General features: G+C 40.0%; 4 protein-coding genes across 13 annotated transcripts; 3 read left to right on the top strand and 1 right to left on the bottom strand.

Annotated features, from left to right (window-relative positions):
• Nucleotides 1-18857: 18857 nt before the first annotated feature.
• LOC121644958 (phosphatidylinositol 3-kinase regulatory subunit gamma-like) lies at nt 18858-24373 on the top strand. Its single transcript, XM_041993223.1, has 10 exons — nt 18858-19209; nt 20960-21071; nt 21169-21267; nt 21362-21542; nt 21631-21747; nt 21835-21974; nt 22075-22251; nt 22345-22419; nt 22511-22681; nt 22773-24373. The coding sequence occupies exons 1-10, from the start codon at nt 19155-19157 to the stop codon at nt 23044-23046; spliced, it is 1401 nt and encodes a 466-aa protein (XP_041849157.1). The 5' UTR covers nt 18858-19154; the 3' UTR covers nt 23047-24373.
• A 9820-nt stretch (nt 24374-34193) lies between these two features.
• LOC121644795 (intracisternal A particle-promoted polypeptide) lies at nt 34194-40731 on the top strand. 3 transcript variants are annotated; one of them, XM_041992991.1, is made up of 10 exons: nt 34194-34219; nt 34622-35033; nt 35149-35360; nt 35500-35719; nt 36375-36530; nt 36655-36822; nt 36905-37042; nt 38194-38316; nt 38404-38624; nt 38707-40731. In XM_041992991.1, the coding sequence occupies exons 2-10, from the start codon at nt 34700-34702 to the stop codon at nt 38929-38931; spliced, it is 1797 nt and encodes a 598-aa protein (XP_041848925.1). In that variant the 5' UTR covers nt 34194-34219; nt 34622-34699; the 3' UTR covers nt 38932-40731. The 3 variants fall into 3 exon arrangements, with proteins under 3 accessions (XP_041848925.1, XP_041848924.1, XP_041848926.1); XM_041992990.1 differs by having other exon boundaries at nt 34210-34227; XM_041992992.1 differs by lacking the exon at nt 34194-34219 and having other exon boundaries at nt 34739-34867; nt 34944-35033.
• Nucleotides 40732-40856: 125 nt separating this feature from the next.
• On the bottom strand, nt 40857-42126 carry LOC121644798 (transmembrane protein 69-like). Of its 3 annotated transcripts, none has more exons than XM_041993002.1 (3): nt 41991-42125; nt 41719-41764; nt 40857-41618 (listed from the first exon to the last, which is right to left on the bottom strand). In XM_041993002.1, exons 2-3 carry the CDS (start codon nt 41755-41757, stop codon nt 40914-40916), a joined length of 744 nt encoding a protein of 247 aa, XP_041848936.1. In that variant the 5' UTR covers nt 41758-41764; nt 41991-42125; the 3' UTR covers nt 40857-40913. The 3 variants fall into 3 exon arrangements, with proteins under 3 accessions (XP_041848936.1, XP_041848937.1, XP_041848938.1); XM_041993003.1 differs by having other exon boundaries at nt 41954-42125; XM_041993004.1 differs by lacking the exon at nt 41719-41764 and having other exon boundaries at nt 41991-42126.
• Nucleotides 42127-42336: 210 nt separating this feature from the next.
• gpbp1l1 (GC-rich promoter binding protein 1-like 1) lies at nt 42337-60467 on the top strand. Of its 6 annotated transcripts, XM_041992999.1 has the most exons (13): nt 42435-42694; nt 44126-45477; nt 45976-46102; nt 50980-51109; nt 52305-52642; nt 52802-52877; nt 52989-53185; nt 53300-53443; nt 56270-56352; nt 56401-56425; nt 56559-56683; nt 56769-56871; nt 59801-60467. In XM_041992999.1, exons 3-13 carry the CDS (start codon nt 46031-46033, stop codon nt 59969-59971), a joined length of 1464 nt encoding a protein of 487 aa, XP_041848933.1. In that variant the 5' UTR covers nt 42435-42694; nt 44126-45477; nt 45976-46030; the 3' UTR covers nt 59972-60467. The 6 variants fall into 6 exon arrangements, with proteins under 6 accessions (XP_041848930.1, XP_041848933.1, XP_041848927.1 ...); XM_041992996.1 differs by lacking the exon at nt 42435-42694 and adding an exon at nt 42337-42428 and having other exon boundaries at nt 56270-56425; XM_041992993.1 differs by having other exon boundaries at nt 56270-56425.
• The last annotated feature ends 481 nt before the right edge of the window (nt 60468-60948 follow it).

Consider the following 60948-nt stretch of genomic DNA (forward strand, 5'->3'; position numbering starts at 1 on the left):
CTGTTACAGGATACGGACAGAAAATCAGTAGAGTTTGTCAGAGCGCACGTCAGAAAACTTTAAGGTGAATAATCTTAGAGTTTTTTCAAGAGTCTGACAACTGTAAGCACACTTCCAGCTGGACCACCCAGAAATGAGTCTTCAGTTTTCTCATTTTAATTCTCCCCTAGACCACCTCAGCACCACCTGTGCTAAACTTTTACTAGAACTTGATCATTTCATAGACCATATATGTAACACATCCATTTATTTATATTGTTTATAGTTGGCTTACATCATACCGATGTCAATTTGGTTGTGGTTCTTATCCTACAGGGGATAGCAAATACAGAAAAACTGTATAGTATTATTTAAAATACTAACAGAAAACATCAGCAGGCAGGGAGTAAATGCAGCAGCAAGCATGGACATGATGTGAACTTTAGTCAGAATAGAGCGAGAATATGAAGGATGGCCTGTTGGCAAATGCAGAAGTAAATATATATATATATATATATATATATAATCACTACTGGCGCAAATTTGAAAAAATTTGCATTATGATCTTACATTATATGCATTATGTACAACATGTTAAATTGAATAATGACAATTATTTTAAATAGAATGAGTAACATATGTGCATCAAAAGTAGACATGGATTATGTTCTCCCAGCGTCTGCTATTTTCCAGACTATAAGTCGCTCTGGAGTATGTCGAATCAGTCATAAAATGACAAGTCGCACTATAAATTGCATTTATTTAAAAATTTGATCTAAATAAAAAAAATTTAGAACAAACATTTAATCTGTAAAGGCAAGTTATTCAACTACACAATAGCACACAGAACTACAGGTGGAATGTGCTGAATAAGTTAATGTAACACCAACTTAAGTCGCAGGACCAGCCAAACTTTGAAAAGAGTATGTCGAAAAATACAGTATGTAGAATGACCGATATCCAATATTTAATTTTGAAGCCGATATTGGCTGATACAGATATCTTGGCAACATGAGAGCTTCAGGCTCAAGTCACGAGAACGAGGCAACTGGCTGAGAGACCCATGAGGACCACCAGCTGGGAGAGTCCAGAGTGTACTTTAAAACAGATTATACTGAAGTTTTGCGACATTTACTATTAAGTTTATTAATTATTTCACAGTTATTACATACAGAAATATGGTTATAGAGCAAAGATCCTCAAAATCTTATGTTTCTATGTGTCTCTTAACTCACTGTTTGCTGACAAAGAGATTGGTTTGTTGTACAACGCTGTGATTTTTAAGCAGTAAAAAGAATAATAAATCTAGCTTCTTTCAGGAAAACTGTATAAAGAGCTAAAAATGAAGATGTTTCACTTGTTTTTGTTATGAACTGAAGATTTCCATTTGGGAATTATTTTTTAGTTCAACTTATTTCTGTGTTTTATCATTATTTGAATTGTTTAATGTATTTTGAATATTCATATTTGGGACAGGCACTCATGTGGACTCCTGTTGCAACTTTAATCATAACTAATAATTGCCACTTTCTTACATTATGTGAGCAAAATATTCCTTTAGAGAAAACATCTAATTATATATTATGCATTATTATTTGTAAAAAAAAAAAACTGAGACTTTAATTTTGGAGGGTTGTGTAGTCTGTTATGAACCTTATCAAGTACCCGACCTGCCTTGTTTGCATATGACTTCTGCTCCAACGCCTTAGGCTAAACAGAAACACCATCCATTAAAAGGAGTGGTTAACCAGCTCTCTCCCAAATTACAGTGACTCCGGGTTCCCATTTTACTGATGTAGCGGTTGTGTGGCTCCCGTCTCATGTTACTCACTGTTCTGCTGAAACTCACTCACGCAGGCAATCCTTCCCTTGTAAAAAGTGAGCAAGACATTTTTTTGGCAACAAATTGAATCTGCAACAGGGTCTTCAGAGATTATCCTATTAGTCTACAAAAAGTCAAGTTTCATCTGTAAAATATTACACTTAAATATACCGATCTGAGAAAAGTGATGTTTCTCAGGCTCTGCAGCTGAGGTTTAACCACATCCTTTTGACAAATGAAGGTGGAACATTTGACCACTTTGGCCAAGAGGCTGTTGCACAAGAGCATTTCCTGGGGATGTCTGACTGCCAGACAGGTCATTGCTCTCGCTCTTGCAGCCGATTGTTACTGGCGGCCATGGTGAGGCATCCAGATAACACCCTGGTTATAGAGTTGACCCTGCTTTTAACCTGCTGGTATGCCTCCTGTCTTCGCCCAGCTCCATCTTCCTCAGTCCAGACTGATCCAGAGAACATTAGTTCAGCACCTCACACTCAGACTCCCCCACAGTAGCCTCCTCAGAGACATTTTCCCTCTTTTAATGCTGATCTTTGACCATTTAGGCTAAAGATAAGTTAACCTCTGCCACCGTGCTGTGAAGCTCCTGACATGTTGTGATTTTGATGTATATGTGCAGTTTCTGAACCTGAAGTAGTAGGAGTTAGTTTCTATTTTTTATTTTTTTATTTTTTCCCCCTTTATTGAAAGGTCATAAAGATTTAGAGTTAAAGAGCTTGGTGTGAATGGCTGCTCAACTGTTTCCTTCCCCCCTTTCTCCCACCCTTTGCCAACACCAGTGAAGGGATTTTCCTTCCCACCATCTCTGGCTGGAACACTATTTCCGGATTGTGTTGTTCATTTGCTTTAGTTTGCAGAGCACCCAGGAATGAGAGGCCATGGAAAACTGAGAGTGGCAATGTGGCTAAAGCGGTAGGGAAGACAGAGAAAGGAAGGGAGGTGTGTGTTCTAGATAGAGGGCAAGACAGAGCTGAATTTTCAGAGACAGGCCTGCAAGCAACAGCCTTATAAAAATAGCACATGGAAGAATCTCTCTGGGTAACATAAATTTGCACATGATGAGTGTAATCAAACCGAGAAGGGTTAGACATGCAACATAAACTCTTTGTGCTGCTAAGGATTCCTCTGTCACAAATGGGTGTTTGCCTCCCAGCCTGCCTGGTTGCCGGTCTCTTTTGTTTATCTGACTGTCTCTGCTTCACACTGAACATCCTATTGCACTACGACATCCCTGCAGTCAGAGCCAAGGCACAGGCTGTATTTGACCTGATTACCTTTTGACATTTAAAGTGACAATGAAAGGAAACCCACTACCGGGCATTATTGATAAAGTGATCATATGGGCTAAAAGGCCTTAGACCTTCGAGCAGAACACTTGATTGTCACGTGTAGCGGGCGGAGGTGAGGACCCAAATGCAGGCAGTCAAGGCAGGAGGCAGAACTGTGCTGGTAACAAGGCTTTATTTTCGATACACCGGACAGGGAACCACACACGACAAGGGAATGAACCACATGTAAGGATCTGACAAGAGCAAACTGAAAACCATGGGGTATATATGCGCAGGAGGAGTAACAAGGAACAGGTGAAGTGAATGAGTAATTAGACCAGGTGAACTAATGAGCCAGAAACAGGAACCACAGGAACACAAGAGGGAAAACCAAACATGACAAAACTGAAAACCTAAAGCATGAACACAACAAACTGAACATGACAAAACCCAAGAACCACAAATCAAGAGCAAGACCGAACCAAACACCACAAAAACCGAAATCCCAAACCATGATCAAACACACACCAAAACCCAGAGACCATGACACTTGATGACCAAATAGGATTGAATCCATTTATAGTGCTCATCTTTGTCTGCCATGAACATTTTTCTAATATTCTAGCTCGTCCATTATGTTATTAATATTGCCAAATAAGATGAGCAGAAACACAAACAAATCAGTGGATATTTAATTATTAATTCAAGAGTTTACAAATGAGGAGATTCTAAATGTAAGATTATACAATCCTTCCTGCCAACTGTTTGGCCCACTGCTCACATCCAATAGTGTTAGCAAGTGAGAAACTCGGCTTATAAAGTGTCAATTTTAACAGTACTTCTAATTTAACCACATATATTAAGTATTTATTTATGTTAAAAAGGGCAACGATGAGCAGCAGAATATTCTGGTCTCAAATCTTGGGTATAATTGACATGTATGCAGGCCCAGTTTCAAATTCCTAATGTTTTCAAGAACAAATTGACAATTTTACATGTGAGGGGTTTAGAGTACTTGTGACAAGGAACACTAATCAGCCTGTGGAAAATAGTTGTATAATATTTTCTGAAGGGGCTTTCCAAAGTTCAAAACAAGACTATAGTGTTATTGTATAGTTATCCCAGAAGCTCTGTGAAGCTGTGTAAGGCTTTAAGCTAACATGCTAATAATGGTGGCATGCTAATGTTTAATGTAGAGCTTGTTTATTTCTGATGTGAAGTTGGTCTTCTTAAAATGGGAGTCTATGGGGATTGATTCTGTTTGGAGGCCGCCCCTAGCGGATGAGAGGTGAACTGCAATTTTTTTGCACTTCTCATGAGCACACAAAATCAGCCTGTGGCAAAACGGCAGTTGGCAATCATGGTACTTAATTAATGAGTCAATAATTAATTGATTAGTGTTTGTGGTGCTTTAACTAATGTCATGATGCTAACAGTGGTAGAATACAAATGTTGAATGAATGTAGCTTACTGCTTTGCATCACAACCGTTTCAGTGTTTTGGCAATATTAGTTATAAAAGTGAACTTATAAAACAATATTATTGCCATGGTAAACTAACTTTTGTTACAGTATTTCTGAATTACTTTGAAAAGTAGACGAGTTTCTCACTTGCTAACAATATTAGAAGTGAACAGTGGGCAAAACAGTTGGCAATCATTGTTAAAACTTACTTAATAAATGTAGATTTTCCTAATTTGTAATCAATAATTAAATAAGCATTGATTTGTTTGTTTCTGCTCTTATTGTTTGGCAATAAACATAATATAATAATATGAGAACTACTGGGATGAATATTCTAAACATGTTCATGGTAAGCTATACTTTTCAATAATCCATGATAATGGATACTGATTAAAACAACAAGGTCTAAGCTTCAAATGCAATAAGTAAAAGCCAGATTAAGCTAATTGTCAGATTTAGAAGTGATTGCATGGACTGTTGCGCCTCACTAATGATGTCTCAGTGTTTCCATAAAAAGAAAATCTGCATGCAGGTGAATCCTCAGATGACCCAAATGTTTATGTTCTCTGCGTAGTTTGAGACATTTAGTATTATGACATGTAATCAGAGTCTTCTTTTGTATTTTGAGCACTGCAGAGATATTGCCACTTTTAGGATTCATAGGACCTCAGCCTGCTATTTCACTGGCATGAATCCATAACCTTGTTCTGGTCTTGGCAAATAACTGTGATCCTATTGGAATTTTGAAAGATTATCATGTATCCTTTTAGTTGATTGGTAAATTTAATTTTCAAAAGATCCCTGTTTAGAAGCTTGGCTCTGCCAAACATACTAGGCTAAACACAACTTTCTGCACCCAGGTTGCATACGTACCTCTGTGATAATAAAACCCTGTCTACAAATTAATAACAAGAGGCAACTTTCCTACCATATAATCGGTGCAGCCCTTGTTACATCTCAGAGCAATAGCTTTAGCTGAACTAAAAACTGTCTGGGAGCACCAGCATCACTGTACTCCTTGATGACAAACCTTGAAACAAAACAAAATAGAAAATACATATGCAGGGGTGCCTAGAAAATTTTGATGGGGGGGGGCTGGGAAAAGGAATGCATATGTGAATGAGACCTAACTAGAAGAGGGGGTATTGATTTTAGGAAAATAATGATTTGATTATAACAACTACACTAGTAATGTGATGTAAAAAGTAAACAAAAACTTAAATATCATATTTTCTTATCAGTAATTGTTTATTTATGATGATCCTGCATTGTATGGCGTTAATTGTCATGGTCTGTGTGTTTTTGGTTTAAGGCAGTTGGTGTTATGATGCTGTATAAATGCTGTATAAATATATTATCAAGAAATGGATATGTTGATGTAGAAATAGCAAAGAAGTGTTATTATTTCATGCTGCCTTCACATGCACATGGCCTTTCAAGGTTTAGTTTATACTGAATATTTGTTGGCACATGTCTATTCTTGGGGTGTCATCTGTGGGCCAGTCTGATTTTAGGGAAGGGCCATGGTCCCCCATGTTACCCCTCTGGCCCCTCCCTTGTATATGAGGTAGTTGAGTCATATCTTTGCAGGTTATAAACTACAGTATTAGAAAGTAAAGAATTTACATGCTAAATGAAAAGTCAGAGATATTTTACTAGGCTTGCTATCAGGTTATAAATTCTTTTATTAAATTGCATCTAATTCAATACGATAAGTTAGAATTTGCTTTTTAATTAAACTGCTCAAGCAAGGTAATCTTAAATTCCCTAGATACAGCATTTCTCTAACATTTAATATTATTTTATTAAAACTCCAAACCAGTGGTTCCCAAACTGGGGGGTGGGCCCCCTAGGTGGGGCCCTGAGTAATGAGAGGTTGGGCGCAGTCATTCTAAATAAAGCTTATAGTTTTTGCAGTTTTTGAAGTAGTTTACAGAGTTTCCTGGTTTAAAACACCTCACATTATAGCAAAGGAATTGATAATTCCTTCTGCCATTGATGTAAGGGGATAATGCCCGACATTATTCGCTTTGCGTCGGACGGTTCACGCATCCGCGTCGTCCATTAAGTTATGATAATGGCCACCTTGGAGGGCATTATCCCACTTATACCATGGTCCATTAAGAAAGAAAAATATATTAAATAAATTATTAATGCGTTAATATTGTTTTTTTTACTGGTAAAATCGTAAGTTTTTCACAAGAAGCGGCTGAGTGGACTACTTCATTGTGGCGCATTGCCAAGGTTGCTCTGACACAAAACCTGCAGCTCAGTCGGCCGCAGACGTGACACAATCATTTCAGAGGGTGGGTTCAGCTCTTACAGTTTGTCTGTGTCCAGAGGATGATGCGACATTTTGTTTCAAACAGTCAAAGTCCACAGATTGTTTCCTACATCATTAAATAAGCCTGCAGGCTGCTTTCACAGCGACGCCCCGTCACAGACATGATCGGCGTGTTTCCAGCGCCGACTCTTAACCGGCTCTAACACAGAACCTGCAGCTCGGTCGGCCGCAGCTGTTGTATTAGACCTGATCAGTGGAGGGAAGGCAGATGATTGCTTAACGTTATGTTACGTGACACAAAGTGTCATTTCAGCGGGTGGGTGCAGCTCTTACAGCTTGTGTGTGTCCAGAGGATGATGCGACATTTCGTTTCAGACAGTCAAAGTCCACAGATAGTTTCCTACATGTTCAATAAGCCTGCAGGCTGCTCTGATCTGGCGCGTCTGCAGCCCAGCGTCTGAGTTTTCTGTTGCCACAGTTACCAACTACCGTTTAGTCAGCGCAATAATTTACAGCAATAAGGCTGTTTGGCCGGAACTTCTTTTATAGGTGTCCATTATCACTTTTTAACCGACACCCTCCAGCCAATCAGAATCGAGTATTCACCCAGACCATGGTATAAATGGCTTTAACCATACCTAGTTATCAAAATACCAGCTAATAAACTAAAAGCTATTTTGTGGCACATTTCTTCTTACATTTCTTTGTAATCATTGGAGTGTATGTAGTAGTGGGATCAGGGACGGGGGGCCTTCATATTATTATGAATTATATGTTGATAAAAAGGGAGTCCTGCAGAAGAAGTTTGGGAACAGCTGCAGTAAACCTTGAAAAACCTTCTTTAGCACTATTCTATTTGATTGTAGCCATGCCAGTTTAAAATTAACTTAAATTTTATTCTGCAAAAGGAAAAAGAAAACAACTCCTTAGATTAGGTAAACAGCCTTTGGCATCATTTTTTCATGTCACCATGACAATTTCAACTTGTCAAGTCAGCACTTTTTGCAGAAGAGTCAGCCTAGAATCTCTTGTCTTGAGATTGAGAGTATCACAAAAAAGTCTACAGATGCAGGTGTAAAGGGGAAAGAAGGCAATAATTTGCATTAAATGTTATGACAATAAATGTAATCAGTATTTTGGAACAGGCAGTGTGGGTACAAGCTGTATTAATAATGTAAATTAGTCTTGTGTGTGTGGGAGGGTTTTTATGTGTCATAAATCACCCGAAGGATATTTATACCATTGCGGGGAGATTCAGATAAAATAATAAAGCGGAGCGTGGTGACTCTTGATAATTTCATCTGCATTTTTTCTGTGCTTTGATGTCAGAGAATGTTTTGTTCTTTTGCCACTATTTCCTCAACTGAGTGGAATATTTAGACTAAATCAAAAGGACAATAAAGAGATTGACATGGAAGAACGTAATAACATTTAATTAAAAAAAAAAAACATACTTTCATGACATGTGATCTCTTTTGGGGTCCAATTTAATTCTGAGAGAAAATCAGGTCAAGTCAGATAAAGTCAAATAGATGATGATGACATTCTTAACCCTCTGGGACAAGCATATCAACCTTTGGCCTTAAAAGGCCAAGTTAAATCCCTATGCATGACGTAGAAAATAAGTTAACTCGCTCTCCTTGTGGCTCAAGGCTGTGTCATTTACTCAGGTCAGTGATGCTGCAGTTGTTTGTGCAGGAGTTTTGTAATCCTAGATTCTCCTGTCATGTTCTCTCATTGTTACGGCGCCCTATTTAGAGTTAAAATAACTTCTTTAATCCAATACCACTTAAATGGTTTGTGTGGCCGATCATGAGAGTTTTAGTGCCTGTGTGTGGGCAACAAGGGAAAATATGGTGGGGTTGACTTGCGTGCAGGACAGGGGTGGTTTGTTTTGTCAGCAAAATGTCAATCTGTCTTTGCAAGGTTATCCCATATGATCTCCCTAAATACACAGGGCTTGGTTGTCCATCTGGTTGGCAGTTGAGAACTCTCACACACACACATACACACACACACACCCCTCCCCATTAACACCCACCAGTGTAGGCCCATGTCTGGAGGTCTTGGCTTTCTACCTCCCACTGAGAGGATATGTTAAGGCCGACAAAGCTTTCCATTCTCTTCTCTTACTGTCAGATTTTTGGATCAGTGTAATCCTCAGATGGCTGGAACACGTGTACAGCGGTTTGGTTGCTCCCTAACAACTAACTTCACAACGAAACAATGCAATGGTCCTTTGCTAAGAAAAAAAAGCATGAGTCCAGAAAAGAGCCGAACACTTAACAAAAACCCAGCATCGCCCCCGAAAAAGTCCAGAAAAGCTTGATCCGTTCCCAGTCCAAGCTGCCTTGGGCTCCCCAAAGCTATTCAGCTTGTGCAAATGAAAGATGTGTGATAGAATGGTACGAGCCTTCAGGCACAGCAGCCCTTTGGACAAGTTTGGCACCCACACCAACAACTGTAGGCCAAAACTCATGTTGCGTGCTAACTCTCTTCCCTCCTCCCCCCTGCTATCCCGCTCTGCAATTATATGCTACACTCCCACCCAAACATGCAAGAATAGGCCTTCTCAGTCAACAGACAAACCTAGTCATTCTGTCCTCAAACCATGACATCATGACCATTTGACTTCAGCATGAAATTCAAGCTTAATTTAACTTTGTCAAGGAAAAAGAAGTGGTGTGTGTTACACAGCCAGAGAGCTGCTGTGGTGTGAACGGTAACCTTATGCAATTCTGAGAAGGCAAAGCTAATTTATTTTCTAGAGTTTCAAACTCACAAGGAATATGTAACTCAAGACAGTTGTTATCTTTAAGGAGATTTTTTGCACACAAGTGAACGCAACAGAAACATATTGGTATTTTAAAGTACACAAAGCATATATGTACAGTATTTTATAATTAGCTGGATGCTACTTAGAAGCACTTAAAACAGTAAAAACATAACAATCCCAAATGATCAATTCTTAATAATGATTCTGCAGAACGAGTTTATATACCTTCGGCTTTAATTTACCTCCGATAAATCAATCAAGCTGCCAACAGCCACTGTTGTGAAGCACACCTCATTTTGAAAATCTGCCTCGCAACAGAGTCCTGTCCTCTGCTCTGGGAGGGCTCCTTAATAGTCTGCTAGCGCTTGCATGCGCATGTATATATGACAGAACCAATGGCACCTCAGCCCATCTTAGCCCTAGCAACACAGAAGGCTGGTGGGCTTCAGTGCAGCCCCTGCTTGTTCTCCCACACGCTCATAAATAACTATACAGATTCTCTGCCCTGGCCAGGAGAAAAAAAGAAGAGAAAAGAGCTATTTAGACAGCTCCTCTCCTCTCATGCTATCCAAGTGACCTTTTCTATGGGTCAAACAGTCCAACCACAACTCCTTACTGCACCACCCCCCCACCTCACTTTCTACCCTTGCTGGCACTATCGTGAATAAGCCCAGCAGTGGTGCTGTGGAAAGAAGCCACTTAGCAGGCTTGTGTCATTGTGAAGGAGTTTTTAAGACCTGGAAGGCATAAGGCCTCACAAGCTCCCAGTCCCAGAGCATGTGAGATGGTGCTGGGGGTCAGAGTTGAAGGTCTCAATATGGGAGGAGGAGGATAAATTCTGTAGCATGGACGACAATGGCTGCAATCCTCACTGACAATGATGCCATTGTGGGCTGTGGGTTGCTTAGTGTGTCCTGGAGCTGTGCCTAATAGAGTTATAGTGCTGATGTGATGGCTGTGTAGCCGAGGAGAGTTCTTTTATACAAGGGGGGGACTGCCCATGAGCTTGCAAGAGCTTCTCAATTTTGCTTTGCATGAAAGCCTGGGATTGAATGGGTGCATTTGTGAGCTTGTGTGAGAAAGAAAGAGAGAGGTTTCTCACTTAACTTCAGTGAGCTTCCAGCCATGAATCCTTTACTCACTGACACATGACTCCTCACTTTAAAGAGTTACAGTTGATGAGAAGCATTACATACCTTCAGTGTGCAGGTGGGCTGTAAGCAGCATGACATAGCTATTTTTCAGCTCATTTGACCATTGTCTCATGAACACAGTCTTTGTTTTTAGAACTTTGAGTTTTAGTATTTAATTGTCTTTTTCTGTATTATATCCTTAAAAATCTAATTTTATTAGGATTTGAATTGTGTTTTAAACTGAAAAAACTAACTAAATAAAATCCATAGAGGTACATTTTACAACTGCTACAGTTGTAAAATGCTAACATCCATGGTTTTTTTAAGTGTGGTAGGATGCTTGAGCCCTCAAGCAGAACCCACTTGTGTGGGGAGAACATAAGCACTGAAAACTGTTTTTCCCCTGTATTATTTACTTTAAAAAGTCATTTCATTAGGGTCTGAACTGTTTATCAGTTTATCAGACCCTGGAGTTGTAGGGATAGTTTCCATGACAAATGCTCACAAGACAAAAACTCACAACACTAAAAGAAAAAGAGACAAATGCTCGCAAACTGTTTTATAATCTCCATTTACAACATAAAAAAATTGCTTGCAGATACACAAATATGAAATATGTTCACATATTGATTTAGTTTTAAATGTTAAATTGTGCTTCTTGTTTTCTGTAAAGCACTTTGAATCACCCTGTCGTTGAATTGTGATAAACAAATAAACTTGCCTTGCCCAGTTATGAAAACAGTTGCTGCTTGTATACTTCTTTGGTGCATCTTACCTATCACACCCCATTTCACACTTCAGTCATCACATATCACACCTATTGTTTTGAGCATTGCCATGACATCATCACAAAGCTTTGCTCCATTTATAGAAGAGTTGCTCAGAATAAAAACACCTACTGAGTCGTTAGAGCAGTTCAGGATACCAGTATGTTCAGTACATTGAACAAGTTCTGGTATGTGATGAGCTAGGACTTGTATCCATATATAAAGATAACATGTCTAACAGGTAGTCACTCACACTGATTATTATCTTTAAGATCACCATTTCATTAGTCAGGGAGATGTGGTCCATCTCATACGCTTAGGCCTATGCGATATGTCTAAGGTGTTATGAGTGTTGAGTTGATTTTTTTCTTTTTTAAAAATAAAGAATATAAAATAATTTGTGAGCATTTGTCTCTTTTTTATTAGTGTTTTGAGCATTTGACTTGTTAGCAGTTGTCTGCGCACCCTGAGCTCAGTTAGCATGCTATACATTAGCATAGCTAGCTATGACAGACAGACAGACAGACAGACAGACAGACAGACAGACAGATAGATAGATAGATAGATAGATAGATAGATAGATAGATAGATAGATAGATAGATAGATAGATAGATAGATAGATAGATAGATAGATAGATAGATAGATAGATAGATAGATAGATATTTTAATTAGGGTTTGAATTGTTTTTCAAACTACAAAAACCCTAGAGCTACGTTTCAGATTCTACAGGCCTGAAATGCTAGCATCCACAATGTTTTTTGGACTGTAGAAAGATGCTGGAGTGCCTGTACAGAATAAATGCATGCATGAGACAAGCACACAAAATCGATGCAAATTCTTCTTCACATTTACATGCAAAAAGTATTTTCAAATTGAGGTTTACATGCATAACATGTTTAATCACCTTTATTCAGTTCTGCTTAAGAGGTGGGAGTTGGGAAGGGCTCTGATTGGTCCTGGAGCGGGTGTGGCACATTTATGTCAACCTTTATTTTAATCTTTTATTTATTCTGTTGTGTATATGTTTCAAACATTTGTACAATTGTATATAGCTTTTTTACTTTTTGCAATGTTTGACCTTTTGCTCTGTGTTTTGCACCTGACATCACGACAGAGTCCTTATACTATAAATGTTCTTTACTGTACCTGGTGATAAAGCCTTTCTGGCTCTAATATCTTTGGAACTAAGTCTGTACATAAAAACAAAGAGGATGTCTTTCTTTGACTTTTTATGTTATGATCACAATCAACATTTCTTTGGCTTTACGGTCTCAGCTAGTCATTTAATGTTCCTTTTGAAAACTATGATTCCATTATAGGAAAATAAAATAAAACCAAACAACAGAACAGAACATGCTGTTTCCACAATTCTCAGTCAGATAAACCTCTTATGTGTATGGTTGGGTCTCAAAAGACCAAGGTGGAAAAACGCTTGAGGCCTCAAAATGTAAGTTCACAAATGAATGCGTTGCATTATATTGGTTACGTCTGCCTACCCTGGATGGTCTATGATGGTAACTACTGAAGTCACGGGTGTGGTGTCCTCAGATTCACAGATCTATCCCATGCACATCACTCAGCAAGAAACCCAAGGCTAAAATAGCCAAGTGACAATTTAAAGCTTCAAAACAACAGCCCATAAATCAGTGGCTGTCATCGAAGCGGTTAAATCCATTTTTTTGTTTATAATCTTTGGTTGCAGCTCTACCACTAACAAAAACTACAACAAAAAAACAGTAATGCATATGTTTTGCTTGTGCTGCTCATAGTCCAGCCTTTAGGTGGGGAAAACCTCTGGAGAAACAAAAGCTGATTCCCAAGATCCTCATCCTCAGTATAACTCAGACACTCAGCTGGTGGACTTTATGGGGGTGACATGCCACAAGTACCTCAGTTGTCACCTCTGCTACTGAGATTAAGCTCTGTCAGAATGGAGTGGCAGATGATGAGTGGTGGGTATGACCACTGGGTGCTAATTCAGAGGACAGAGCTGGAGAAGGAGGGGGCTCAGCCTAAAGAAGACACAAGCACAGAGACAGACACTAAAGCACTAGGAAGCATGGTATGTCAGTTTTGCTGATGTCTATAGTAACAGTAGCCTCCAATTTGACATTCCCTCCATCAAACATTGGTTTCTGTTTTTCTTTTTTCTTCTCCCTCTTTTTGGCTTCTCTTTGACCTCCTTAAAGGAACAAGCTATGTTTCCCAGGGCCCAGCTATTTGAAGCTCATAGTTTTGGTCATCCGAGGTTTTCTGTTCCAACTCAAGCCGTTCAGACACTGTCCCCACTTACATTTCCACAATGGCAGGGTCCTGGGGTCCAGACCATAGCCGCCCTATGCTCTGCCCACAGTTGGGTTGCCTCTGGCAGCACTGCTGCATGCTTTGTGTGCTGGTTCTGGCTGCCGATCAGGGAAACCCCACAGTCTCTCCATGGTGAATGTCGAGCTCCTTGCCAAGACCATTATGTATCCTTTCAATGGCCGTGAATAGTTGCACACCACAGTACAGAGGATTTGAGAGACGTGCAATTCACTCAAGGATACAATGCAAGACCATGACACAGATTCTGACTTTGGTGAACTAAACAAATCTCTGACATGATTTCTCTGTATTGTGTCTGTGAGCCTTTTTCTGACCGGCGACAACAAAACAAAACAAGATAAAAATGTGTCCTACTTTGTACAAGACAGAAAATATAAAAAAACAACAGATGAACATTGTTCTTTAACACTATTAATGAACTAAATCTAAAAAGGCATTACTCTAAAAGGCATGTCAAATAGGTTGTTCTGACTTATTGTGGCTATATGAATGACAGCAGGAGGCTTATCACGTACACATTTAACACTCTTAAATAAGGGGATTAATGCTTGTTCCATATTTTCAACACAGTTCACATACCACACACTGAACCACACTGACCTAATAATCTGTACAACACCAAATAAATCATGCTTGGTCAATCTCCTGGACACAGCTTCCCAGAAAAATACCCAAACTAGAAATAAATCTACCCACTTTTCCCACCATTTGTTGTTCATAATGGCTCTTCTCAGAGCAGTGTAAAAAATGTAAATCCTACAGAATGAGAGTTCAGCTGTTATCTGCATTTAACACAGAGAAACATCTGTCTGTTTTTTAAAGCTCGTGCCGACTATCCCAGCACCACCACACTCAGGTGGTACATTGTGGCAGTGGATATCAAGATGAGTCACATCAGCTAGCTGGCAGCTGGTAGGCTTGCAGTATCAGCCTATCCTGTTAATCTTACGATTAGCCTTCACTGATCCCATCAGGACTGCCTGGATCTGGGGTGCAGAGCCTAAAGGTTTATCCCACAAGCCGGCCCTCTCTCACGCTGACCATCGCACGCACACAACACTAAAGGTGCTCTCACAAAAAAAAAACACTCCATAATCCAAATATATTACTTCCAAGAATATAATTTTCTTGAAATCTTTTAAAATGAGTTGCATGAGCTATGAAAATGCCAAAGATAAGACAGCTTGACAGACATAGGATTGTGTTTTTTGTACCATGAGGTGAATCATAAACCTTTTGGCATATCTCAGCATGATGTGGAGCGTGGGTTTAAAACACTGACAAAACTCAACAGCAGATGGAGAAAAGAAAAAAGGGCAAAACTAAAAACTATCTATGGGAGATGAGATGTCTTTAAGACATACTGTTCACTGAAGCCACATCAGAAATGGTCTCCATGGAAGGGCGGCTATCAAGAAGAAGGGAAACAGGTAGAAAAGGCTGAGGTATGCAAAATGACACAAGAACTGCACGGAAAATTCTTTTCAGTTCAACTTTATTTATATAGTGCTAATTCACAACAAACTCATCACAAGGCACTTTTATAGACACTTCAATCCAAATTATATTAGTTCAATTATATAGCTAAAACAAATCCATTGTCCACATATAGCTAGAAAAAATCTAAAGTTTTTCTTTTCTAGCACATTCATATTTTTGTTCCTTGCACAAGTTGTGCTGATCTGCCATTAAAGTTCAGACATGATCTTTATGGGAATTGATAATAGTGAGGAGTCTTTACAAAAATTATTGTGGCTTTCAATACTGGGATTAATTGTGAAATTAAGTAACTGTGACATACCTGTACAGGCAACCAAAAATGTGATGTCCACATGTAGTATACGGAAGATTCCAGAAAAAACAGAAAAGAAAACCTCCAACAGAACCTGACTCAGGATGGGCGGCCATCTGCTTTGATCGATAGGAGAAATCGGTGGTCATAGATCTGATGGTGTGATGAATCCACCCCAAAGCCCAGATCTCAACACTGAAGCAATGCGGCATCATCTTGACAGAAAACAGAGGAGGCAGCCAACATCCAAAGAAGAGATTTAGAACATTTTTCAAGAAGTCTAGAGAACTATTCCTGAGAAGACATGACATAAAGTTTGTCCAAGGCCCGTTTACACAACAACTCTGAGACAGTAAAACACAAGTTTTGTTGAGTTTTGGCTTCTCATTTACACTGTGACACAGTTTTGAGGGGACGAAACCCCAAAGGTTTGAGAATGGGCTCTAGAGTGAAAGTTTTTTTAAATATGAGGCAAATTCTGTCTGTGTAAACATACACTGGAATCTTTTGGCAACAATGATGTCATGTCATCTTGCATTTGCGTACACCAGTGCCAGACCTCCTTGTTCCTTTTTGTGCTGTTAATTTTTTTTTAAGTTATTTGGCCTCTTAAAGCAAAACCTGTTTCTCTTGCATCATTTATAGCATCAGATAACACACCTGTTACATGCTCCAGATAATCAATAGACCTCAGTACAAGTAGAGGGTTACCAAGGGCACATTCACGCCAGCCTTTTTGATCCAAATCTCAGTCCGTTTGCTCGGAAAATTTATTTGGACTATTGTAAATACACAAACAAATTCTGATTCAAAAGACAGAATCAGACTCGGCCCACCTACAAACGCAGGTCAGCTTCAAGTAGACCAAATACAGGAAGTGGACTTCAAAACAAACAGCATCGTGGCTAAACACAACTAAAACATGAGCAGGTGTGGGGCGATAGGCGGCTCTGGACAGGAGAAATAGGTTGCAGTCAGACGTGGAAGAACTCGGTAAAAGTTCTAATAGAATTCTGGTCAACTCAAGACCGCCAGCTGGTATGTACTAGAAACCAAAGTTGTTCTGGATTGACCAATGGATGAAGGCGTTTTCTTCTTCGTTGTGTGCCTTGTCTTCTTCTCCTTCATTAATCCCCCCCCTCCTTCCCCAACTAAACCGTGTCCCCAATCGGACCAACACCCCACCGACACCTGGATAAGACCTGGGAAAACAAGTGGCAGGTTTGATAAGGTTGTAATGCACACATGCTGTGTGTTATTGCAAAGTTTCACCGCCCACTATAGGTCTGACATGCACACAACATTACTACACACTACATTTATTACTTTTTGCAGCCCTGTTTGCATTTTCTGTATGCACTGAGAAAGTTTTCATTCTGCTGTCGTATAAATGCAAAATTTTTCCAAATTACACAAAGGGAAAAGTTTTGGATTGTAAACAAGGCCTAAGGGGGATCAGATTTCTTTTCTTTCTACTTATGTTTGCAAACGATTGATAAATCATTATACATATTTCCCTGTTTTTCTAGCAATATATAAAGAGATGAGGGCTTAACCAAAACTTTTGTAGAGTGTTTGCAATGTAAAATGACACTCATCACTGCTGCCCACTAACATATCCTCCGACCCAGTGTAGTTTTCCTTCTACACAGTGGTGGTAGTGAAATGCATCACACAGGGCAGCCCCAGAAGTTACAGGGGGTGAATTCTGTGCTCCATTAAGGGAGGGGTTGGGGTGTTTGGGTGGCAGCCAAGTGACATGCCATGACATGCTCGGAGGCAGAAGTATGAAGATGTGGAAGGCATAATATATCATACATCACTTCTAAACAGACAGACACGTGAGCACGCTGTGTAATATCTCTCAAATAATGAATCAGTGCATGAAAAAAAACTACCTCTTGAACTATTTGAAAGGCTTAACAACGTTTAGATACAATCTGTTGGGTTAATTATAGACTGTTGCTTTTTTTATTTAAAAAAATGTAAATATAGTTGGAATAAACTCAGTTTGTGTCTGCTTGATGCATCTTGTGTTTGTGGTATGGCTGTGCTTTCCCCTGACAATAAACTCAATAATGGTAGTTCAAGCAGTTTTTGAGCTCTGACTGGACACTGATGGGGGGGAGGGGGGAACAGGAATGCTGGAGGCAATTGCCTCCCCTAACTCTCTGCGCTGAGGTCAAAAGGGAGTTGGTCATAAACGCCTGGACACCAACAGAGGCAGACCTCTGACCAAACAGGCCTTGTTTCACTCTCTGCAGCCACTAATGTCAGCTGGTGGATTAGGCCTTGGCTGTTTAAATTTACAGCACAATGTCATCCTGTGTCATGACACAATGCATGTATTCATTCAACATGAATACACAACTAGACAGTAATGGACCATTTTTAGTATATGAAACATAGAAGATAAAAAATGTCTCATCTTGAAATAATCAGTTTTCCAAAGTCTGACACTCATCAAAGGATTGTTGTTGGTAACACACCTGCAATCATTTCTTCAACAAGATGACCTCATCTCGTGTCACAGCTCATGGCAATAATTATGAGTGGCGACAACCAAGATGCCATTTTGCTGCTGAACGTGTCTGACAAGCTCAACAAGAAAATAATACACGGTTGCCATCATGGAAGGCTATTCTTTTGCTCAGACAAAAAGTCAAATGCTCAAACAGGCTTAAGAGTCTTTAAGTCTGGTCAAACCTGCTGCATTGTGTCATTTTAATTAAAATCTGACCAGTAAATATATATATATATATATATATATATATATATATATATATATATATATATATATATATATATATATATATATATATATTATTTTGGGGTGTAGGGCACGCATAGGTTAATTATTTTCATTTAAAGATTTCAACTGGTTTTCTTTTTTCCATTCATGTCCTGCAAGTCTTTTTTCAGCTGTTCCAGCTAAGCTTGAGGCTGAATGAAACGGTCTGGAATGTACCATTACACACTAGGGGGGGTAACGTTGTCACATACTGTACATTTCCGCTATACTAATTCTCCGTATGATAATAATATTATCATTCTAAAATATTGTTACTTTTAAATGTGTGTTTATCATAAAATAGAGAAGTTGTGTTTGTACGTGGCAACGATTTGTCAAGGAGACAAACTCCCCCTCCCTGATATATGCAGGTTGATCCGCGCTAAGACGATGTCGCTAGCAGCCCTTTAAAACCGCTCCACTTCCGAGATGAAGAGAAGAGGAGCACAGCAGCACAGGAGTAGTCATGAGCCGTCGAACCGCGTCTCCGAAATAAAGAAAAGACGCGAACAGTTAGACAGGCTATGTTGAGACAACATATTGGGACTCCAGGATCTTTATGGACTCGGAATCTAAGGAATTTTCGTTACGTCCAAATCTATGTAGGATGTGGCGACTGCACTAAAGCAGCATAGATTCGTTTACCCCTACTTTTTCTTTTGCGGCATTTTATTTTTTCTTTAAACAGGCGCAAAGACAACAACTGCAACCTGGACTCCTTTTGTAAAACAGGAATGGTTTATCCTCCTGAAGGTGTATTCTACATTGAAATGGATCAAGCACCACCAGGTAAGTTAGGGTTAAAGGCAGCCATTGTCTGATCTGCGGGTTTCGGAATGCGTTTCTTTTTTTCCTCCATGCTCTCTTTCTTTGCTAGCATTATTTTATGCTGGTGATAAAGTTGACAAAATGCTGCCCAGGCATTAGGACGGGGTTATAATGGCCAGCTTCTTGGTGCTGCGCTCCCCCAGTGGCATTGCCCAGGCATGCATAGCGCAATTCACTTGCCAATTACGTAATACCTTTCGGAGGATCAGGCGCAGTGGCTCGCCTCCTTTTCTTTTGTCCCAGCTACATATGACAAACTTGGACGGGCGACGCTGCCGCACTTCGGCATCTCCCGTGTGGAAGATGTTTTTTTGCAGATGCTTGTGGAAAAGGGTGCATTTGGAAGGGAAAAGAGGCTGGTTGAGGGTGCGTTAATGAGCATCGCATGAAACGACCGCTTTGTTCTCCTCTGCAGCCAGCCGTGCTTAATTTGTGCGCGAGCCCTGGAAGTAGGCTACGGGCAAGGAGACGAGACAGCTCGTCTCATGACTCAACTCCGGCAAAACTCACGAACAGCTCCTTTTCTATTTACATTTGTCACTTGACTGCTGTGTTATTACATTGTTGTTAAGCAGGCTTGAGTTGAGTCTTATTGAATCTTGTATTATAATTTATTACAGCCAAGTTAAAAGTAATTAATCTTATGCTAGTCGAATAAAATTAATCATTTTACGTGTGTAATTTTAGCTACACTTACTAAAGCATAAGATAATAGAAAAACTTGAACTGCATACTGCTGGCGGGCCATAAGCACAATAAGAAGTATTTTATTGTTCCTGTAACTACAAAGAAAAGCTAATTTCTCAATGTAGTTTAAAGACTTAACTCACCTATCCAGACTAGTTATTATATTTGAATATTTGGTTGTTAAATTATGTATTTTTTTTCATTGTAAATCAGTGGGTTGTTGGCAATAAACTGAAGAAGTGATGGAAGGTGTGCAGATTTAATTATACAGAGTCCAGAAGCCATTTCAGAGGGTTTTTTTTTAGTTAAATTTTTTTCTGTCTGCTGCACCTGCCTTTTGTTTATTTTAAGGTCTGAAAAAGAGGGGACTGGATGGTGGGAGAAAGCCACATTTTCTCCTCTCTGAGGGTGCTCTTGTATTCTCCCCTAACTGCCTCATGAAAGGCACTTTTGTCCTGCAGTGAAATATATCGCCCTTCACCTCCTCTTGATGCGGTTTGCCCTCTTTTTTTTCCCCTTCTTCTTCTCATTTTTAAGGAAACGCTTAGCCAGAATGAGCTTTTTCTCTCCCTCGCTCTTTAAGGTTGATGGAAAACGTATGATCTGTAAGCTTGCAGTGATTATAGAATAGGAAGGGAGGTCCAAGAAGCTCAAAGTATCATTTTAGTATTTTTTTTTATGTGTCATGAAATTCAGAACAGCGCCAAAGGCAAACATTAAAAACTGGACTTTGCAAAAGAAAGAGGGCGTTGAAAGCCAATACTTAATGAGTTATTAATAAAATCCACAAATGAGGGCTGCATTCCCCCTGTCAGTGCTGACCACACTCATGATTTGCAGGATTTGGCAATTTGACATGTCTTGGAAACATGCCTGGGCATGCCCTCCCATCTTCCATCATGCAAGGGTGTCTCAGTGTGCATTAGCGAGGATATTCAAGTGGTCATGCTGTGACAGATATAATCTTCACAGATTCCTCTCTAAATATTTTTTTAATAATTTTTCTGTCTCTTTTTGTGCTTAGCTCTCCCTCCCAGGTCAACAAAGCCAGTGATGTCCACCATGAACAACAACTGCCTTTCTCCACCTGTGTATTCGCTACAGGATGCTGAATGGTATTGGGGGGATATAACTAGGTAAACAAATCACAGAGCTCAGTTATTCTCACAAAAAAATTCTACATTTGGATTGTTTTGATTATGATAATGAAAACCAACAACTGATTCCCCACAGGGACGAGGTTAACGAGAAGCTTCGGGACACACCTGACGGCTCTTTTCTGGTGCGTGACGCATCCACAAAGCTACAAGGAGACTTTACACTGACATTAAGGTAAGCTGAAGAAAAGGAGAGTAATCCCTCCAAACAAAGCATCACCAGGACTCACGCTATATTATACACTAATCTAATTGTGTGACTCTGACAGGAAAGACGGGCTAAACAAGTTGATCAAAATTTACCACCATGATGGAAAGTACGGCTTCTCGGACCCCCTCACGTTCACGTCGGTATTGGAGCTTATTTGGTACTATCAGCACCATTCGTTGGTGGAGTACAACGCCACACTGGATCTGATGCTCACTCATCCTGTGTCCCGCTTCCAGCAGGTTAGTGCCGTTTTTTAATTGTCTTGGACATGTAAACTAAAATATGTTGAAGTGATCCAAGTGACTGAATGGAAAATTTTCACTTTAGGTGAAAGAAGATAGCGTTGATGTGGCTGGGAGGAAACTGAAAGAGGTCCACAATCAGTACCAAGAAAAATCTAAGGAGTTTGATCATCTTTACGAAGCCTTCACAAAGACCTCGCAGGTTAAAAAGCAGTTTTTATGTTTTTATCCACAAACCTTTCAGTCCTTCTACTCAAGGGTTTCTGACAGGATTTGTTCTCTAATGCAGGAGATTCAGATGAAGCGCACGGCGATCGAGGCTTTTAATGAGACGATGCTGATCTTCGAGGAGCAGTGTCGTGAGCAGGAGCGTTACGGAGAGGAGTTCGAGAGGAACAGTCATTCAGATGCTGACACAGAGCTGGAGAGGTGCTTAATTATGTAATGCTCTAAAATTAATAGCATTAGCTCATTTGGCTCATATCCTTTTATTCAAACCTTGCTGCATCTCTTGCTTTTTGCCCCTCAGCTTTCTGATAAATTATGAGAAGCTGAAGTGTCGTCTTGGAGAGATCTTTGACAGCAAAATCCACCTGGAGGAGGACTTGAGAACACAAGTGGAGTACTACAGAGAGACGGACAGGAAGATGAACAGCTTGCGACCAGACCTCATCCAGCTACGCAACATCAGAGACCAGTACCTCAAGTAAGTACTTTATCTAAGCTCATCTCATTTGCAGTAGATCTTTAGTTTGCATATGAAAAACAACAAAAAAAAACTTTTCTTCTCTCCTTGCAGCTGGCTTAATCACAAAGGTGTGCGGCAGAAACGGATAAATGATTGGCTGGGGATACACAGCGACAGCCTCGATGAGTACGTTTCAACTAATTCTCCTGCATATATTGTACTTTTAGCTAAAATAGTTAGAAGCACAGGTGTAACAATACAACAACTTTTCTTTCAGCACATACGTGTTGAAGGGAGATGAGAAGAATTTGCCACATCACGATGAGACGAGCTGGTTTGTGGGCGAACTGAGTCGGTCGCAAGCTGAAGAGATGCTTCAAGGAAAATCTCCTGGAACGTTCCTGATCCGCGAGAGCAGCAAGCAGGGATGCTACGCCTGCTCTGTTGTGTAAGTACACCCCAATGGAGGACAATCTGAGGGAAATATAAAAAGTAAAGTGGCTGGGTGATGCTAACTAATGCCTCTTAATTCATTACAGAGTGAATGAAGAGGTCAAGCACTGCATGATCTACAGCACGCCGCACGGTTACGGCTTCGCCGAACCCTATGACGCACACTGCTCGCTGAAAGACCTCGTCCTGCACTATCGCCTGCACTCCTTAGCGCAACACAACGATGCCCTGGATGTCCGGCTGTCGCACCCAGTACAAGCCAAAGCCACAGCCGCTGCTTCTCAACACTCAGAGGAGCACAAACTGTTACAGACTCCAAAACACATGCCGGGACTCCCTCCTGCAGCTCCAGAGATGTAACCCAAGAGAGAAGAGACAAGAAGAAAGGACGTGTTTGCTATTTGCTGCGAGAACGTCTGCATCAAAGGTGCATTGTGTAAAATTTTGCACTACAGTGATTCTTTCGGTTTCTGAGAAGGGGATGACGTGGGACCGGAACTTGAATGTCAGCTTGACTGTTTCAGCTTTCCAGCTAATTTTACACTTAGTGCTGTTTGTTCAAAAGCACCCCGCCCCCCCATGATACCCCCTTATTTCTCTGTTAGGGAAGCTGATAGCCTGAAATTTGTTCACCGGTTGCTGAAAATATCTGTTTCCACTATCTGTTTTTACAAATTTGATCAATATGTTTTTATATATTGGGTTGCTACTGCAGATATATGAGGAGAGGAAAAGATAAAAAAAAAATGGTGCTGTTAACAAGCCTGATTAGATTATATCAGTTTAATGGGCCAAACCATTTTTTGGGGGGGGGGGGGGTTAAAATGCCAAGTGTGAATATGTTAAAAGTCGTGCTGCATCTTAACCATCCGCCCCTTCCTTAACAGACATTCATATACAGTGGATAATTATGTAGCATTAACATACTGTAGAAAAACCATTGTAAAAGCATATTCAATGTTATACCCATTGACCAAAGCACTTAATAGTGAGAAAAACTACATCCCGTTTAGTGTGGTAATTGCATTTGGGCAAGGGTAGGGAAAATTTATGTACACCTGCTGATGTGCTGATCAAAACATAATCCGAAGTACTGTATGTTATATTCTGTTATTCAAAGAAATATAAGCTTTTTGTATTCTATATATATTTTTTCTATAAACATGCCACAAGATGAAAGCTTGAAGAAAGTGCAATCCAACAGTATTTCTATTGTTGCAATGTGTGATGATAATGATGGCGCAGGGGGCGGAGAAGGTAATGCTGTTATGAGAGGTTGACGTTTGCCACAAAAATGCACTCTCCCCGGTGGTGTCGGTATGATGTGGCCTCCGATGTTTGTGTGAACTGCCAGAGGTCTGGAAGTATCCTGCCTCCATTTACTTGAACTGTGGCATTGCTCGAGCTATGAATGTTTTTTCATGACATGCAGCCTACATAGCTTCAGAGGAAAGGAATCCATGTTGAACTTGGCACATTTTTCAACTTTGAGGACAATAGACACTTTGTATAGAGAGATACCGTTAAATGTATTTCTGACGTTGGTTCGCGGAAGGAGGTTGATGAAGCCTCTTGAAAAATATGACTCCACTGGAGGACTGAGGAAACTCCTTGGGTGAAGCTGAGCAATGTGAGATCCTGACCTTTTTCATGCTGAAAGACAATAAACTACAGAGAGTTTTGTCAACTCACGCAGTCCGTCGTTTCTTTCTTTAATGAAATCATTCTTACAATATAAGGAAAGAGCTCAGAAACTAGTGATAATAAGTTTGCTGTCTGGCTGTAGTGGAGCTGCTGTGGTTTGATGAGCTTATCTTTGGGTCAGCACAGATAGAAGGCAGCGAGGGCACCGGAGGACACGCTGTCGACAGATGGAAGGGAAAGGAAGCGATAAAGACAATGGCAGGATACGTGCAGGCTCTTTCCATACTCTGCCAGACTGCCACTAAGTCACCAGTAAAATATGCATCGGACCTACGTCAGTATTCAGAAAAACAGCCACCTTCTTTTGATGTTCCCGTGAAAGGAATGCAGCCCGACATTTGCCACCTTCAGTACAGCCCCTCATTTTTTATTAAGCCGTTATCTCATTATTACAAATAGCATGCTCCAAATCCACAGTTACACATTTAAACACTTGAATATTTCAAACACAGATGATGATGATGATGATGACCCTGGATGGCCCAAACCTCGGGACTCCGTGACTACAGCGACAGGTGGCCTCTTTCAACCATCACATAAGGACCGTGTTAAATGAGGATTAATGAGGTGCAGAAGGCAGGGATGTACTGGAGAGAGAAAGAGCCTAAGTTCCAGGCCACGGATTACTCCCTGTTACCTGTGTCAGCTTGGAGGACTCTACTGGGATTGACCATATGCACTGTAGGTAGATACACAGGACTAAATGTACCAAAGCTGAGTCACTCTAGATGCGTGATCCAAAGCACGGAGAAAGAGAGAGTGGGTAGAAGAAATGTGTGGGGTAGACAGGAAGGAGTTACTCAGAAAAGGCTCACTTTCCAAATTCACTTATTATGAGCAACTTTATAAAGTTGGTGAAAAATGTGTTTTGGGGGGCTTATACCTAATGTTTTAAATGTCAACACTTTAACAAAATGCCTACTTTAGCCAACCATCATCATATGTCCTGTGCTAGTAGTGTGAGATACTTCAAGAATTACCAAGTGAATACAAGGCCAGTATCAGAAATATCTGTACCCATACCATTACTTTTCAGTGACTAAGGTGGGAAGCATCATCAAACTGAGAAAGCTGAGCTTTACTCTCTTCTTGACTAGGCCTATTTTTTTCTGCCTCCTGTCTGATATCTTATACCCAAAATAAATTAAGTATATCTTCACAACCCCAAAGGCTGCATGGAAAATCTTGGTCTCTAAGAAAAGCTGAGACATGTGATATTACAACAAAAGTATCAGAATCAAGATTTTCCTTCAAGAAAATCTCATTACTTTCAGTGAAAACCAGAGGATAGCAGCTAAATTCATCTAGGAATGCGTGAAGTAATGTCTGATGAGGAACTGTGCAAAAGCAGAAGGTAAAAAAAGTCATAAAAGTGAGTAGTTTTACAGATGTTTTAATAGAGGTGTTACACAGGTAAACAGGTTACACAGGTTACTCAGGAAGAGATTGGCTGATGATGGACACCTCTATCAATGGTCAGAGTCAGGAGAATCCAGGGATAGCCCCAAATTCACCTGAGAAACACCATGAGGATCCAGAAGTGAAGCCCAAGACAGTTGATGATTGGAAGAGCAAATACTTCACTATAAAACCTCCATCTCCATGGAAACTAGCAGGACCTTCATGATTCATTTCAAACAAAGGAGAACACAGCAGAGTTTTTTTTAGGTGGTAAAAGTTTTGACCAGGAAACAGCAAAAGTAAGACGGGATTTATCATTTTGTGGTGTTTTTTGCTGCTCTGTGGCTGCTATCTCAAGATTTTTGGCCCACATTAATGAAACAGACATCTTTATAATCAGCATAGTTGCTTTCAAATGACACCTTATTTATGTGAAGAAATTAGCAGAAGCTCTAAAGCGAACAGTGCATGTTTTTTTTTTAACATATAACTGCTTGGGGTTCGAATTGTTTAATTTGTATGGCAGTTCTTGGTAGAGTCTTAGCTGAGTCTCTCATTCCACATGTTAAGTTTGCTGCTTCCTGGTGTGTGCAAATATCTCCTGGATTGCATGCATCTTATGCTACCTCAAGTACAGGGTGCTCTGGTCAAGAAGAGGTTAAGTGTTCTTTTTTGTCATTTTTTCTTTGGATTATTAATAAGTTAAAACCCTAGGACAGAATTTGGCAACATTTAAAATTAAATGGAATCAATAGGAAAGAAATAAAAACAAATTTTGAATTTTACACAGTGGAAGCAAAAGAATAATTATATTTTTTTCTAATATACTCAGTATATTTGTTTCCATTCCAGTAAATGTATTCATTTAAATACATTTTAATGACATAAATGTATTATGTCAAGGTCTTAGCATAATTTATGGTGTCTGAGGTGACTAAAGAAACAAATGACCAGTTGCACTTTAAAAGTGAATTCATCTAAATGAATCCAACTTTATTTGTTAACACTTAAAAAAACACACACACACACACAAATGACCAGAGCTGTACAAAATCACAATTAAAGACAATAGTAGCATAACTCATGAAGCATAAATAACATAAAATAAGACATAAAATAAAAACATAAAAGAGTTTAAATAGACAGCAAAATCAGTAAATAAATTAATTAAAAACTCAACAATGTGTCAAATGCTAAGGTGTAAAGATGGGTTATAAAAACGCCTGTTCACACAATAGCATTTATAAGCAAAATGTTAAACTTTATCCTTGGTGTATTTGAAAAAAAAAAAAAATTACACAACAGCGTGATGAAAACTAGCTCCTTGCTGGGAAAAAGCAAATTGGACCAGACGATGTTGTGCACATGCCAGGTCTTTTGTGGGTGATGAAACTTGTGTGTGCAACAACACACCCAGGTGTGCACCACATCCTCATAAAGGCACATGTATGCTCCCTTGCATACAAAAAATAACGACGTCCGTTTTAAACGTCTTACGTCACCATCCTCGTCCTTCCATGCATCTTTTCCATTGCCATGGTTGTTAAGTCAATTCCTCCACTAGTGGGCAGGGCTAAGGTCATAGTTAATTGACACACGGTCCGATATTGTTGATACGCTTTTCACAGTTGTTATACTGACACTGACAGGACTCGCCTTGCAATGCAAGAAAATTTCACTCTGGAGGCTGTTGTCAAATCTTTCTGGCTTTTTCCACCTGAAACCCTATTACTGTGTAAACGAGAGTTCTGAACTTAACAAAACTTTTGTGTTTTACTGTCTCAGTACTGTGGTGGGCCTTAAAAACCATCAGAGAAAAAGCCTTTCTGATGTGGAGTGGCAGATTGTTCCGCGGCTCCCTCTAAGGCCCTGCTTACACCATGACATGAGACAGTAAAACACAAAATTTTTGTTGTGTTCTGGCCTCTCGTTTACATGGTAACAGTAAGATTTGATGGCCTCCAGGCAAGCAAGGCAAGTTCTGTCTGTGTAAACTGGAACAAGAATCTTTAGTTGATGATGACATCTTTTACGTCATCTTGCTTAATCTGCAAAAAGCACAACAACAACAACAATGGCAGACCTTCATGTCATGTTTGTGCTGCTACATCTCTTTATTTTATTTGGTCTGTTGAAGCAAAATCTGTTTCTAGTAGATTTTTTATGCTGTCAGCAAAGACACATAGCTTAAATGTGCCAGATAACTAGTGGCTGGCGTAATGCTTGTGCTGAGTTTTCCAGCCTTATGAGGATGAGGTGCACACTAGGGTATGTTGTTACAAAGTTTCACTGCCCACTAGAGGCCTGGCATGCACGCTACATGGTTTCTGGTCCTATTTGCATTTCCTCTGCACAAATGTGTAGATGCTTTTGTTTGTTTTTTTAAATACACAAAGGAAAAGGTTTTGCATTTTGCTTGAAACATTGTGGTGTAAACAGGCCCTAAGTTTTCTCTTTTTCTTGGTGACTCTTAGGATAATTATTAAACTGGTTAATAATGCAGAAGATGACTAAAATCGTACTTTCATCAGTTACTTACTTAAATATCCTCTACCATACTGAAAGGCCTCTGCCAATTACTTTAGCCAATGCCCATTTACTCTAGGTCAGGCGTCTGGGTCTGCTGCAGAATGTATGAGAGAAAGTGAAACAAAAGAAGCAATCTCATTCCACTGGTATCGATAAATATCAATGCCAACATTTGTATTGGTATTATCAATATTTGGATTGATACGCCCACCGCTTTCCTATAGCCCTATCTTTCCCTATTACACACAATTGCCCAGTAAGGGAGTATGAGATATGACTTACAGAGTTTATTTAGCTACTTTGCTAACAATGCTATGTAGTAAGGAGATCAAACAAAGCTAACAGAGCACAAAGAGCAGGGGGGAAAAAACTGCACCATATACAGAACAACATTAGCAAGACGGCCTTGTTCTTATCAATATTTTTTTCTTTTTTAACTGTGATAGCTGAAGTCTTTGTTTTCTGTTAGCTCATATAAGCACTAAGCTATTTTATGGTATAATCAGCTAAATAAAATGCAGTCTTATAGGACTGTTGTGCAATAATGCTATTTTCATGATTGTTGCATGGTTTAATTTCTACTGAGACAGTTTGAGAGGTGGAAAAAGACAGCAAAGTGAAGGAGACATTTAGCCAGTTTATAGCTTGAATAAATTAAGAAATAGCAGTTCACAGGAAGAGTGGGATTTAGGTTGATACGTGTAATCTCACACGGATAGATTGCTAGAAGTGATTTCTATTTGCCTGTAAATTAAAACCTAATGTTCATGTTAGGTGGAAAAATTGATTTAATTACAACTGCAAATTCTGGAGGCAAACAACACACATTATATTTACACTCACTGGCCACTTTATTGGGTACACTTGTTCAACTGCTCAACACAAATATTTATACAGCCAATCACATGGCAGCAGTAAAATACATTTAGTCATGTAGACACGGTCAAGACGACTTGCTGAAGTTAGAAAAGGGATTTAAGTGACTTTGGACGTGGCATGGTTCAGAGCATTTTAGAAAATGCTGATCTATTGGGATTTCCATACACAACCATCTTAAGGGTTTTCACAGAATGGTCTGAAAAAGAGGAAATACCCACTCCATTTGGGTCACACTTTGGTCCCCTTAGTACTAACATGGTATGGTTTAACCACCACAGCCATGTCTATGACCATGTCCATCCCTTTATGACCACAGTGGAGCATTTTCTGATGACTACTTCCAGCAGGATAATGCACCATGTCAAAGCTCAAATTATCTTTGACTGGTTTCTTGAACTTGGTGAGTTCACTGCACTCTAATGGCCTCAACAGTCACCAGATCTTGGTCCAATAGAGCAGCTTTGGTATGTGGTGTAACGGGAGAATCTCATCCTGGATGTGCAGCCGACAAACCTGCAGCAACTGTGTGATGCTGTCATGTCAATATGGAGCAAATGTTTACAACAACTTGTTGAATCTGTGCCACCAAGAATTGAAAAAGTTCTGAGAGTAAAGGGGGTCCAATTTGGTACTAGCAAGGTGCACCTAATAAAGTGGCCAGAGATCAACAAACCAAAACACACCTCAAAATCTCCAGTTAAACCTCGAAAGAGCATTGTTCGCAAAGCAGACCAGAAACCTCCCAGAACAGGATGTTTGGCTGAAAATCCCTTATGCAAGTACTAAAACACTCTTATGACTACAAAAAATGGTTTACAAGCTTTAATATTTGCCAGGGGGGTGTTACTGTGTACAGACTAAAAGGCTCCAAAAGTTTTGCTTGAAGCTCTTTTTGCTTTTTTATGACTTTCATAAGATGGAAATAAATTCTTGGATATTTAAGATTAATCTTTCTAATGAAATAAAGTCACCTCACCTAACAGTACTTCTGACAACTTTTGCATTCCTTTGAATATAAAACGGAAGACTGAAAGGGTCAAGTTGGCCCTTTCCCACATTTCCTCACTTTTAGAGCACAGTTCCACCTGGCATGTCTCCGAGCCATTCACCACAGTGCAGCTTCCGCTGGCTCCTCTTGAGGTAAATCTGTGTAAAAACCCAGCCCCCACGTTGTTTTTTTTTTTTTTTTTTTTCTTTTTTTTTTTTTCATTCACACTCAGTGTTTCTTTCCTTTCTTTGTCTTTGTCAGTACACCTCAGCCGTACAACTCGCTCGTTTAAATTCATCTCACTTTGCTTTATGGTCCTGGATTTAAATGAGACCTGACTGGGTGAGAGGGGGTGGCAGGACGAATTACCTTTGGAGTCACGCCTAAAACACACACACACACACACACACACACACACACACACACACACACACACGGCTAAACTGTCTCCCAGGCTTTCAGGAAAATAGGTTTTCGCTTTCAGTTTGGAGTAGCCAATCTCGTCTCTCCTCCCTCTGTCTCCGTCCGATTCCACAACTTCACGCTACGCGACGAACCAATGGCAGTACGAGTACGTGCTCCGCATCAGCCAATCAGCGACCAGTTGCTATGTTGGAGGCAGAATCGATAAGAGAAGGATTTTTTTTCCACCGTACTATTTTTTTAACTAGTTCACGTTGTAGTTGGCTTATATGCCGAGGGCAAACGATCCTGTTGCTTCTCGAGTGGCAAACAGACTACAAACTGAACCATTAAACACACCAAAGCCACGTTTTGTTTGGTACCAATGCAAGTACAAGTTATTAGTATCCTGTGTGCCTGTATCAGTAGGAATTGTTGAGGTCAAAGACAAGCTAGGTTGACAACTGATTCCAAGCAGATGCAAATTAAACACATTTTTTACTTTAAAACGATGTTGTTTGAGTTTGAATATTTCCCCCCCTTAAACTTTTTAAAAATGTTTTGGTTACCAATTTAAAGACAAAAACTGACAGAAGTGGTTAACAACACCATAAATGTAAAAGTCAGTACTTGTAATACTCCTGCAGGAATTAAATTAACCTGCCAAGAAAAAAGCCTTATATTGCCCATGTGATCCAGATAAGTCACATCATTAGATACAGATTCAGTAACATCAATAATGAAGATTCTCTGATTAGGTAATCAGTTGAATTATAAGCTTTAACTTTCATGCAATTTAGCATTGACATATACTTTTCCAAAATTATGAAGTTTGTTTAATGGCATTTGTGTGTCATCTCTGGTGACAGTGATCTGACTAACAAGCTCAGGTTGAACTAAAACAGGAGGTGCCACTGAGCCAGCTCATGATAACATAATGCTGCTTGTTGGCAAACCATTTAGGATAATTACCAAACCAGATCCACAACCAAATCAGATTTACAGGTAAAAGCTTAGGTGCGGATGGGAGATGATCCCACCTCTTGCCAGTTTGGATGATTTCTTCTGAAGTCAGTAGCACACTGTGTTGTGCTATTTCTCAAGAAGGGGGGGTACACAAAACCCAGTAATTTTAACTGTATCAAATGAAGCACCTCAGCATCTCTCAGACTCTGAGGACAATCTCATTGTGAGAGTTCAGCTCTCAGATAGATTAAAAAAAGAACCAGCTGGCACGTGGACAGGAAACTAATGTGGCACAGAAATGAAGGGCAAAGCTTGAGAGTCCAGAAACACCTTGATCTGAAAGCGCACGTCGTTTGTGGATTGTGAACTATGACGTCAGCCAAGGTGAGAATGGGATGTTCTCTTTTCTGCTAACAGTAAACCTAGCATACATGAAAAGGGAACTTTTGATATAAAGCACACATGCCTCCCAAGTGAACATAGGTTTTTTTAGGGTATAGATGATGACAATTTCTTAGAAATGCTCCCACCACAGAATAATCACTTGTTTTTGTAATCTTGAGAGATTTTAATGCAATCAGAAAAACATGAACTCTACCTATTCCCATATGAACCCTTAATTTGTAAGTTTCATCTCAAAATATTTTTTCTCTGGTTAAGACCACGTCTAGCCCTGATGAAAAACTCAAATATACCCTGCACTTAAAACAGAACAGTAATTATGGCGAGCACTTTCCATAGGATGACCCTCACACTATTTACTTTGTCTCCCACTACATGGGAAATTTTGGAAACGCAGTGGACACTAACCACAACGGACAGACATAATGAAGAGTAAAAATATTATTATGCTTATGAGAAGCACAAGAGCATTGCCTATAGGAGGTAAAATGAGAGTTAAGTCAAGACTACCCACTACCCCCTCAACAAAAGGAGGCATAATTGCTGTCAGAGAACCATTTTTCTCATAACAAGTATATGTCATCATATTCATTTTACCACCTCACCTACTTATTAAAACCTCAAAACCTGTCTTACAAGGGACGCCACCCAATGCAGCAGGATGGAGAATAAAAGACACACTTTCATGGAACAAATTCAAAAGCATAAACACAAGTTATATAGAGGTTTTAGCAGAGGACTTTTTCTGTTGCAGGGTGCCAAAAACGAAAAATCAGAGTCTGATTAAAATACCCACTAGTTGTCATGTTGAACTTGTTGAGAACATGTATGTGGCATGTACCATCTGTGCACTGAATGGAGGTTGCAGTCACGCTTCAGTTAAACAGTAATGAGGCCCTTGAATTGCTAAACAGCACTGATCACCTCATGACTGCTAAAAATAAGTAATGTGATTAACACATAACTTAAGCGCGCATGGAAACCGACAGTAATCATGCCAGAAAAAAGGAGGACATAAAGGGGGAGGGTGGAACTGTGTGGGTTTTTTCCCGTTTTCTGTTATGTTTAAGATGTATTTTAAAAGATTTCAAGGTGGAAATTGCAAATGAAATCATTAATTCAAGTCAGTTTTGGGTAAAGATCTGTGTTGAACAATGGTGGAATATGGTGGAGTAGGTCTTTAAGCAAACTTACTTTAAAAAAGACCACAGAGTTTTTCCTTTCCTTAAGTTAATTTAGTTCAGAGGATAAGCTCTGATATCTATTGGCTTACATTTCCATATGAACTGTGTCCAGTAAGGTAATTGTTAACATGAGATAATGGCCATGGAGGAAGCCCTGTAAGGAAACCAGACATACTGGAAATTTAAAAGTGCAGTGCAACAGAAAGGAAACACAGCGATGGGTGTTGCTAAAAGAGTGGCCAGATTGGCGCACACTGCTCATGAGTTTTTATTGGCCACCGCTGGTGCCACCAGATATTCTCTTGTGCACCACTGGTTGTCTGGTTATGCACTTTAAAGAGCTTGCAACACCAGTTGAGTGACAGATGTTACAGGACTTGTATTTCCAGTGTGTGACTGGTAATTTCTGTTAAGGTTAACAGTTTGCAAGTTCAGTAGCATTATTCACCAGACAGGTATAAAAGACACAGGCAGAACCAGAGTCCTGTGAGTAATAACAGGTTTCCAACATGATATTTAAACTCATTTGGATGTGACTAAAACAGACTGGCAATGATATGGTCAAACAGTAGGCTACTGTTGTAAGCTTGGTATCCTCACTAAGCGAGGTTACAGTCAACGCTAGAGAACGGCTCTGTCTAAAATTACCATTGTGCTGGGGGGGCGAAAAATTTCTAAGATACCATGATAATTTACATGTTAGCATTCTGTGGTTTGTTGTCAGGGGTTTCCATTTGTGCCTTAAGGCAACACTGCCACCTGGCGTTGAGTTTTATAACTGCTCCCGCAAATGGTGACATCATACTGTCAGTTTTAACAACAATAAAGAAAACAAAAAAGTAGATCAACAAACAAATGGTAAAGAAAATAATCAAGTCTTAGTTTGGTTAATATAATAAAAATAAAACATGTTTACAAGGACAAACGGAGTTATTTAAAATGTCTATGGAGATAAATTTAACATTTTTTCTTGGAACAGTTAGTTATGACTGGCGGATCAGACCAAAGCAGTCGATCCAGAGCAGCAGGATTGACTGTTTTGCAGGCTGGCGGAAGTTATCAACATCCTCATAGATAAGTACGCGGGTTAGTTTCAACTAAAAACGAGTAGATTTGGCTTTAGTCGTGTCTACTATTTTCAGTGGAGTGATACTTAAAAGTGTCATGATTTGAACAGTAAGGCTGTCTCATATCGGCTAGCCCTTTGACGGGTTAAATAATGTCTGAATCCACACTGTCAGGTTGTATAATGGCTAGCATGCCTTGCTAACAGCAGGGACCGGTGTGTTTTATTACTAAAATGTGCAACTTTAAGACGGATAGTAGTATACATTTGGATGCCCCAGTGTGTTTCATGATTGGACAACGAACAAGGACATATATTACATGTTTATCGCTAATTATTTGCCAATAAAAACCTAAAGTGTGCGGTTATCCAGCAGTTGACATGAATACGTTTTAGTGTTTGTTTTTCTTTCAGAGATGTTGAGAAATGCTAAGACTCAATAGAGAGGAGGGATATCGGCCTCCGTGGTAACACAGGTCCGGAAAAGCTGCCATGGCCTCCATATCCATGTCAACAACCATCAGTTGTGGTGGTGAGGCTGCCATGGCAACAGTAGCGTGTGACCAGGCTCTGCTGGCCTCAGACCGCTACGCCAGGCTCATCCTGGCCCAGATGAACAAGATGCGTCTCCGTACAGACTTCTGCGACGTGGGGCTTAAGGTCGGAGGCCGGGTCTTCAGGGTCCACCGGTTAGTGCTGGCTGCCAGCAGCCCATACTTCTCTGCCTTGTTCTCAGGTGGGATGAGGGAGGCAGATAAAGATGAGGTGCAGATCATTGGAGTGGATACTGAAGTCTTTGAGATTTTACTGGACTTCATATACACAGGTCTGCATCAACTCTTAAGATTCCCAACATTATACTCCTTAAAATCGTTACAGTTTTTTGGTGTCTTCTTGATGAAAAAGGTGTGTGTGTTTTTTTTTTTTTTTTCTTAATTTAGGAGCAATCAGCATAACTGTTGAAAATGTCCAGGAGCTGATGGTTGCAGCAGACATGCTGCAGCTGAACGAGGTGGTGTCTCTGTGTGGGGAGTTTCTCAAGGGTCACATGGACTCGTCCAACTGTGTAGGCATCTTTCAGTTCCTGGAGCAGATTGCCTGCCTGGAAATGCTGGAATATACTGAGAACTACATTCATGTTCACTTCCTGGAGGTATATTAAGCCAGAGATATATTAAGTTACTTTCTAAATTCAGAAAAGAATCAAGTAATTTTGATCTTGTTCATGTTGCTAAATTTGTTTTAATGATGTGATTTTAAAGATTACATTCAGAAACGATCCCTTGCTTTAGGTGTGCGCCACTGATGACTTTAGAGGTCTGTCAAAGGATCAGTTGGTGAGGGTTCTGAAAAGTGAGGAGCTGAGGATTGAGGATGAGTATCAGGTATTTACTGCAGCTATGGACTGGGTTCTCCAAGATGTGGCAAAGAGGAAAAAGCATGTCGTGGAGGTGTTGGAGGCAGTCCGCTTCCCTCTGCTGTCCCCACAGAGACTGTTTAAGTACATAGAAGGTGAGGAAGATGTAATAAAAAAAAAAAAGAAACAAAACAAAAAACATTTCTCAGCATTCCATGATTTATGTTTATGACAGTGTTTACAGTAGTTTGTAAAATGCAGTTGCAAAGAAGTGAAAGTTATAATGATAATAATCATGAAAAAAACAGAAAACCAAAAACAAAATACTTTGTGTCATTAAAAATAGTGTTAGATTTTCATAAATATAGGTTTTGGTTTTGTTTGTTAACCCCTTAACACTTACATTAGTTCATAATTATATCAAAACAGCTAAAAAAAACAGTAAAATATAAGGAAAGAAAACTAATGAAAATGGAATAAAGTTATATTTAATTAATAACAGTAAATAAATGCATAAATATTAGTAAATGAAATCAATTTATTAATTAGATAAATAGAAATAAAAGTGTTGAAAGCCAGAAGGGGTTTGTAGCAAATTTGTGACAACAGGCGTCAACAAGTTAAATGTTGTGAATGCTGTTTTCTTCCTTTCAGTGTGTTGCAAAATATGTTAGGATTTGTTGTGCTTGCGCAGTTGTTTACTTTGTGTGTGTGTGTGTTTGTTTTAAATTTGTCATGTTTTGCAACCCAGGACCATTGTAGTAAAATGCAGCTTAAAACTAAATCCAAACATTTTCCCTTTGTCCACAGGTATTACCGACTTCAGCCTGCGGGTGGCGCTGCAGACTCTGCTGAAAGAATACACAGAAGTCACAAAATCTCCCAAAGAAAATAAATTGTACAGTCAGCTACAACCAGCCAAGATGAGACCTAGAAGAAAAGCCAGGAAATACCTCTATGCTATAGGTTCTGTATCACACATATATCTACAACAATTAAAAGAATTCTGCAGGACTGTTCATCAAAGTTCAGAAGTGAAACTCTGACTTCATGAAACTGATGATAGACATTTCTCATTTCCTCATGTCAGGAGGCTACACGCGGCTGCAGGGCGCCCGCTGGAGCGACAGCAGGGCGTTGAGCTGCGTAGAGCGCTTCGACACCTTTAACCAGTACTGGACCACTGTGTCATCCTTGCATCAGGCCCGCAGCGGACTGGGGGTTGCAGTCTTGGAGGGCATGATCTATGTGGTTGGAGGTGGAAAAGCTCGGCCTAAACTCTGTTTTAAGTGAAAAAGAAAAATCAAAAAACTAAATGATCTGTTTTTTTTTATTTTTAGGGGAGAAAGATTCAATGATTTTTGACTGCACAGAGAGATACGACCCGGTCACCAAGCAGTGGGCTGCTGTGGCGTCATTGAATTTTCCTCGCTGTGGAGTTGGTGTCTGCCCCTGTCACGGTGCTCTGTATGCTCTTGGTAAAGGCCACAACTGCATTACACTTTCACTCGAGTTAAATACTCAAGCATGTGGTTAGGTCTACACAATGCATTTGGAAATTTATCATAATTTAACGGGCAGTTAAGATATCACAAAGACATTTTTACTTAAACTTGGACAAACACAGGTTCATTAATGACAGTTGCATTTCATTTAGAGGAAGCAAACTGCAGCCTTTTTCTCCAGGTAGCCTCACTGATTAGTGGGTTTCTTATGGCTGCACAGCCGTTCAGAGTTCACTTCATGTTGTTCTGGTGGAAATGTTCTTACTTTCACTATTAAACATAGACCTGTCATGTTGTCATATATATGTGTATATATATAGGTATGGTGTTTTCCTTCAATATGATTTCACCAAACGTTCATAAGGGATCACCGACCATTATCATTGGACCAGATGTTTTTCCCTCCACATTTCTTCCTGGAAAATGATGGTACCCCACTATCCTTCCAAGTTATACTAATGGTTTGAACAGTCTTAACCCAGCTTAAGTTGTTTAAGACCCTTCTTAAATAGACTTAACATCTTTTCCACAACCAAGATGTGTCCTCCTACATGGTTGTTTAAGAAATGAGATTCTACTCATTGCATCAGCTGGGGTTAAATAACTTGTTGCCAGCAGAAACATCATCATGTAGTAATTATCCAGTGGAAGGCTCTCACCTATTTGCCTAGTTAAATCCAGGTGGTGATCTTTTTCTTATGGGACCGGTAGTGTACAAGCCATTTTTTCTTCTTTTTTATATGTTTTATTAAAGGGCCAAATAAAAACTTCAGATTATTATCATTATTTCTTTGAGGTATTAAATGGTAAATGATAGCTGCATTCCTCTAAGTGGAATGCAGCTATCAGCCCTCACTAATACACCTTAGATTTGTTCATTTGTTCAGTAATGTTTGAAAACATCTCGTATTGCATGCTTTCTTACTAATATGCAGCCCTATAAGTTGTGTAATTTATATTTAAAAATGTAACTGAGGAATTCATTAGAATGATGCAATGCAACCAGTGGAGAACATCATGGACCACTGCAGAGTGGTACAACTCTGTAATATACTGCACATAATTTAATATGAATAAATCATAAGTAGGATCTTAGTAATACTTAAAGTGTTATCTGATTGTAGGAGGTTGGATTGGTTCTGAGATTGGGAAGACCATGGAGCGGTATGACCCAGAGGAGAACAAGTGGGAAGTCATCGGCAGCATGGCCGTTCCTCGATATTACTTTGGCTGCTGTGAGCTTCAAGGTGTGTTTGACTACATTTTTTCATGCTGCAGAGTAGAGCTGTAAATATTTCTATCCCTTCCTTTAATATTTCCATTTCTCTTTCCAGGTTTTATTTATGTGATTGGCGGGATCAGTGATGAAGGGATGGAGCTGCGCTCAGGAGAGGTATATGACCCCATCTCCCATCGATGGAGCGCCCTGCCCATGATGGTCACACGTCGGGCTTATGTAGGCGTCGCCTGCCTAAATAACTGCATATATGCTGTGGGAGGCTGGAACGAACCACTGGGAACATTGGAGACAGTGGAAAAGTACTGCCCTGAGGAGGTAACGTGCCTTTATTCAGTCTTAATATGCACAATATCCAGATCTGAAAATTTTCCTCACACCTATAAACGTCTTCCTACAGGAGAAATGGGTGGAGGTGGCCCCGATGTCGACCGCACGTGCCGGTGTGTCTGTTTCAGCAGTCAATGGGCTGCTGTACGCCGTCGGCGGCAGAGCCGCCAGCAGGGACTTCTCAGCACCCGTGACGGTGGATTCTGTGGAGATCTACGACCCTCACCTAGACACGTGGACGGAGGTCGGCAACATGATCACCAGCCGCTGCGACGGCGGACTGGTCGTGCTCTGACAGACAGGAAACGGATGAAACTGTGAATGTTGGTTTCTGCACTTGAATCATCCCAAAACTGTGAAAGAACAACAAAAAGTTGCACCTTAAGAAGCACTAAGGAAATGTGTTTCTGCCTCACCTTACCATCAATATTAGTTATACCAGGATGTGTCACCTTTGTAGTGGTCACAAACATTTCTGATCTTAGAAATACACCAACAGCAAAAGTACAGCGAGGACTGGAAAGTGCCAAAAAACGTAACTTTTCTGTTATGACTCCTCTGATTCCTTCATTTCAGTTCACTAAATCATTTTACTTGAATACGAGAGAGAACTTATTTTTCTCACAGATTTGCATTTGCTGATGAAACTATCCTGATTGTAAGGATAATTTTTCAGCAAGGACTTACGTTGTGGATTAAACAGTATAAATAGTTGGTTTGTGAGGACTGAGAATTGTATTCTAAGTTATGATGTGTTTAAATATGCACTGTTTTTTTCCCCTTAAAGACATGCTTGAGATGTATTTGGTACATCTTAGGAAATCTCAAACTGTTGAGCTTAACTGACAGTGAATGAAAAGCGAATGAAAAGTTTCATGTTCAGTCATTTCTATAAACTTGAATATTTTGGCACAGCTAACACAGCCTTGCTGAGGAGGCTGGGTTTGTACTGGATAATTTATGGACATAACCTGCTGTAAATACCACTTTTCTGTCAGTCATCGGTGGCACCTGCAAGTTAACTTTTGGATGTTGAATTACAAAACATATTTAATCAAAGACTTTTCATGAAATGTATCCGTTAAGCGTTTGGACACACCCGGGTGGTTGATTAAGCTCATCTCGTTTTTACATGACTGGAGCAATACTAGTATTTTCTTACATGTACTGTTGCAAACAACTCATGAAAATGTTACGCTACAAAAAAAAAGTACTTTTACTTGCTGTGTTTCACATTTGACTTAATAAACGTCAAAACAAGCTTTTATGGACTTTACGTTTAACTCTTTAGGGCAGATTCTCCCCAAACTGTCCACAGGCTCAAAACTGCTAATAACTGTAACCTATTGAATGAATATTAACCAGCTAACATTAGTGCCTTTGTGTGTCCAACTATTCTAGCTGCAGTCTCTGTTTTCTCTGTTCTTTAGTCATGAATATTTAAGGAGATGGTTGAAGCAAATAGCTGTCCCTCCTGGAGGATTTCCCTCGCTACTGTTGCCCACTGCCCCGGGCATGCCCGTGATGGAGGACTCAAGAGATTAGATGCAATCTGTTAGTTTTATTTTTATGAATTGGCTTTTATGACGTTATAAATATAACATATAACAGATTTGTTTTAATTGGATTATAACTGAACTATAATGAATTATTTTGAACTAGTCTATGTGTATAAAATGGCTTTTAGATTACTTGTGGACTGATGCTATGCTTATAAAGATAAAAGCTGATTTGTTCTAAAAGATCCCAACTTTTTGAGAGGATTGGTCTATGCATCTTTTAGGTTGTTCATTTAGTCGAAAGAGGTCTGATACAGCATATCGCCGAGGTGGCTATCGTTTACCCCGGATCTGGTAGTTGCAAAGGATCTACATGTAATTTTACTGTCATAAAACCTTTGATTCTTGCAGGTTTCCTGTATGAAACTAAGCCTACAATTCTTTTAGAAAACCTAATATAAAGTTTGGACACACTTTAAATCCAGTGTATCTAAACTTTTGATTGGTAGTGTACATTCAACCTGCATAGGTTGCCATGCAGGATCCTCACAGCTGGAAGTTTATTTGCCTCTTCTAATTTTCTAAATACAAAGCCATTAAAAAAACACATTTGTCCAGAAAATTAAACAAAAAAGATTCATCTAAATATTGCCAACATTTTTAAGTAATGAAATTGGTTCTGTTAAATGTCAGACTTAATAAACTGTCTGCACATAATGAATGAACTTTGAATTTTTATTGAGTACAGGTGGTTCAGTGAACAAAATCTTCCCTTGAATCACTTCTGAATGTCTTTGATTTTTCTCTCGGTGCAGAATTTCTTAATTGCCAGTGTAGCAACCAGTGAGAAGGTGGCAACCAGAGTTAGAACCGTTCTCATTGCTTTGAACCAGGCAGGGTAGCCAGGCAGCAAGGTCAGGTCATAATGCAGTGACAGGCCCAATCCCATGATGACTACAAAGGCTCCTTCTGTAAAATTGTCCTTGCAGAGCAGTGCCAACCAGGCTATAAGTGATGGAACTACACTGTTACCCAAGTTCATCCAGTCTGGCTGAGCAGGACTACCAGGAGGGATTGCAAATCCCCAGCGGGCACCTCCAAGGAAGGACACTATAGAGGCGCCATACACTATCTGAGCATATGCAATTTCAGGGTAAAAGGAATATGTGGCAGCCATCAGCAGAGGGGCTGACAGGAAGGGGATGAGCCCAGAGAAGCCGAGGTACAGAGCAGGTTTGGGTGCCTGGGTGAGCGCCTTCATGCTAAAGCCTTCTTTGCTGTTGCCCTGATTTGAAATGTCTCGTGAATCACCGTGGCAGAGACGGGAGGCATGCCAGCTCACGGGTCTGATGCTCAACAACCTGTTAGTGGAAGGGGGTCTGTGCAGCATTAACACGGGGGCGTGGACATGAAGCTGCTGCAGAGTTTTTGTTGTGCAGTTTGGTGCCTTGATTATCTGCTGGATACATCTCCACACCGGAATCTGAAACAAAAACAAAAGCGTTAATATAATTATTTCTTGCAAGAAACTGCGCTTGCATTAATTAGCTATATTTGTCAACTGCAATGCTTTTTATTCTTACCCCATATATTATCCGTCTTCTGGATACAAATCTTATCATTTTTAAACTGTAAAAGACAACGCTCTGTTAGTCTCAATAATAAAACACACTCAATATTAACTACACTTTTTTTACATTCATCTATAAGGACACGCCAAGCTAAAGTTGCTATCGATTTTAGCATTCTCAACCTGATGCAATGCAAAGCTATCCTGGTGTAACAACATTTAAAATGAACCTAATGTCGTACAGGTACCTCAACGTTACCCGTTAATCGTTTTTACAATAAATACCTTGTCTGAACCAATAAAAGATTCTCAATATAAACAAAGTTAATGGCAACTAGCTAAAGTAGAGGTCGTTTGCGCGTTGCCATTTTATCGGTACTCGATTAAATTACTGTCTTCTTGTGCTGAGTAAGACAGATTCTGATATCGATTGGTCTGACTGTCGGTCGCGGAGACGTTCTAGGTTGCATTCAGGGTGCCAAATTCCTAGTATTAGCAGAACATTATTAATCAAATGTTTTACATGCACTCACAAATATCTCTTTAAAATTGTAGGTACTTTATTACCCCTATATATAAATATAAACGTGTTTTTAGAAACTATATTAAATAGACATTTCGGATTTGAAAACACTTTAGAACTTCACTAAGTTGCATAATTACGACAACTCTTGAATGTAGCGCAGTTGAGTTAGTTCGAATCCCTCAGTGCCAGCGCCAGTGGTAAGCGCACCTAAAACCCAAACAAACATCGACAGCCCTATTTACGAAGAAGTTTGTAGCTGCGAAAAAGAATAGTTACTTTAGTGTTTGCAGACTTTGTTTGTATCCGAAACATTTTTTATCTGGGACTATCTTCCTTTAAAGAAGGTACGCGGTATCGTCATGAAACACTGCAAGTTAGCTCGCTAGCACTTAGCGAGCAGATAAATGTGTGCTACCGCTGCTAAGGTAGCCATTTTGAAACAGTGTTGGTCCAGCCAAGCCAGGTCTGTTTACCTCCTTTGTATGCCTGTGACAGTTGCTTAAATGGATAGTTTTGGGCTATTTAAAAATAATAAACAGGTTTTTACTTGGGTACGCCCGCTGATTGCATTAACGCATTTAAAATACTTCACTGTTCTCTTAGGCGACTTAACAGGCTAAGTAACGTCAGCTCTCGGCTAACAATTGCTAGGCTAACTTGGACCTTGGTTAATTGCACAGAGTTTGCTAGCTAGTGAGTTGGGACAAATTTAACGGGATGATTGGTTGATGATAAATGCAGACTAGATAAGAAAATACAAAGACTGCTTTGCGTATTTTATTACTGTGATGTACTTTAAACCATATAATTTAGCCTGCTAGCTGGCGAAACGTGCGTGTAACGTAACTATTGAATTGGTCTGCTGCAGTGTTTGTAGGCATGTGGGCTTCGCTTACTTTATCCTAATGTTAAATAGGCTACAATTGAAACATAGCTGTAGTGGTGTCGTTTTAGAAATGAGCATTGTTTCAAAGTGAAGTAAATGCTTGTGCTGTATATTGTAACTAGTGTGTAGTTCATTGATGATGAACTGTTACGTAATATAGTTCAGTGACACTACATTAACTAGTCTGTAGTAGTTGCTGTAAAAAAACAAAACAAATAAACCTCATGTCTTGGTGCTGTTTTAATCCCGCAATGCAACGCATGGTGGAAGAATTGCGGACTGGGATTTTAACCTAATTTTCTCACAATATTACAGACGCTACTTGGCCCTGTTTAGATATGCAGCAGTCTTGGGAAGAAGTGCAGAAGAAGATGGTGTTCATGTTATTTTTAAGCTGGCATAAATATTTCACGTGCAAAGGCCTACAGAATTTTATTAAAGAAGCAGCTTTCAGTGTGAAATGGATCCACTTAGTCGTGACTTCTTTTTCTCTCATACCTCTAGAATTATATTAAAAGTTTCAAAGCAGTTTCTTTGTATGGTTTGATGTCTTGAATTTGAAGCTATTTTGGGTTCTGACAGGAGTATTCAGTGAAGGAGCAGCTTCTTAAACAGTCTGACATATGCTTTAGCTACTAGCTGCAGAAATTAAAAGAAAATGGTTGGTTTTTTTGTAATAAAAGGCTGATTTACTCTAAGTTACAACAGTCTTTAAGGGGTTTGATTAAAGTTGCAATAAAACTGATGTTTAGTGTTTTGTGCAATTCATTTCTAATAAAAATAGACTAGGTATTACAACAATTGTTTTTCAATTAACCAACATATTAAACTTAAGGCTGCACAACAAATGTGTGCTTGAAAGGAAATGTTTTCAGTGTTTACATATTTGATAAAGTTGGATTATTCTTTGTTGTATCAGTTTCGTCCACTATTAAACCATTAAAGTGACTATTTATGTTTGAATCTCCAGTATATAAGTAATTTTTTGTTTGTTTGTGTTTATTGCAGATCCAGTCTGGTCTTGTGCACATACGTGTGAACCATCAGCAAGAAAAACCCAAAACTACACTGAATTTTCCTTTTTGGGAGGGAGGAAAAAGTAGCAAGTTCAAAGAAGGAAAGAAAAGACCTATTTTTACCAATTTTTGATGCATGCTGTTTTGTTTGTCTTTCGCAGTTGCTTTTTTTCCTGATCAGAAAAAGAAGTTGATCAAATGTTTCTTCGGGCTTTATTTTTCTCTTTTGGACAAGTTTAGTTGTTTCTAAAGGACGCTCATGCAGGCCTTTTGACTTTTGACCTCGCATATCTATGAAATCAGAGCTGAATTCTCTATCTGCTTCGGTCAGAGAAATTGGGCTAAATAAATGGGCATCTTACAAATGTGATTGTAAAACACACAAAAGTAGAACTGGCGTGATGATGCACCATTCAGCGACGTCTTTATTTCACTAACCCAGACTGAAAATGACAGCGATGTAACATAGGGCTTTACTTCCTTCATTGTCATGTGACTTTGAAACTTTTTGCTCATTATTTTTCTTAGATTGAAGACAGTCTTTTTCACCAATTTAATGAGGTGAGCAGTGGTTTCCAGAGCACTCCATTGCCAATAAAAGACTGTCTCTGAATTATTTTTTTTCTTTTTTGCATGCGATCAAGTAGATCTTAAAATGATTCGGTGAAAGGTGAATCGACTCAGACGCATACTGGCACACAGTGTGGCAGGACAACACCTGTCTCTCTTCCTCCATCTGGTGTCAAAGTGGAACTGTTAAAACAACTACTGTCCATGTTTCAGGGCAGACAATTTTCCCAGACTCTTTCCTTATACTGAAAAGAAGACTGCCTGGTTTTTCATCACCACTAGGGACAAATCACCTGTTGCAGCAATTCCTTTTTTTTTCCAATCAGGATCAACTACAAACTGGTTTTGATTTTTATTCATGACAGTAAACATTGAAGGATTCAACCTGCCAGCAATAAAAGTTCAGTAGATTTCATCAGAGGCGTTACTGCTAGGACTGCTTTGGATTCTGGTTAAAGAAGGAAAACTTGCCCCTTGTAGACTTCTTTTGCTTCATCTTCCTTCCTTCCTGCTTGGCCAGCTCTCTGGATCCCCATTCCAGATCATTCCTGCAAAATTTTTGACTCGACTCCCAAGTGTTTCACCCTGGACCAAGGGATCTGCCTCTGGAGAAAGGGGCTTCACTGTCCAGGCGGAGGCGGAGTGGGGGTTTTCGACGTGCTGATCTCCGTCTGTCAGCGCACACACACTGTGATCAGTGCCAACAGGCCTGAGGAACTGAGCCCAGCCAGACCGAGAGAGGAGGCAGAGGACTTCAGAGCCACAAACTCTGGGGTAATGTTCAAGTTTGGCCTCATTGACTTGCACAGAACAGATGTGTCCAGCTGTTCTCACAAGACATTTTATGATTAGATGCATTTATTCATTTCCTATAATACACAGAAGGGTTTAAAAGTCAAAACTATTAGTTTTATTAAAGCAGTAAGTTATTTATATTACAGACTTATTTTCCAAAAGAAGATTTCAAGATGTTTTCCATCCAAGCTGTCGACAAGTTATCAACTTCACAGGCACAGCTTCAGCAAGTGCAGCTTTGTTGTTGTCTGCTAAGAATAGTTCTCGGTTCTTGTGTTTGGTTCATCCTGTGGGAGACCTTCGTGCTGTGAATTTCAAAAGTACTGATGGCAGACAAATGACTTGAAACAGATGATATATAATCCAAAATGGACAAGTATAAAGGGGATTTTATTTGGTTTTCTGTGCTTTCAGTTGTGAAATGTTAAAAATGTCCCTTTTTTATTTTTTTATTTTTCCTCTCTTTCTTTATATCAGATCCTGGCCATGAGGTTTGATGCCTCGATCCACTGACCGGAAACACTGGACCTAAATGGCGCAGCATGACTTTGTCCCTGCCTGGCTTAACTTCTCCACGCCCCAGCCTGCCAAGGTAGAGGTGTGTGTATGTGTGCAATTTATTTATTTATTCTTTTTTTTGTTTTTTTACTTCATTGGGACCTTTGCTGGTTGTCGGGATTGAGAGTCCTTTTGGTGGTGCTGATGAGGCAGAGCTGGTTGGACAAAGCTGTAAATAAAAGCTTAGTGTTGTTTGAGTTTGGTTGTACACAGTGAATGGAAGTCAGTGTTATGTCCTTGTCTGAGAGACTGCCTGAGCTTTAGCATTAACTTTGACAGCAATTTATGATTTCGTGATTTATGACTAAAATAGGCAACTAATCTAAAGTAGATGTAGTTGACCACAACATAAAGTATAATGCTAATTTATGGTTTCTAAAGGTTTCCCTTCTGTTTCTGAAGTAAAATATTTATGCTTTCCGGAAAGTGAAATAATGATAATGAAACAGGAATTAATAGCAAAACGGGGAGTATGGTGGTACTAACTAATGTTAGTGGGATCTTTTATTCCTACCAGTGTAGGAGTTTTTCCACATTTCCCGAGTCAAATGGACAAGAGAAGCTGGATGAGAGTCGAATGCATTTCGAGCGCTGCAGCCTGTGTGGCGTCACCTGAACTGACGAGGATCAAGTCTCCTCCTGAGGTTCAGCAGTGGCTGAGAGGCCGGCAGAAACACAGAAGTTAGGCTGAGAATATTCTGGCTGACAAACGAAGAGAGTAGCCAGAAAACCAGACCAGCCTCCATCAAACTCATCCCCGTGTGTTTGAGCTGCACCTGGAGGCTTTCCTGGAGAAGATTCGTGGAAAAACACCATCACTTGTCAAGGAAACTGATAGGGGAGGCTGTCGTGTATTTAAACAAAAAACAGGATGTTTACGGCTGGTTGAGCAGCCGGCTTAAATACAGAGTCTACAGCTCCTCTAGCACAAGTTCAAAACCAGCCTAGGGTCACCTTGCTTTACGTCATCCCCTCTTTCTCACTACTTCTCACGTACTGTCCATTAAAGGGCCTTTAGAACCAAAACCAAAAATATTAAATAAATGTGATATTTCCTTATTAAACTGTTGACATTTTTACGCCCACCATATGATGAGACACAATCCTCTCCAATCAAAGAATACATAATAAAACACAAAATTCAGGGATAAAAAGAAAAATGGAAAACTGAATCTGGAATATTTAAAGCAGATGTCATACATGGGCTCAATACTTTTTAGATTTGTGCCAGTTGATGACTTCCAGCTCAGGTTAATGGTTCATTAATTTCTCTGAGTGATGTTTACATGACAGCTGTGGCTTCTTTAAGTTTGCAGCCTTGCAAAAACACCTGATGTTGCGTTAGCTTTAGCATGGTTAGCTTTGCATGGATTTCAGGATTTCCAGTGTGCAAAAGTTGCTTTAGATTAGTTATCACCAGCGATCGTTGCCCCACACAGTTTACAAAGTTTGAAATTTGTCCATATGTTGACTTTTTTCCACCCAGGTGTTGACATTTTGCATTATTAGCTTTTTAAGATTACATGGAGTTAACTATACCATCCTCCAGGGGTTAGCTCAAATGCATAAGTTTTCCTTTTTACTACATCCTGAGATGAAGTCCCCATCTTTGTCATAGCTTTTGTCCTTGCGTGTTAGTTTTTATTTGGGTTTTTTTTTTTAATTTTCATAAAAAAATAATATTCAAACCATGAGTAGACAAAATTAACATTGCAGAGTATTTTTTATTGTGTGTGTGGGGGTTTGTGAGCTGACCTCTAACAGTGTGGGAGAGGATACTGTATTTTGTTAGTGTCGTAGAATCGCATTTAGATATCAGTTTGTCACATTATAATGATTTTTTATATTTACACTCCAGTGATTGGCCTATAACTTTTCAGAAATTTTTCATCTTTCTTTCTGTGGTGACAGTAGAGGGTTTTTCTAACGGTGCAGTTTAACAGTTGCACAGTTAAAGCAGAAACAAACAAAAGCTGTGTAATTTTTCTGCTGCAGCTGCCTCCTGTTCAGCATTGCTTATTTGTAATCATCAAGAGCCTGCTCCACAAGTTATTCTTACCAAGGTTACTCTCAGACAGATGATTTTTGCCCCGCTGTTGTATTTTGTTTTGACTTTTTAACCACCTCTCTGCGGCCAGATTGCGAGTCCTACTTAAGTCTGTGTTTTTGGAGTTGGGAATGATTTCTGTTGAAGTGAGCAGGAGACAACAAAACTCTCAGACTGGGATTCTGGAATTTGCGGCACAGATTGGGAAGAAATCCCACAAAATGAGCTCGGCAATGGTGCCCACATGAAACTAAAATAATGAACTATTAACATCTAGGGAACTGTTAGAAATGGTCTCAGAGTGATATTCATGTTGTTGTGGGCTACTTTGCCAGGAACTTTATCTGTAACTGGCTGGTTCTAAATCCTACAGACTACTCCTTTAATTGCTTTTTCATTTGTTTTTTTGTTTGTTTTTTTTGGTTTGTTTGTTTTTTCATCCCTGCATTGCAAAATTTGATGGAAGTTTGGATTCAGGGAGTGAAAGTTAACGATACTGGGAATCCAGTCGATCCAAGTTTGTTCTCTACAGACCATGAAACACAGCTACCATGAGCACTACCGTTATGTGACAGTATTTAACTACTGTTCCAGTATTCAGTTTTTCTGGCCTGAACAACACTTGAAGATTGTCTTTGGTGGAGTTTGTTGCTTCTGTTTGTCAGGATATTTCTGTTTGCTTATCACTGACACAAAGGGGAGGTTGCGCTCAATCAACTCAAGACAAGTAGTCGAGTCAATGAGGATTTATTGAAGACTGACTGTTGAACGGAGGAGTTGCGTAATCCGTTCAGCCCAGGGCTAACTGGACAGCAGGTCTGGCTGAATATCAGTTGCAAACCAGGTTGGTGTTTAGTTTCGTTCTCACGTTTGTGTTTATAAGCCTAGTTAGCCATTCAGTGCCTCAAACTGTTGTTCTTGGTACAGTAATGGGAAACACCAGGGGGGTTTTTATCTGACAGGCCAAGTGTGAAAGTTTGGCCTGTCTGTGACATTACAGCATAAACAAGTACAAAGTTAATGTCCTCGCAACCCATTGCTTGATATTCACTTTGACTGATCAGACTGGCTGCATTCACTTAACATGGTTCAAGCCTCAGTGTCTGTTTTTGTCTTACAAGTAATCCCAGTTCCTCCCTGCTTGCTGGGATGGGCTGAAAAATACAACCTGATTTGACCTTTGGACCTCAGGTTATGATTAGGATATCTGAACACCAGCATTTTGAGGTTGTACAGGGAATTTCCTTCCCAAAAATAATGTTTACAGTCACGTTTTAACTCTGTGGCAGATTTAGAAAAGTTTTACATGAGGTGGCAAAGGAGTGGGAAAAGGTCTCAGCAGGGCAGCATCGGACGTCCTCAGTGCACTAAGTGAAATTTCCCGCTATGTAGTCAAAGAGCCGCAAAAACACTTAAAACTATTAACTGCAGGGATCACCAACTCCGGTCCTTGAGGACAGGCTGATTGTTCCCCTACTGCAACACACCTGATTAAAATAAAATGGATCTCCAACAGCTTGTTAAGTTTTGCACAAGCCTGTTAATGACCCATTCATTTAAATCAGGTATGTTGCTGCAGGGAAACGTCCAATACCTGCAGGACACCGGCCTTTGAGGACCGGAGTTGGTGATCGCTGATTTCCTGTATCGTTATCCCTTCTAAGAAAACAAAGGAAAAAGTGGAAAACAGATTTCTCCAAATAAGTACAGAAAAAGAACGTAAATGGCAGTCCAGGACGAAGATCGGACGTCGTTCAGGAGACGACAGTTAGTGTGCTGTCCTGTAAAAACGTTCAAATATCCAAATCTGGTGCTTTTGCCTGCTGTTTCTCAATGTTGAGGAAAACTCTATCTAAAATATCTAGTTAAAATAATAATAATAAAAATAATAATAATAATAATAATAAAGTGACCATTAAAATGATCTAACAGTTTTACAGTGGGTTTTTTCTTTAATTTTTTATTTTGTCCAGTAGTGAAATTACAGTGTGTAACTACAGTGTAATTGTGCGGTGTCCAGTTGTAATGACAAAGCAAAGCATAAAAATAAAGTTAAATAGAGCAATAGAAATTCTGATGGCGAAAATGAAAAGCTTGGTTGCATTTCTGTATGTAGAAAAAAATAAATAAATAAGATTTGTGTGTTTGTGTACAGGTACTCCATATACCTATACCTATAAAGATAGTGTAATAAAAGAAGAAGAAGAAAAAAAAGCCAACGGAACAATTCGGTGAACCAAAGAGAGGAATGACCGAGAATGCCATGTAGCACAACATGTCCGGTGGCAATTTCCCACCCAGCTGATCAAAATTAATTTAAAAAAGCATGTTTAGAAACAATAGTTGACTAATGTGCTTTTCATGGAGAATATAAGACAGACATAACACATAGCACAGCTCACAATAATACACATACAAACAACTCAGTGTGTTGAACGCCAAGGAGAAAAAATGAATCTTTAAATGAGATTTAAAAGAAGACAGTGGACAACGGAACCTGCCAGACATGTAGCGGTAACTCGTTTCATAGTTCTGGCGCCGCTATTGAAAAGTGCCAATCCCCTCTGAGCTTCAGTCTCGTCTTTAGAACAACCAAAACCAAATGGAGTCCCCTGGACTATCCTGGCGTGAATGTGCCCCGAGTTATTTAAATGTTGTAGAAAAGAAGAAGAGAAAATAAAGTGTAGCTCCGACCCAAGGACCAAAATTAAGCTGTGACCAACAGAAAATCTCGAAAGCTTGTCCAAGAGTAATCGCTATTTCTCTTTCCATGTTGTGAGTTTGCCCTGGAAAAGAGGCACGTAAACAACTTTCTGTATCCTGTGCAGTCACTAAGTTTCCTCTGTGACTGACATCCACTTTCTGTCCTCCTGCAGTCCCCTGCTGCCAACCTTGACAAACAAGGTGAGCCTCACCACCACAGAGACGGCAGAACTTCTGTGAGCCGCCGCCGCCACAACTCCTCTGATGGTTTCTTCAACAATGGCTCCCTGCGTTCTCCAGCAGGTAACCTCATACCATCACATATCACACTGCTTTCAAAGGCTTTTTTATATTCATAGGATATTTAAAGTTATTTAGACAGCTGACATATTCAGTGTAACAGGCTGTGTTTTTATGTACTTTCCATAGTTGCATCATTGTTGATTATCAGGTAAGCTTAGTTTGAACATCAGTGTATTCAGTACCAAAGACAGAATCAGTTTGATGCTACAAAGGAAAAAGTGTTATACTTTACCGTAGTGTTGAGCACTAAAGTGAGGAATAGTGAGTAGTTAAGCCAGTGTATGAAAAGAGTTGGTGAGTAGGATGGTTTAACATTTCAGGAGAGTCCCTACACAAGTGGCAGTATAAGATATGTGCAGTACCACAGAGTTTTTCACACACTAGACAGCAGCAATCCTAATATGTAGTGTACCAAAATCACAGGGAGAACCTCACCCAGCATTGCCATCCAAATGATACACAATTCAAACTCTAACAATTATATGGAAATGTAACAGAAACATGAGAACAGCACCGTCCGCTTCAGAGCTTCTGCTTCACACAAACATCTGTTTCATTACTGTGGGACAAAAACTGTGAGCTAGCAGCTAGAAAGCAGCATATAAAATGATATGTCAGGATAGTCTATGATCTTAGTGACTATCTTGGGCTTCACTTCTGAATTCTCATGGGGAATTTGGGGACTATCTCTGGATTCTCCTGACTCTGATCATTGATGAAGGTCTTGATCACCAACATCAGCCAATGGCTTCCTGAGATATTTACCTGCGTAACACCGCTCTTAAAACACCTGTAAAACTGCTCAGGTTCACTTTTTTAGCATCTACACAGTTCCTCGTTAGACATTACTTCACTCATTCCTGGATGAATTTAGCTGCTATCCTCTGGTTCTCACTGAAAGTAATGTGGTTTTCTTTTAGGAGATAAGGAGGTCTTACAGGTTACAGCATCGTGTTAGTATGTAAACGTAGATGTTAATTTTTGGCCTTCTTTTACAATCCTGTTCTTGACTTAAATGAGCTAACTGGAAACCAGTTAAGCTCTTCCCAAACAGAAACACACCTCCTCAAAAACTTAAAATTAGCTGCACCAAGTTTGTCCTTCATGAGTCATCAGCTGATAAATGTTAACAGACACTTAATATTTGGCTTTGCTTCAACAGAATTAGCATATTTTATGCACTGTTTTTCTGAAGGAGATGGATGGCAGCAGCCTTCACTGCTACTGAGACACGACTCGGTGGATTCTGGAGTGGCCAAAGGAGGACATGGTGGGCTGGCGGGGGGCTCTTGTTGGAAGGAAACACCCAGCTGGCATGGAGCCCCAAGGGGTGCCCAGGATAGCCACCACCACCACCACCACCACCACCACCATCCCAAGCGGGTAGCAGGCGACAGGGACAGGCAGGGGGGGCACAGGCAGCGCAACGGCAACTTCCATGCCCGCAAGGGAACCTCGTACCAGGACAAGTTTCCCAACGAGGAACGCAAAGACGGCAAAGATGACAAGCTGAAGTTTGTGGAGGAGGACTTTGTGAGTAGACGGCCCCGTTTAGATTTTTAATTTCCCATAATTTTTGACCAGATCAAGCTTACGTGGGCATTTTTCTTTTCTTGGGTGTAAACACAAGTTAAATGTACTAAATTCTCTACACTAGAATACTTAGTCGAAGTGCTCTGTTTGTCTTTTCAGCCTTCCCTCAACCCTGAAACAACTGGAAAGCCTGGGACTCAGATGCGAACAGTCGCTCCCCATGCTGGGGTGTGGGGTAAGAACCTCCTGTCTCCGCTTAACTTAAATCATTAAGATTAAACTTTTGGTTAATGTAATGGTTTCATAATTGTTCACGTCCTCTCTGAATGTCCTGCATATGTTCCAGAAAATCCCCCCAGTGGCAAACAGATGGTGTCTAAAATGCTGGTTATCAAGAAGGTTTCCAAGGAGGACCCGAGCACAGCCTTCTCTGCGGGGTTTGCCACCGCCGGCGCCTTGCCCACCAATGGCAGCAAGACTCCCATCACAGGCTCCAGCGTCTACAAAAACCTGGTCCCAAAGCCTGCTGTGGCCCCCACCAAAGTATGAAAGACAGCAAGGCTCTGAGTTGCTTCAGCAGCCTTTTTTTTAGCAGAGATGAAAAAGGGGTTATCAAGCAAATGTGTGACACGTTTTGACGCTCGTCTTTTCTTGCAGAGCACCCAGTGGAAATCCGGCGGTAGAGAGATCACAAAGTCTGGCCTTCATGTGACAGGCCGAGATTCAGTCTTCACCAGCCCCGTCTCTGCAGCCAAACCCAGCACCCCAGTCAGCGCACCGCAGCACAATGCCCAGAAAGAGGTGAGAATGGCCACACAAAACACAGCTTTGATGGCTTTTTACACTCAGTTTGTTTTTTTTTTTCTTTATTTATAAAAATCTGTATTTTAATCTGTACCCACCACCACCACCCCCACCCTCGATGTGCACCACCAATGCTTTTCTTGAGCTTTCATAGTTAGTAGTGGTTCAACTAAACACAGCAGCTAGCAGCGGGTAAGAGTTTATTTAAAAAAAAAAGTCACCGAGTCATCTGATTTGAAGACCGTTCAGTTCTGTGACCTCAGACTCAGAACAAGTAATAAACCTCTGCTAAGTTAATTTAAAGGCTGCTTCTACCAAAGATGGAAAAACAACCAATGTATTTCAACACCCCAAACAGAAGTACAGCACAGAGTAGGGATGCCACGATTAAAAGGATTTTATCTGAACCGTAACTTATCACCCTCATGTTACCGCCTGTGTTGCTTTGTTTTTCGTTTGTGTATGTTGTAGAAGAGCCGCGTTAGAGCAGGAAAGTGTGAGAGGAAAAGTTATTCCCTCCTAACAAACAGATTAAATCATCCTGAGAGGATTATTTTGGTTATGACAAATAATAACCAAAGTCTTATTAGCCCATTTCCAACTATGGGTTGGCACGCATTATTTTGCATTTCCACAGACAAAACTGGGAAGGGTGCCAGAATATCTGACCTGGACCTTTCATTGGGCGCTCGGCACTAAGAACAAAGCAGCAAAAGCAGCATGTTGAAATACACTGTGGATTTTTTTGTTTTGTTTTAAGAAACATGCCAAGAAGAAAGAATACAAACTGCTGGATGTCTCATCCTTTGTGTCTTTGTCACATTTTTATTCGTTATACTTCAAGGAAGCCATCGTGCCGCTAGGACATCACACCATTGCGTATCTTTCGCATCTGTCGCTATCCAGCTGATATGCCGCTTACCGAGTAATGGTACGGTTGGGTGTGGAAATGTAACTGAGATCAGAATTTACAGAAACAAACCATCCCGTCCCATGCAGAAGCCCTCGGTGGAAACGGGGCTGTTATGGAAGTCGGCTCACCAGCCGGCAAGGCATGAAATGAAATCGGTTGCTGAATAACTTAGTTGGCAGGGCATCCATCTCCCTTTCAGGAGACCCAAGGGAACGAATAATAAACACCTTCCAGTTGGGTCCTTAGGCAAGACCCTTAAAGCTACTTAAGTCTCTTTGGAGAAAAGTTTCTGCTAAATGACTGTAGAACAGAATGAAATGGCAGCAGTAAATACATCTGATATGTTTCAGTACCTGCAGGATAACCAGCAGCTTTGTACGACGAAGTAAGTAATGTTAATCTTTACCAAACGTAACATTGTCCAGGAGGATTCCCAGTGGGCCGTATTAATAACTGGCAGTTTTCCCTGTCTGAGCCTCATGTTTAATATTTTTTTAAATATATATTTTTAAATGCAATTTTGTTTACAGAACAGACTTTATTTTCCATCATACTTATTGTGTTTGGTTTTCATTTATTGTTAATGAGACGGAGAGTCCATTTTATTTATTGTTTTTGTTTTGTTATTTAAAATTTCTTCCAGTTCCAAGGGAAAATGTTCTTTTGAAATGAAAGTTTATTAATTTTTGAATGGGTGTACTGCATTATTATGGCATTGTCATTATATTAGTTGAAAATGGTCTCAAAATGACATTATCGCTTTGCGCAATATTATCGTTTATCGCAATAATTTCTGAGAAAATTTATCGCCCAGCAAAATTTGTTATCGTGACAGGCCTACATATAGACCATTCCCTGCTTTCATCACTGATCATATGACTTGCAGGTTGGTGGCGTTCGTGGGTGGCAAAAAGATTAACAAAACATGCGTACTGCTACCAGCTTGGCCACTACAGCTAGCTTTTTGCTTAAAAATAATGACACATTCATACTGTGCCTTTATATGTTCCAATCGACATCCCAAGGATGGGATTTCTTTTTACAGGCTGCTAGCTGACCCTGAACAGGCTAAATTTGAAATCTAAGGCTGCAAGAAATCTCTCGGGTGTGTGGCAAGCACTTTGTCACTGACAAATTTAGTCAATAAACAGTAAAAATATAGCAGTTTTCTCTCAGTAATTGCAATGTTAACTCCTAAATATAACAGCGACATCCCTAATTTATACATTGTGTTAACTCTTATCTGCGTCTGCTGTCTACTCACCTTTGACATAACGAGGAAAAACATTGTTTGGGGCGTTTTCCACAGGTGATGGTCTGATATGGTATCCTGCCACGAAATATTTGTAAGCTTGTAATTCTGCCCATGAAGTCCGACTGTATGTAGTTGTAAATGTCATCTTAAGCTAGGTCGGGTAGCAATATCTCTGTCAGTTGGAAGTTTGGGAGGTTTGTTAACCAGGATTTTGGAAAATCATTCAGGTCTTCAGCACCAATAAGCGCACATTTTTCAAAATATGGCACATAGCTGCTGGTCTGACTTGGAAAATGTGAAGTCCACTAGCGCCATCTTTTAATGAGGATCAGTTAATGGCAGGTTAATTTACCCATTCCAGGTAGATATCCTACAGGTTTTAAATATCCTTTTGCCCCAGCACACCTCATTAAAATGGAAAGGATCTCCCCCAACAGCTTAAGTTTAAGCCTGTGAGGAAAAATACGCATTTACTTGGACTGAATGCCTAAATTAAATCATATCAAATTCAACATTCATTCTAGGTTTTTATGTCTTTCCCTCAATTTTAAATACTTCATGGTTTCATTACGGTGGACCCAAAAAGTTGAATAAAGAATCCTAAAATGTTTTTGCTTTTCTCCTTTTCATCACTCGTTCCTGTCGATGCGTGCAGCACCCTTCCAGCACGACTCCTCCCATAGACATCGCTCCGTCAAGGCTGAAGCTGATGCGACGCGGTCCGGACCGTAAGAGCGAGTTTCTGCGAGCTCTGAAGGACGAGGGCACCGGAGAGCTGACGACGAGCAGCAGCCCAGGAACATCAGGAGAGGTGGGCTTAGTTTTGAAACGTTTGCACCACACAGCACGATTGTTTTGATGACAGAAGACTGTCGGGTTATTCTAGTACTTTTTTTTTTTTAGCCATTTGTCTCAACATTTTGCTGTGATGTGAATTTCCTCAGGGTGAAAGCAGCACCCCAGAGCCCAAAGCCTACAGTGAGGAAGTCTGCCATGAGAATGGTCTGTCCTACTCCCTCAGTGACTCGGACACTGAACACTTGTCCAGCTCCCTGGAGGCAGAGCACAGGTGAGACGCTGCAAACAGCTCGTCAATTACACGCACATACAGAGACACGCATGACTAAAACAGAGAGGCTTTTGTTTTTTTTAAGGTTGCTGAAGGCCATGGGCTGGCAGGAGTACCCAGAAAATGATGACAACTTCCTGCCTCTGACAGAGGACGAACTTAGAGAGTTCCAGACTAAAACTGAACAGGTGAGACCATCTGCAGCATCTGATCAGATTTAGTTGTTCTCAGAAGTTTAGACACTCGTTATCGGTTATAAATGTTACATTAATTTTGGGCTTTTAATGATTAATTTCAACCACTAACAACATACAGCTTCAAAGCTTTATCAAAACAAGAACTGGCTGCAGAAATTTAAATTTATTTAGGAACTTCTTGTATCCACACGAGCTCAATTATTTATATATATATATTTATATATATATATATATATATATATATATATATACTGGAATCTTCTGGAACATCAGCAGCACTGGTCCATACCGAAGTGAGTTTTCTGCGAGGGTGCCAACTGAGAAAGAAGCCCTTTCTCCAGAATCAGCACCTTCAAGGTCGGCTGTCCGGGGAAAGACTTTAAGATCAAATGAGACAACGATGGAGCTTTTTTGGCCACAACAACGAGAACTATGTTTGGAGGAGTAAATGTGAGGCTTTTGTACTTAAGAACACAGTAAAATATGGTGACAGTATCATCATGCTCCAGTGATGTCGCTAAGTACGCGTCCTGCGTCTCTGACGCATTAAATCTGAAAGGCTGCACTATCGATGCGTCACACCTCATTCCTCCCATGAAAAACGATACATTGTGAACAAGTCGTGTTTAAAATCACAGCAGCTAACAAAAGAAACTTCAGTGTTTCGCCTACATTGACTCAGCCGGCATGGCTATATTGTTGGTGCCATGCCTTCAAAATGCAGAGAATTAAATCTTTTCACATGGACGTCAAAATTTCTTAATTGAACCCACATCCAGAAGTGCAGCAGCAGTAGGATACTCTGCTGTCAGACATCTGCTCTGCACATGAACACAGCATGCAGTGCTATGCCGTTTCTTTCATAGACATGTAAATGGTTTTTGAAGTTCAAAAGGGACGCTCTCGAAAACGGACCGCACGCGTGGTCCGGGCACATGTACGTGATACAAGCGAGTAAATTAGTACCCGCGAGTGAAAACACACATGAGGAATTTCTGCACTCAGGGTGTATTTACAGTATTTACAGTTTACAGTATTTACAGGCAGAGAGTCACCCTGGTGAAAACCCACTGTGTCCACACTGACTGTGGACCAATGTCCTCGCGGCGGTGACCAGCACGCTCTGAATTTTGTCACTGCACGTTCAGCTAAACGGTCCTCGCTGGCTCATCTGCTGGAGTTTTGAGACTCCACAGATGGAGACTGTAGCTGATGTGTCTTATCCTCTGATTAGAAAAGTTCTTGCTGACATTAGCTCTGTTGTCGGCCAGAAACTGACCAAAGTGTTGTCAACACATGTAAATAATCAACACTGAGATTTGCCATGTATGTAAAGGGCGTCTCCACTGAATTCTTGGGAACCCAGATCACATTTGACTGTTTGACGGGCAGGAGTGGCCCAAAGGTTAGCTGCAGAACAGCGTGACCCAGGTGAGCTAGAGGAAGCAGGAGAATCAAGTGGAGGAACAAGAGAGACAATAAAATAAAGTGCCTACAGCTATCATACATACACATTTCACTTAATAGACGAACATTGTGGTAGATCATTATTAGTTGTTTTTTATGGTGCCTGCTAGATTGGTTTGTGTTAAAAATAAAAAAAACATTGGTATCAGTTGCAGGCAGGGATATTCAGAATTTGCATATGCTATGACCGATCTGTGTTAATAATAAAATATCAGTTAGTGGTATTTGTTACTGGTATGTGACATTTTCAGATTTAAAATTTTATTTCTTTAATTTCATATACATACATGAATATGTCCCTTAATTATAACCATGTCATACCATACCACAGTAAAGGAGTTTTTACGCTACAGTTTAAGAAATAGAAGAATATAAGAAATAAAAAGAAATACATTTTTTTAAATTAGGACCCATTGAATTTCCCAGGTGATTTGAGTGGGTCCCGGGAACTTTTTACATTGAAAACCTTTTACCGCCACTGACGCTCTGGGACTGTTTCGCTACCAGTGGTACTGCCGCATTTCACAAAGTAGATGGAATAACGTAGGAACCGCCTCTAAATTCTTCACCTCAGATCAGCTGCTAAAAGGTTGGAACTTAGACAAAACTGGGAGTTTCAGCTGAATGACCACCCTAAATACACATGGTTACAGAATAAAACAGGCTAATATTAAAGGTGCAGTGTGTAAGAATTACTGACTTCTAGTGGTAAAAATGGGCATAAATATTACTTCAAATGCCAAGCTCAGTTGTGAATGAATGGTGGCTACTGCGCCCAAAATTCTTCCAGACATAAACATGTTTTCACCTGTGAGTGGATCCAGTGATCTCAGGTGCACTGCAGGTGACCACTGCAACACTATTATGGTCTTCTATGGTCCTTTTAATACCTTATTTATCCAACACTGCGTTCTAGCGCCTATCAAACATAACCGGTGTTCTATCAAAACTTGCTGTCTTGTTGAAACGCCCCTCCACAGGATATCACAGAGCTCTGCCACATGGTAGTCTAGTGGTTACAGAGCTGGGTTTGGGTCTGGAGGACTTAGGTTCAAATTCCCAGTGTGTCTTCAGGAATCACCTTCACGCTGCACCTTCAATGTTCGTTCCAAAACCCTGACCCCAACCTCACTGAAAATTTGAGGACCAAAGCTCAAGCTTTGGAAAGCAGCCAATTTAAATGAACTGCACCAATTCTACCGAGAAGAAAGCCTTATGGTTATGGTTAAAAGAAAATCCTAAATTCATTCAAACTTGTGCACTAAAAGTCTTGTTTGTAAGGAAATCACTGACGTATGTTGTATACACATGTCCTGGGGGAAAACATGGTTCAATTTAACCATTAAAAGCCCAAAATTAATGTGACATTCATACACAAGTCTGTAAACTTTTAACCACTACTGTATAAAATGATGATGGTGAAGGTTACTAATTCTGTGTGTGCTTTGACTAGCTGAAGAAAAATGGCATGCAAAGGAACGGGGTTCTCCCCAGGACACGAGGCGTGACCCTCCACTTCACCCCCTGGAGGAGTGTGGCGGAGGCGCACGTTGAGGAGGGCTCTGAGTCCGAAACCAGTAGCAGCAGCCAGACCTCTGATGACGACGACTGCATCAAATCCTAACGTGGCTTTATGGAACAAAAAAGAAATAAAACAAAAGAAAAAACAGCCAACAACACATCCCAGCAAGCAATCCCCCTTCTTCCTCTCTCATCTTTGTTTTTAGAGCACCATTTCAAATTTTCTTTTTGATCTTTTTTGTTTTTTGTTTTTTGTTTGTTGTCATTCTTGCACAAGGGAAAAACCAATCATATCCCAGTGAAGAGGGAGATTCCTGCTCTGCCAGACGTCGTTTTCCCTGCGTTTCCTCCTTCACTGCAGTCCCTGACCTTTTTGACTCCCCCTCCCCTCCAACTTCTTCCCTCCAACCCCCCCCATACCCCCCCCCCCCCCCCTCGCTTTGTGGAACTGAAGTGTTCATCAAGAAAAGAAGGGCAATGAATGCACACTTGATTCTGCTTTAAACAGACTAACTCATTTCATTGATGATGCTGATGACACATTATTAATGATATTAATAAAAATTGGTTCCTGACAAGCTGATATGTTTCAATATGAATCCGACTACTGTGGTGTTTTTAACTCATTTTACAGCAGGAACTATTTTTATCGGGTTTTACTGCCTCTGAGATGACAGGGTTGTAACTTCAGTCCTTGCATGAAATTTGCTAGATTTATATTTTAAACTGCCTTATTTTGGGAGAATAATGTAAAACAAAACACTGAGTCCACCTATATTTATTTTACATGCTTGATACTCTGCAGGTTTGGGTTTGTCCCTCTTTTAGCATATTTGGGCTTTTACCAGGAAATGTACATGTTTAGGAATAAACCAGTTACGTTGTGTTGGTTTCCCACAGAGTGCTTAAAGTTTAAAAAAAGTTTATTTCAGTGGAAACCTGAGATAAATGGATAGAAAAAAGAACAGGAGTGACTCCAAATTCACCTTTAAAAGGCAAATCTTTGCTTTGGGATTTTTGAAAATATGATTCTCATCCAGATTGGTTGTTAAAAGAGTTACAAGTGGTTGGGATTGGATC

Source organism: Melanotaenia boesemani, chromosome 8 (assembly GCF_017639745.1).
Source record: "Melanotaenia boesemani isolate fMelBoe1 chromosome 8, fMelBoe1.pri, whole genome shotgun sequence".
In the NCBI taxonomy this organism is placed as follows: domain Eukaryota; kingdom Metazoa; phylum Chordata; class Actinopteri; order Atheriniformes; family Melanotaeniidae; genus Melanotaenia; species Melanotaenia boesemani.

What these genes read in the sequence shown, in the direction of transcription:
- gpbp1l1 (XM_041992996.1), top strand. Translation starts at nt 46,031, where the DNA reads ATGGCGCAGCATGACTTTGTCCCTGCCTGGCTTAACTTCTCCACGCCC. An exon ending in CTCCCTGCGTTCTCCAGCAG is followed by an intron (nt 51,110 to 52,304) that starts GTAACCTCATAC and finishes GTTTTTCTGAAG; the next exon opens with GAGATGGATGGCAGCAGCCT. An exon ending in AGCACAATGCCCAGAAAGAG is followed by an intron (nt 53,444 to 56,269) that starts GTGAGAATGGCC and finishes CGATGCGTGCAG; the next exon opens with CACCCTTCCAGCACGACTCC.
- LOC121644798 (XM_041993002.1), bottom strand. Translation starts at nt 41,757, where the DNA reads ATGATAAGATTTGTATCCAGAAGACGGATAATATATGGG. An exon ending in GAAGACGGATAATATATGGG is followed by an intron (nt 41,619 to 41,718) that starts GTAAGAATAAAA and finishes TTTTTGTTTCAG; the next exon opens with ATTCCGGTGTGGAGATGTAT.
- LOC121644958 (XM_041993223.1), top strand. Translation starts at nt 19,155, where the DNA reads ATGGTTTATCCTCCTGAAGGTGTATTCTACATTGAAATGGATCAAGCA. An exon ending in AATGGATCAAGCACCACCAG is followed by an intron (nt 19,210 to 20,959) that starts GTAAGTTAGGGT and finishes TTTTGTGCTTAG; the next exon opens with CTCTCCCTCCCAGGTCAACA. An exon ending in CACAGCGACAGCCTCGATGA is followed by an intron (nt 22,420 to 22,510) that starts GTACGTTTCAAC and finishes CTTTTCTTTCAG; the next exon opens with CACATACGTGTTGAAGGGAG.
- LOC121644795 (XM_041992991.1), top strand. Translation starts at nt 34,700, where the DNA reads ATGGCCTCCATATCCATGTCAACAACCATCAGTTGTGGTGGTGAGGCT. An exon ending in ACTGGACTTCATATACACAG is followed by an intron (nt 35,034 to 35,148) that starts GTCTGCATCAAC and finishes TTCTTAATTTAG; the next exon opens with GAGCAATCAGCATAACTGTT. An exon ending in CATGATCTATGTGGTTGGAG is followed by an intron (nt 36,823 to 36,904) that starts GTGGAAAAGCTC and finishes TTTTATTTTTAG; the next exon opens with GGGAGAAAGATTCAATGATT.